The sequence below is a fragment of the Bufo bufo genome, chromosome 1 (assembly GCF_905171765.1).
Source record: "Bufo bufo chromosome 1, aBufBuf1.1, whole genome shotgun sequence".
Classification (NCBI taxonomy): Eukaryota; Metazoa; Chordata; class Amphibia; order Anura; family Bufonidae; genus Bufo; species Bufo bufo.
Genome location: NC_053389.1, coordinates 394,289,129 through 394,361,217, shown reverse-complemented (window position 1 = coordinate 394,361,217; position 72,089 = coordinate 394,289,129). Strand labels below are relative to the sequence as shown.

Genomic DNA, 72,089 nt, shown 5'->3' with positions numbered 1-72,089 from the left:
TCACAAACAACTCACCAGTTACCTCCAGCATGTGGCCATGCCTGCAATGGGAGGAGGGAGGAGTCTGTGAGTCCCACTCAAGACTTGCTGATATGTCCCAGGCCTCACAGGTGCACCTTAATGTGACCTGTAGATGGAAAACAGGCACATTTAAATAGGAGTTTATACACCTCCAGAAATCTATATATACAAACTAAGAAGACAGGTTGGCATTAGCAGGAGGTGCTTCAAACCCACATGCAGTTGTGCATATATATAGGGGAGCAGATCCTGCATTTGTGGCCCGTTGCTAATGGCAATCCCCAGCAAAATGCATACAATGGAGGATGCCCGCAGCGAACCACAAGTACCACAATAGACATCCTACACAAGGTAACAAGTGCGGATGTAATAATTAATATAACAATATAACAAAACAATAACGAACACAGGTGCACTCTGCAGTAATACTAAATCCTCAAACTGATTTTAAAATTGAGAGATTAGTCAACATGTCCCACGGTGTAGAACATGTCTTAAGCCCGGACACCGCGACAAGGTTTCTCAAGTAGCCCGGGCTACTTGAGAAACCTTGTCGCGGTGTCCGGGCTTAGACATGTTCTACACCGTGGGACATGTTGACTAATCTCTCAATTTTAAAATCAGTTTGAGGATTTAGTATTACTGCAGAGTGCACCTGTGTTCGTTATTGTTTTGTTATATTGTTATATTAATTATTACATCCGCACTTGTTACCTTGTGTAGGATGTCTATTGTGGTACTTGTGGTTCGCTGCGGGCATCCTCCATTGTATGCATTTTGCTGGGGATTGCCATTAGCAACGGGCCACAAATGCAGGATCTGCTCCCCTATATATATGCACAACTGCATGTGGGTTTGAAGCACCTCCTGCTAATGCCAACCTGTCTTCTTAGTTTGTATATATAGATTTCTGGAGGTGTATAAACTCCTATTTAAATGTGCCTGTTTTCCATCTACAGGTCACATTAAGGTGCACCTGTGAGGCCTGGGACATATCATCAAGTCTTGAGTGGGACTCACAGACTCCTCCCTCCTCCCATTGCAGGCATGGCCACATGCTGGAGGTAACTGGTGAGTTGTTTGTGAGTCGGCCCAATGCTCCTGTAATTTGCCCACTGGCTCCTGGTATTGCCCATATGGCTCAGGTTGGAGAGTGTAGGGTCCCGGGCTACTTGAGAAACCTTGTCGCGGTGTCCGGGCTTAAGACATGTTCTACACCGTGGGACATGTTGACTAATCTCTCAATTTTAAAATCAGTTTGAGGATTTAGTATTACTGCAGAGTGCACCTATGTTCGTTATTGTTTTGTTATATTGTTATATTAATTATTACATCCGCACTTGTTACCTTGTGTAGGATGTCTATTGTGGTACTTGTGGTTCGCTGCGGGCATCCTCCATTGTATGCATTTTGCTGGGGATTGCCATTAGCAACGGGCCACAAAAGCAGGATCTGCTCCCCTATATATATGCACAACTGCATGTGGGTTTGAAGCACCTCCTGCTAATGCCAACCTGTCTTCTTAGTTTGTATATATAGATTTCTGGAGGTGTATAAACTCCTATTTAAATGTGCCTGTTTTCCATCTACAGGTCACATTAAGGTGCACCTGTGAGGCCTGGGACATATCAGCAAGTCTTGAGTGGGACTCACAGACTCCTCCCTCCTCCCATTGCAGGCATGGCCACATGCTGGAGGTAACTGGTGAGTTGTTTGTGAGTCGGCCCAATGCTCCTGTAATTTGCCCACTGGCTCCTGGTATTGCCCATATGGCTCAGGTTGGAGAGTGTAGGGTCCCGGGCTACTTGAGAAACCTTGTCGCGGTGTCCGGGCTTAAGACATGTTCTACACCGTGGGACATGTTGACTAATCTCTCAATTTTAAAATCAGTTTGAGGATTTAGTATTACTGCAGAGTGCACCTGTGTTCGTTATTGTTTTGTTATATTGTTATATTAATTATTACATCCGCACTTGTTACCTTGTGTAGGATGTCTATTTTGGTACTTGTGGTTCGCTGCGGGCATCCTCCATTGTATGCATTTTGCTGGGGATTGCCATTAGCAACGGGCCACAAATGCAGGATCTGCTCCCCTATATATATGCACAACTGCATGTGGGTTTGAAGCACCTCCTGCTAATGCCAACCTGTCTTCTTAGTTTGTATAAATAAATTAGTATGTCATCAAGGTATACAACAACAAACCTCCCCACCAGATGATGAAAGATGTCATTGACAAAGTGTTGAAAAACCGCAGGAGCATTGGTTAACCCAAAGGGCATGACCAGGTTTTCAAAATGACCCTCAGAGGTATTAAATGCAGTCTTTCACTCATCCCCCTCCTTGATCCTTACCAGATTATATGACCCCACTCAGATCCAATTTAGAGAACACCTTGGCACCGACAATCTGACTAAACAAATCCGGAATCAAAGGAAGGGGATAAGGATCACGGACGGTAATACGATTGAGCTCACGGAAGTCCAGACATGGTCTCAGGGTACCATCCTTTTTCTTTACAAAGAAAAATCCAGCAGCCACTGGGGACTTGGATGGTCAAATATGTCCCTTTGCCAAACTCTCGGTTATATACTCTCGCATAGCCTTTCTTTCGGGTTCCGAAAGATTATACAACCGAGATTTGGGCAATTTAGCTCCGGGTATAAGATTGACGGGACAGTCATACTCCCGGTGCGGAGGCAACTCCTGATTACCACTTTAAGAAAACACATCAGAAAATTCTGAAATGAACGAGGGTACAGTTTTAGTGGTAACCATAGAGAACAATGCATTAACCCCTTAAGGACACAGCCTTTTTACACCTTAGGACCAGGCCATTTTTTGAAAATCTGACCAGAGTCCCTTTAAGTGCTGATAACTTTAAAACGGTTTGACTTATCCAGGCCGTTCTGAGATTGTTTTTTCGTCACATATTGTACTTTATGACACTGGTAAAATGGAGTAAAAAAAAAAAATTTTTTTGCACCAAAAAATACCTAATTTAACAAAAATTTGAAAAAAATTAGCAAATTTCAAAGTTTCAGTTTCTCTACTTCTGTAATACATAGTAATACCCCCAAAAATTGTGATGACTTTACATTCCCCATATGTCTACTTCATGTTTGAATTGTTTTGGGAATGATATTTTATTTTTTGGGGATGTTATAAGGCTTAGAAGTTTAGAAGCAAATCTTGAAATTTTTCCGAAATTTACAAAAACTCAATTTCTAGGGACCAGTTCAGGTCTCAAGTCACTTTGCGAGGCTTACATTATAGAAACCACCCAAAAATGACCCCATCTAAGAAACTACACCCCTCAAGGTATTCAAAACTGATTTTGCATACGTTGTTAACCCTTTAGGTGTTGCACAAGAGTTATTGGCAAATAGGGAGGAAATTTGAGAATTTCATTTTTTTGTCTAATTTTTCATTTTAACCCATTTTTTCCACTAACAAACCAAGGGTTAACAGCCAAACAAGACTGTATCTTTATTGCCCTGACTCTGCCATTTACAGAAACACCCAATATGTGGCCGTAAACTACTGTACGGCCACACAGCGGGGCGTAGAGTGAAAGGTGCGCCGTTTGGTTTTTGGAAGGCTGATTTTTATGGACTGGTTTATTTACACCATGTCCCATTTGAAGCCCCCTGATGCACCCCTAGAGGAGAAACTCCCTAAAAGTGACCCCATCTAAGAAACTACACCCCTCAAGGTATTCAAAACTGATTTTACATACGTCGTTAACCCTTTAGGTGTTGCACAAGAGTTATTGGCAAATGGCGATGAAATTTGAGAATTTCATTTTTTTGCCTAATTTTCCATTTTAACCCATTTTTTCCACTAACAAAGCAAGGGTTAACAGCCAAACAAGACTGTATCTTTATTGCCCTGACTCTGCTGTTTACAGAAACACCCCATATGTGGCCGTAAACTACTGTACGGGCACACAGCGGGGCGTAGAGTGAAAGGTGCGCCGTTTGGTTTTTGGAGGGCTGATTTTGCTGGACTGTTTTTTTGGCACCATGTCCCATTTGAAGCCCCCCTGATGCACCCCTAGATTATAAACTCCATAAAAGTGACCCCATCTAAGAAACTACACCCCTCAAGGTATTCAAAACTGATTTTACAAACTTTGTTAACCCTTTAGGTGTTGCACAAGATTTAATGGAAAATAGAGATACAATTTCAAAATTTCACTTTTTTGGCAGATTTTCCATTTTAATATTTTTTTTCCAGTTACAAAGCAAGGGTTAACAGCCAAACAAAACTCATTATTTATGGCCCTAATTCTGTAGTTTACAGAAACACCCCATATGTGGTCGTAAACAGCTGTACGGGCACATGGCAGGGCGCAGAAGGAAAGGAACACCATATGGTTTTTGGAAGGCATATTTTGCTGGACTGGTTTTTTTGACACCATGTCCCATTTGAAGCCCCCCTGATGCACCCCTAGAGTAGAAACTCCAAAAAAGTGACCCCATTTTAGAAACTACGGGATAGGGTGGCAGTTTTGTTGGTACTAGTTTAGGGTACATATGATTTTTGGTTGCTCTATATTACACTTTTTGTGCGGCAAGGTAACAAGAAATAGCTTTTTTGGCACCGTTTTTTTTTTGTTATTTACAACATTCATCTGACAGGTTAGATCATGTGGTAATTTTATAGAGCAGGTTGTCACGGACGCGGAGATACCTAATATGTATACAATTTTTTTTATTTATGTAAGTTTTACACAATGATTTCATTTTTAAAACCAAAAAAATGTTTTAGTGTCTCCATAGTCTAAGAGCCATAGTTTTTTCAGTTTTTGGGCGATTATCTTAAGTAGGGTCTCATTTTTTGCGGGATGAGATGACGGTTTGATTGGCATCTATTTTGGGGTGCATATGACTTTTTGATTGCTTGCTATTACACTTTTTGTGACGTAAGATGACAAAAAAAGGCTTTTTTTACACCGTTTTTATTTTTATTTTTTTACGGTGGTCATCTGAGGGGTTAGATCATGTGATATTTTTATAGAGCCGGGCGATACGGACGCGGCGATACCTAATATGTATACTTTTTTTTTATTTATGTAAGTTTTACACAATGATTTCATTTTTGAAACAAAAAAAATCATGTTTTAGTGTTTCCATAGTCTAAGAGCCATAGTTTTTTCAGTTTTTGGGCGATTATCTTGGGTAGGGTATGATTTTTGCGGGATGAGATGACGGTTTGATTGTTACAATTTTGGCGTACATGCGACTTTTTTGATCACTTTTATTACCTTTTTTGGGAAGTAAGGTGGGCAAAATTTCAATTTCATCATAGTTTTTTATTTTTTATTTTTATGGTGTTCACCGTTCGGGTAAAGTAACATGACCGTTTTATAGATCAGGTCGTTACGGACGCGGCGATACCAAACATGTGTAGGGAATTTTATTTTTTTCATTTTTTATCAGTGATTCACTTTTTATCACTTTTATTCACTTTTTTTTGACCCAGACCCACTTGGTTCTTGAAGATCCAGTGGGTCTGATGTCTGAATAATACAGTACAGTACAATATATATTGTTCTGTACTGTATTTTACTTACACTGAACAGATCTATGCCATTCAGCACAGATCTGTTCAGCACCATGGACAGCAGGACGCCTGAGAGGCGTCCTGTTGCCATGGGAACCTTCCCCGTCTGCTCAGTACTGCTCAGAACTTCGCAGACGGGGAAGGGTAAGGAGGGGATCTCTCAGGGGGCTCTCTGGGGGCTCTCTCCCTCCCCATCGGGGGGCTGCAAAGGCACAGCAGCCCCCCGATGGGAGAGGGAGGGAGCTCCCTGCGCTGTTAACCTTTTCCATACAGCGGTCCGTACGGACCGCTGTATGGAAAGGGTTAAACGGCTGACATCGCATCGCAGATGTCAGCCGTTTATACCAGGGTGCCAGCAATGTGCTGGCACCCTGGTATCCCCACTAGACACCAACGATTATACAAGGGGAGGCGGGCGGGGGATCGCGATCCCGCCTGCCGCACCGCCCGCCTCCCGCACCGCCCACACCGCCCGCAACCCTCCCCCTGCACCTCCCGCCACCATAAAAATCATTCGGGGGTGCAGGGGGGGGTAAATAAAACTTTTTTTTTGGCATATAAAGTTTCTGATCCCTGCGGTCAGGGACTGCGGGGACCAGAAACTTCAGAAATCGCAGCAAACCGCAGGTCTGAATTGACCTGCGGTTTGCCGCGATCGCCGACATGGGGGGGTCACGGGACCCCCCCGCGCATTTAGCCTAGGTGCCTGCTCAATGATTTGAGCAGGCACCGGGTTCCGATCACTGCCAGCCGCACGGCAGTGATCGAAAATACACAGGGCGTACATGTACGCCCTGTGTCCTTAAGTACCAGGGCACAAGGGCGTACCTGTACGCCCTATGTCCTTAAGAGGTTAAGACAGTTGTCCATGCAAAAATCACTCCAATCGAGAATCTGTCTCGTTTGCCAATCGATGTTAGTGTTATGTTTGCTTAACTATGGTAAGCCCAACACCAACGGAGCAGGCAGACCCTCCAACACATAACAGGAGATAGATTCCTGATGCAAATCACCCACTCTTAAATGAATGTCATTCACTACCTGCGACAAGCATTTTTGGGCGAGAGGTGCTGAGTCAATTGCAAAGACAGAAATACTATTCTCTAAAGCATTAGTAGTCAACCCGTGAATGCGTACAAACTGTCCATCAATCAAGTTAACTCCTGCCCCACTGTCGATAAATGCTTCGATTTTCACAGTTTTGGACTCTAGCGCCACCTCGGCAGACAGGAGAAAACGGGTACTACCAGTAAAAGACAAAAGTAGGTTTTCTTGCTCCCCACCCACACTACCAACAGTAATTTGGGGATTAAACTTTTTTTTCTTTTTGTTTACACCTTGATGCTGCAAGTATGGACAAATATTCACAAAATGTCCCTTCTTGCCACAACAAAAGCAGACTCCTTTCACATGACCCAAGCTTTTGCCAATAGTTCCAGGAGTAGCTCCTCCTAACTGCATAGGCTCATCACAAAGCACAACCACCCTTGTCTCTCCACCATAAGTGTCAAAGAAAGCAGCACCCTTATTGGACAGTACGTCCTGAAGGTGAGGACACCTAGATCTCTCCCTCAGGCGTCTATCAAGACGTACAGCAAGTGACATAGCTGCTTCCAATGACTCAGGATTTTCTCTCAGAGAGACCCTGGCAGAATTGGCTACGGAGAGCAGAATCGTTCCACTCTGTATCCGTAGCCCATCTCCTAAATTCAGAGCAATAGGTCTCCGGAGAACGTTCTCCCTGCCGCAAACCCCGTAACTTGGTCTCGGCCTGAGAGATCCGATCCGGGTCATCATAGATAAGACACAAGGCTCTAAAGAATTTATCTACCGACCGGAGGGACGGTGATCCGGTCGGCAGAGAAAAAGCCCAAGATTGGGAGTCCTCTTTAACCCCTTAGGGACACAGCCTTATTTCACCTTAAGGACCAGGCCATTTTTTGCAAATCTGACCAGTGTCACTTTAAGTGGTGATAACCATAAAACACTTTGACTTATCCAGGCAATTCTGAGATTGTGTTTTCGTCACATATTGTACTTCATGACACTGGTAAAATGAAGTTAAAAAAAATCATTTTTATTTATAAAAAAATACCAAATTTACCAAAAATTTGTAAAAAATTGCAAATTTCCAAGTTTCAATTTCTCTACTTCTATAATACATAGTAATACCTACAAAAATAGTTATTACTTTACATTCCCCATATGTCTACTTCATGTTTGGATCAATTTTGGAATGATATTTTTATTTTTGGGGGATGTTACAAGGCTTAGAAGTTTAGAAGCAAATCTTGAAATCTTTCTGAAATTTTCAAAAACCCACTTTTTAGGGACCAGTTCAGGTCTGAAGTCACTTTGTGAGGCTCACATAATGGAAACCACCCAAAAATGACCCCATTCTAGAAACTACACCCCTCAAGGTATTCAAAACTGATTTTACAAACGTTGTTAACGCTTTAGGTGTTCCACAAGAGTTAATGGCAAATGGTGATAAAATTTCAGAATTTAGATTTTTTGGCAAATTTTCCATTTTAATCCATTTTTTCCAGTAACAAAGCAAGGGTTAACAGCCAAACAAAATGCTATATTTATTGCCCCGATTCTGTAGTTTGCAGAATCACCCCATATGTGGCCGTAAACTACTGTACGGGCAAACAGTAGGGCGTAGAGGGAAAGGTGCTCCATATGGTTTTTGGAAGCCAGATTTTGCTGGACTGGTTTTTTGACACCATGTCCCATTTGAAGCACCCCTGATGCACCCCTAGAGTAGAAACTCCAAAAAAATTACCCCATTTTAGAAACTACGGGATAGGGTGGCAGTTTTGTTGGTACTAGTTTAGGGTACATATGATTTTTGGTTGCTCTATGTGGCGAAACCAACCTCGCCACTGGGTTTCGGAGGGGCCTGGCTACCAGCCTCTTGCCTCAGGATTATGGCCCATACTAACTTTAAAGGAACAGACAGACCGGCCGCACAGCTTAAATCTGTCTTTGCAATTGTATTTTGTTATGTGAGGGTACCCAGATAGCTAATTGTATTGTATTTGTGTATTCTGAGTGCTATTCACCTAATGATATGCACTCAGACTTGAGCTATCTGGGAATATGTTAAATGTCTGTTTGCTGTGGGGGTGTGACATTGTGTGTTTGGGTGGTGATTCCTGTCCTGTTGTATCCACATGTGTATTGGCGATTTCCCTTTGTCCTGAGAGATAATTGAATTACTCCTCGGGTGTCTCCAGGGCAGAGAGGAGGAAACCATGATGCATTGTGGGGATGTATTGTGTCTGTGTATTCTGAATTGCTGCATATCTGTCCTGTGTCACAGTCTTCATTCTGGTCCCCTAGGGGCATGTCCACCAGATGGGTACCTGCATAAATACGGGCGGGTAGCCCTCAATAAAGTGTTCCTGTTTTACCCTTTATCATGTTGAGGCTGATGTTTGGGTAACTGATCGACGCTGGGGATTGCTATACGCTGGGAGATTTGCTATACTCCCCTGGCTATAACTACTAGCTCTTTTAAGAGCTGTTCCTGCTCTCTGGTTTTAGGAGAGGTTCACCCACTGGAGCCTGGAGCCTTGTCGTAGGTCCAGGGTGGGTAGGAGACGGTGAGACCTCAACCAAGCTTCGGCGGTTCGTGGGGTCTGCAGGGCGTACGGTGTCAAGTGGAGTGCTTGGAGTCCTCGGAAAGCACTAGGAGCATCTATCAACGGAGGTACCCGGTCGGGGTGCTAGGTGTTCCGTTACATTTGGTGGCAAGCAGTGGGATGGCGTCCTAGTGTGAGGAGAAGTAGCTCGGAGACACCGTTCGTGGATTTACTAAATTGAGGGCAACGCTAGTATCCGTACAGCGCCCCTGGCTACAGCAGGATGGAATCGGCTAGTCTTCGGACAGCGTTCTATGACGAAGAGGAGGAGGCAGCCGCAGACTACAGGGATTCAGACAGAAAGGAAGTCTGGTATGATGCCCTGGAAAATGCCCAGCGGCGGCGAGGTGAGAGTCTCCCCAGTTATGAGCAGCGGCTACAGAAGTGTGTGGCGATGCGGATGGGTCTCTTGGGAGAGCAGCCCCTGGATGACTGGGTAACAGAGCTCCAGAACCTGGTATGTAAGGAGCTTTGGCTAGAGGACGCTTACCAGGCCCTAAGGTGGCATGTCATTCAACATTCCCCCTGGATGGCTGAGCACGACAGACCCAAGGGTGAGGAGTTTGATGGACGGGGTTACTATGGGATGCCTTGGAGGAGGACATTGATCTTGGCAGCACGGAGGAGTCTAGGTTTTGGGATATCTACGACTACCGGATGGGCATGCATGTTTATGCTGACGGAAGGGAGGTGAGCAAAGACATGACCCACCTGGTAACAAGGGAGTGGGAGCTGGAGCAGACCTACCAACACCTGCTCAGCTCCATTAATCCCCAACCTACTCGACAAGCAGAGCCAGATCTGCCCCACTACAACTGGGAAGACTTGCCGGCGATACCCCCTGCTTCCCTACCAACTCCCAAAGTAGGGAACTTCATAGACTGGTTCTGGGAAGACCTCCCGATGGCAGGTGGAGATGGGACCGAGGTCTCTCCACCGGCCCTACAGAGATGCTGGACGGCCGGTTCAGATCCCCCACCAACCCTGCAGGAATGCCAGGAGGAGGAGGTAAGCGATTCCTCCTCTCCACAGCTGATCTGCAACAAGGTCCTGGGGATAGGATTCCCTGACCACATCCCAGTAAAAGAGCTGGCATCTGGGCAGAGCACAGTCAGCCTCTGCCCTCCCCTATCATCTCCACCAGAGCCGGACATCCCACAGGCTACCCCAGCGGAAGAGCTGGCATCTGGGCAGAGCGCAGTTGGCCTCTGCCCTCCCCTATCCTCTTATCCAGAGCCGGACTCCCCACAGGCTACCCCAGCAGAAGAGCTGGCATCTGGGCAGAGCGCAGTCAGCCTCTGCCCTCCCCTATCCTCTTCTCCCGAGCCGGACATCCCACAGGCTACCCCAGCGGAAATGCTGGCATCTGGGCAGAGCGCAGTTGGCCTCTGCCCTCATCTATCCTCTTATCCAGAGCCTGACTCCCCACAGGCTACCCCAGCAGAAGAGCTGGCATCTGGGCAGAGCGCAGTCAGCCTCTGCCCTCCTCTATCCTCTTATCCAGAGCCTGACTCCCCACAGGCTACCCCAGCAGAAGAGCTGGCATCTGGGCAGAGCGCAGTCAGCCTCTGCCCTCCCCTATCCTCTTCTTCAGAGCCGGACATCCCACAGGCTACCCCAGCGGAAGCGCTGGCATCGGGGCAGAGCGCAGTCGGCCTCTGCTCACCAAGTACCTACAGCTCCAAGCTAGAGAGCAACAAGGAAGCAAGGAGTAGCAGATGCCCCCTCAACAGCTGGGGACATACAGAACAGAGCAAGGCCCCAAAATTCAACAGGTCCAGTATTGGGTTGTGGGTGGACTGCCAGACTAACTCAGATACCGACCGGCATGAGGTCAGGTATCTGGTTAGTCTTCCCTGGGAGGGGGAGATATGTGGCGAAACCAACCTCGCCACTGGGTTTCGGAGGGGCCTGGCTACCAGCCTCTTGCCTCAGGATTATGGCCCATACTAACTTTAAAGGAGCAGACAGACCGGCCGCACAGCTTAAATCTGTCTTTGCAATTGTATTTTGTTATGTGAGGGTACTCAGATAGCTAATTGTATTGTATTTGTGTATTCTGAGTGCTATTCACCTAATGATATGCACTCAGACTTGAGCTATCTGGGAATATGTTAAATGTCTGTTTGCTGTGGGGGTGTGACATTGTGTGTTTGGGTGGTGATTCCTGTCCTGTTGTATCCACATGTGTATTGGCGATTTCCCTTTGTCCTGAGAGATAATTGAATTACTCCTCGGGTGTCTCCAGGGCAGAGAAGAGGAAACCATGATACATTGTGGGGATGTATTGTGTCTATGTATTCTGAATTGCTGCATATCTGTCCTGTGTCACTGTCTTCATTCTGGTCCCCTAGGGGCGTGTCCACCAGATGGGGACCTGCATAAATACGGGCGGGTAGCCCTCAATAAAGTGTTCCTGTTTTACCCTTTATCATGTTGAGGCTGATGTTTGGGTAACTGATCGACGCTGGGGATTGCTATACGCTGGGAGATTTGCTATACTCCCCTGGCTATAACTACTAGCTCTTTTAAGAGCTGTTCCTGCTCTCTGGTTTTAGGAGAGGTTCACCCACTGGAGCCTGGAGCCTTGTTGTAGGTCCAGGGTGGGTAGGAGACGGTGAGACCTCAACCAAGCTTCGGCGGTTCGTGGGGTCTGCAGGGCGTACGGTGTCAAGTGGAGTGCTTGGAGTCCTCGGAAAGCACTAGGAGCATCTATCAATGGAGGTACCCGGTCGGGGTGCTAGGCGTTCCGTTACACTCTATATTACACTTTTTGTGCGGCAAGGTAACAAGAAATAGCTTTTTTGGCACTGTTTTTTTTTTTTGTTATTTACAACATTTATCTGACAGGTTAGATCATGTGGTAATTTTATAGAGCAGGTTGTCACGGATTTTGTATAAAAAAAAAATAATTATGTAAGTTTTACACAATGATTTAATTTTTGAAACAAAGAAAATGTTTTAGTGTCTCCATAGTCTAAGAGCCATAGTTTTTTAAGTTTTTGGGAGATTATCTTAAGTAGGGTTTCATTTTTTGTGGGATGAGATGAAGGGTTGATTGGCACTATTTGTGGGTGCATATGACTTTTTGATCGCTTGCCATTACACTTTTTGTGACGTAAGATGACAAAAAATGGCTTTTTTTACACCTTTTTTATTTTTATTTTTTTACGGTGGTCACCTGAAGGGTTACGTCATGTGATATTTTTATAGAGCCGGTCGATACGGACGCGGCAATACCTAATATGTATACTTTTTTTTATTTATGTAAGTTTTACACAATGATTTCATTTTTGAAACCAAAAAAATCATGTTTTAGTGTTTCCATAGTCTAAGAGCCATAGTTTTTTCAGTTTTTGGGCGATTATCTTGGGTAGGGTATGATTTTTGCGGGATGAGATGACGGTTTGATTGGTACTATTTTGGCGTACATGCGACTTTTTTGATCACTTTTATGACCTTTTTTGGGAAGTAAGGTGGGCAAAATTTCAATTTTCTCATAGTTTTAATTTTTTTATTTTTATGGCGTTTACCGTGTGGGGAAAGTAACATGACTGTTTTATAGATCAGGTCGTTACGGACGCGGCGATACCTAATATGTGTAGTGTATTTTACTTTATTTTTTTAATTCAGTGATAAATGTTTTTTTTTTTAACTTTACTTTTTTCACTTTTTTTTTTTGACCCAGACCCACTTGGTTCTTGTAGATCCAGTGGGTCTGATGTCTGTATAATACAGTACAGTACACTATATAGTGTATTGTACTGTATTTTACTTACACTTTGTCTGAACAGATCTACAGGGAGTGCAGAATTATTAGGCAAGTTGTATTTTTGAGGATTAATTTTATTATTGAACAACAACCATGTTCCCAATGAACCCAAAAAACTCATTAATATCAAAGCTGAATATTTTTGGAAGTAGTTTTTAGTTTGTTTTTAGTTTTAGCTATTTTAGGGGGATATCTGTGTGTGCAGGTGACTATTACTGTGCATAATTATTAGGCAACTTAACAAAAAACAAATATATACCCATTTCAATTATTTATTTTTACCAGTGAAACCAATATAACATCTCAACATTCACAAATATACATTTCTGACATTCAAAAACAAAACAAAAACAAATCAGTGACCAATATAGCCACCTTTCTTTGCAAGGACACTCAAAAGCCTGCCATCCATGGATTCTGTCAGTGTTTTGATCTGTTCACCATCAACATTGCGTGCAGCAGCAACCACAGCCTCCCAGACACTGTTCAGAGAGGTGTACTGTTTTCCCTCCTTGTAAATCTCACATTTGATGATGGACCACAGGTTCTCAATAGGGTTCAGATCAGGTGAACAAGGAGGCCATGTCATTAGATTTTCTTCTTTTATACCCTTTCTTGCCAGCCACGCTGTGGAGTACTTGGACGCATGTGATGGAGCATTGTCCTGCATGAAAATCATGTTTTTCTTGAAGGATGCAGACTTCTTCCTGTACCACTGCTTGAAGAAGGTGTCTTCCAGAAACTGGCAGTAGGACTGGGAGTTGAGCTTGACTCCATCCTCAACCCGAAAAGGCCCCACAAGCTCATCTTTGATGATACCAGCCCAAACCAGTACTCCACCTCCACCTTGCTGGCGTCTGAGTCGGACTGGAGCTCTCTGCCCTTTACCAATCCAGCCACGGGCCCATCCATCTGGCCCATCAAGACTCACTCTCATTTCATCAGTCCATATAACCTTAGAAAAATCAGTCTTGAGATATTTCTTGGCCCAGTCTTGACGTTTCAGCTTGTGTGTCTTGTTCAGTGGTGGTCGTCTTTCAGCCTTTCTTACCTTGGCCATGTCTCTGAGTATTGCACACCTTGTGTGTGCTGAGTATTGCACACACAGTGATGTTGCAGCTCTGAAATATGGCCAAACTGGTGGCAAGTGGCATCTTGGCAGCTGCACGCTTGACTTTTCTCAGTTCATGGGCAGTTATTTTGCGCCTTGGTTTTTCCACACGCTTCTTGCGACCCTGTTGACTATTTTGAATGAAACGCTTGATTGTTCGATGATCACGCTTCAGAAGCTTTGCAATTTTAAGAGTGCTGCATCCCTCTGCAAGATATCTCACTATTTTTGACTTTTCTGAGCCTGTCAAGTCCTTCTTTTGACCCATTTTGCCAAAGGAAAGGAAGTTGCCTAATAATTATGCACACCTAATATAGGGTGTTGATGTCATTAGACCACACCCCTTCTCATTACAGAGATGCACATCATTTAATATGCTTAATTGGTAGTAGGCTTTCGAGCCTATACAGCTTGGAGTAAGACAACATGCATAAAGAGGATGATATGGTCAAAATACTCATTTGCCTAATAATTCTGCACGCAGTGTATGCCTTTAGCATAGATCTGTTCAGCACCATGGACAGCAGGATGCCTGAGAAGGCGTCCTGTTGCCATGTGAACCTTCCCCGTCTGCTCAGTTGTGGCCACAACTGCGCAGACGGGGAAGGGTAAGGAGTGGGGCTCCCTCCCTCTGTGACCCCATCCTGTCTGGGGGCTGCAAAGGCACAGCAGCCCCCCGATGGGAGAGGGAGGGAGCTCCCGACTGTTAACCTCTGCTTTTCCATACCGCGGTCCGTACGGACCGCGGTATGGAAAGGGTTAAATGGCTGACATCACAGCACAGATGTCAGCCGTTTATACCAGAGTGTCAGCAATGTGCTGACACTCTGGTATAACCACTGGCCACCAATGATTATTCAAGCCCGCAACCCCCCTTGCACCACCCGCCGCCATAAAATCACTCAGGGGTGCAGGGGGGGTGAAAATCTATATTTTGGGCATGTTAAAGTTTCTGATCCCCGCGATCAGAAACTGCAGAAAGCGCAGCAAACCGCAGGTCTGAATTGACCTGTGGTTTGCTGCGATTGCCGACAAGGGGGGGGGGGGGGGTCACGGGATCCCCCCCCCCGCGCATTTAGCCTAGATGCCTGCTCAATGATTTGAGCAGGCACCTTGTTCCGATCACCGCCCGCCGGGCGGCAGTGATCGGAACAACACATGACGTACCGGTACGTGATGTGTCCTTAAGGACTCGATAAACATGTGTCCTTAAGGGGTTAAGCAATGAAATAATCATACCCACACGTTGACACTCATCACCAGAAGAGTATGGACGCAGCCTAAAGTATAATTTACATGACTCCCTGAACCGGATTAAATTGTCACTACCCCCGGAAAACCTGTCCGGGAGAGCTACCTTCGGTTCAGGGCAGGCCTGGAACCCACCACCGGAACCAGCAGCCTGTGGACTCTGAATCTGCAAAACCATCGCACAGAGGTCTGCTACCTCCAAAGTCAGATTCTGCAGCTGTTCTACCAGTGCAGTCAAAGAATCCATAGCTGCACAGATCAGAACAAAAAATGGCGGTATTGGCTCTGGATAATGTCACGATGTAGTAGGGGAGAACACAAAAAGACAACCAGAAGGAAGGGAAAAGACACTAGGCCTCACCGCTAGGGAAGGAAAAGGGTCACCACCTATAAAACCCTGCTCCTGGCCCTAACTCCTATCAGTATGGGCACCTCTCGATGGTAGAGATGCCCATACACAGGAACCTAGAAAACCCTGGTGGCCCTCGGATGCCCTAATGGTAATGACAGGGCAGAGAAAACCCGCTCCTTCCCTGGTGAAGGAACCAGCGTCTCGCTGAGGCCTAGTAAACGACAAAGGTGGGGGGAATACAAAATACAACAAGCGGAACACTTAACTTCTGAGGCTGATGGATGATGGATGAACAGGACTTCAACTAGAACCACACCCCAGCTCTACCAAAAACCAAATGAAGCTATCCAGAGTGTGACGGTCACGTACACTACACACAGGGGGAGGATAGTGACCACTGCGCTCCACCCTCACCACTGGCCCTGCCTACTTGCCTCGCAAGTCCTAATGACAGGGGACAACTAGACGGCAGTCCCTAACTTAGGACACGTGCTGGGAAGACAGACAAGAAAAATAACGGAATGTGAACGGACCGGGTCAGAACCAAGAGCTACACAGTACAAAGGGTTAAGCAAAGAATGGTCAGGAGAAGCCGGGGTCAAATACCAAGAGAGTAGAGAAGTACCAGAGGAGTCCGCAAAGAGTAGTCAGGTGGGAGCCGAGGTCACAATACCAGGAGGGATGCGCAGTACAGGAGGAGCAGGCAAAGGATCGTCAGGGAACAGGATCAGGTGAGTAATCAGTAGTCTAACAAATAGCCAGGAACCTAGAATTAACAGGCAACCTGTGGCCAGCAGGCTGCCTGTATTTATAGTGGGGTCTGAGGGTCATGTGACGTGGCCAGCGTCACATGACCGACAGACAGACAAGTCGAGCACCGAGTGATCAGCTCGGCGCTCAAGGCAGACCTAGGAGCAGGGAGCCTCTCAGCTAGCAAAGCCGCCCTGGGAACGAGGCCAAACACAGATCCTCGCTCCCGAAGCTAAGCAGCAGGTCTGCGGCTGATGGGAGACCGAGTGCGCCTTTGGCTCCCCGTGACACAGAGCAAGGAGTGATGGGTAAAGTCAGACTAAATAGGGGGAGGTACAGGTCACATGATCCACACCTGTACAGGAGGTGTGGACATACAAGCAACACACAGACAAAATGAAACCAAAACCAAAAGAGGCTGTCAGATCACTAATGTGCAGATAATCTTTCAGACCTTCTAAAACCTGTCACCGGTGTGACATATATATGAAAATGGAAAATCTGCCTAAAAAAGCTAAATTTTTCATTTCATTCTTGTGAAACACCCAAAGGGTTAACACAGTTTGATAAATTAGTTTTGAATAACTTGAGTAGTGTAGTTTCTAAAATGGGGTAATTTTTTGTCAATTTATATCATGTAAACCCCTAAAAGTGGCTTAATCACTGAATTGGTTCATTAACCTCTTCACGACCGCAATCTGTATATATACGTGATAGCTGCACATGCCCCGTGCAGCAACCACGTGTATAGACGTCATGGCAGCTCTTTAATCCAAGCGCTGCAAAGCTGGATTAAAGCTTCTGCCCGTGTCCTGCTGCTGTCACGGACAGCATACAGTCTAGTAATGCCAGCAAGGGGCCAATCAGAGTGGCCCCTTGCCGGCAATCGATCCGATTGGTTAGTCTGTGCAGACTAACCAATCGGATCGCGGCAGTGTTAAAATGCCGGTTTCGGGCTCTGATCTGCGCTCTGCAGATCAGAGCCTGAAAGCCGATAGTGTTCCTCATGTGCCCCTCCAAGCCCTTAGTGCCCCTCTGTGCCCCCCCATCTGTGCCCCGACGATCTGTGCCCCTCTCCTGCGCTGATGGCATGCGGTCCGCCCCCTGCATTAATTTTCTAGCCGCCCCTCCTGCCCCAGCCTTCCTCGATATTGTGGGCAGCCTCCCGAACCCCCCCTTTACAGCGCTGCAACCCCCCCCGATCCCCCTGCTGTGTGTGATGGCGGCGGCTCCATTACTGAGCCGCCGCCATCAGCAGAGAGTGTCAGCTCTATGCTGACACTCTCCTGTAACCCCTATAGATGCCGCGGTTGCGGCATCCATGGGGTTAACAGAGGGAGGGAGCTCCCTCTCTCCACCATCGGGGCTGCAGCGCTGTGATTGCAGCACCCGATGGTTGCCATGGCAACCGGACGCTTTGCAAAAGCCATGGCAAAGGCGTCCAGTGCTGCCACCTACAGGCAATCTGGAAGTACTATACTTTGGAATGCAAGAGCATTGCAAAGTATAGTACCACTATCAGCCCCACTGGATCTTCAAGATCCAAGAGGGAACTGATAAAAAAAATGTGAAAATAATAAAAGTAAAAATAAATAAATAAAAATGTAAAATTAGAAAAAAGAAAATTGCCTTTTCCTATAAAAAAATGAAAAAATAAAATACACATATTAGGTCACCACGTCCGTAACGACCATCTCTATAAATATATCACATGATAGACCCCGTCCGATAAACACCATAAAAATAAAATTAAAAAAACAGTGCCCAAAAAGCTATTTTTGTCACCTTACATCACAAAAAGTGCAACAGCAAGCGATCAGAAAGGCTTATGACCCCCAAAATAGTACCAATCAAACCGTCACCTCGTCCCGCAAAAAATGATACCCTATTTAAGACAATCGCCCAAAAAATAAAAAAGCTATGGCTTTCAGACTATAAAGACACTAAAACATCATTTTTTGGGTTTCAAAAATGCTATTATTGTGTAAAACTTAAATAAATAAGAAAAAGTATACATATTAGGTATTGCCACGTCCGTAACGATCTTCTCTATAAAACTATCACATGACCTAACTCCTCAGATGAACGCTGTAAAAATAAATAAATGAAAATTGTTCCAAAACAGCCAATTTTTGGGTCACCTTGCCCCATAAAGTGTAATAATGAATGATCAAAAAATCCTATGTACCCAAAAATGGTACCAATAAAAACCTTAACACTTTCTGCAAAAAACGAGCCCCTGCACAAAACGATCGGCACAAAAATAAAAAACATATGGCGTTCAGAAAACCAATCCAGCACAATCTACCTTCCAAAAACCGTATGGCATTCCTTTCCTTCTGCGCCCTGCCGTGTGCCCGTACAGAAGTTTACGACCACATGTGGGGTGTTTCTGTAAACCGCGGAATCAGGGTAATAAATATTGAGTTTTGTTTGGCTGTTAACTCTCAATGTGTTAAAGAAAAAAAAATTATAAAATTGAAAATCTGCCAAAAAAGTGAAATTTAGAAATTTCATCTCCATTTTCCTTTAATTCTTGTGGAACGCCTAAAGGGTTAACAAAGTTTTTAAAATAAGTTTTGAGTAACTTGAGGGGTGTAGTTTCTACAATGGGGTCATTTATGGGGGTTTCCACTATGTAAGCCCCACAAAGTGACTTCAGACCTGAACTAGTCCTTATAAAGTGGGTTTTGGAAATTTTCTTAAAAATTGTAAGAATGGCTTCTAAACTTCTAAGCCTTCTAACGTCCTAAAAAAATAAAAAGACATTTCCAAAATGATGCAAACATAAAGTAGACATATGGGGAATGTTAACTAATAAATATTTCATTAGGTATGACTTTCTGTTTTAGAAGCAGAGAAATAGAAATTTGGAAAATTGTGAATTTTTCCAAATTTTTGGTAAATTTGGGATTTTTTCATAAATAAAGGTGAAATATATTGACTCAAATATATGACTATCATGAAGTACAATGTGTCACGAGAAAACAGTCTCAGAATAGCGTGGATAAGTAAAAGTGTTCCAAAGCTATTACCACATAAAGTGACGCATGTCAGATTTGTAAATTTTGACCTGGAGACTGGGGCATCAATGACCCTTGGTCATGAAAGGGTTAACAAAAATAGATTTTGGAAAATTTCTGGAAAATCTAAAATTTGCATCTAAATTTCAAAGCCATCTTACATCCTAAAAAAATAAAATGACATTTACAAAATGATGCCAACATAAAGTAGATATATCGGGAATGATGATTGATAACTATTTTATTAGGTATTACAATCTGTCTTAAAGAGGACCTTTCACCGATCCTGACATTGTGAACTAAGTATACAGACATGGAGAGCGGCGCCCGGGGATCTCACTGCACTTACTATTATCCCTGGGCTCCGCTCCGTTCTCCCGCTATGCCCTCCGGTATCTTCGGTCACTAAGTTATGCTAGGCGGAGATTTCGGTCACTAAGTTATGGTAGGCGGAGTCTGCCCTTGTCCTGCTGTAGCGCTGGCCAATCACAGCGCAGAGCTCACAGCCTGGGAGAAAAGAACCTCCCAGGCTGTGAGCTCTGCGCTGCGATTGGCCAGCGCTACAGCAGAACAAGGGCAGACTCCGCCTACCATAACTTAGTGACCGAAATCTCCGCCCACCATAACTTAGTGACCGAAGATACCGGAGGGCATAGCGGGAGAACGGAGCGGCGCCCAGGGATAATAGTAAGTGCAGTGAGATCCCCGGGCGCCGCTCTCCATGTCTGTATACTTAGTTCACAATGTCAGGATCAGTGAAAGGTCCTCTTTAAATGTAGACAATTACAAATTTCAAAAATAGTGAATTTTTCTGAATTTTCTGTAAATTTTTATGTTTTTCCCAAATAAAAGAAAAATTTTTTACTTAAATGTATCACTTACATAAAGTACAATGTGTCACGAGAAAACAGTCTCAGAATTGGTAAGATGAGTAAAAGCATTCCAAAGTTAATACCACATAAAGTGACACAGGTCAGATTTTCAAAAATAGGCCTGGGCAGGAAGGTGAAAACAGGCCTTGGGTAGAAGGGGTTAAAATGTGACTTTTTAAAATATAAACTTGACTATTCGCCTATTTCTCTCGATTTGTGGCATTTTAACGTCAATGTGATTTATGTGCTAAATTGCGAGTTTTGTCTCAAACTCAGGACGTTTTAGTTATTTTGTTTTTGTTGGATGTCAATTTACTGACAAAACCCTGTTGTTTAGCTCATTTCTATTAGATAAAAATAAATTCCTCCTGTTTTAACCCCTTCTACCTCGGGCCAGTTTTTGCAAATCTTGACGTGTCACTTTATGTGGTAATAACTTTGGAACGCTTTTACCGTATTTATCCAAGCCATTCTGAGACAGTTTTCTCATGACACATTGTACTTCATGACAGTCATAAATTTGAGTCAATATACACTCACCTAAAGAATTATTAGGAACACCTGTTCTATTTCTCATTAATGCAATTATCTAGTCAACCAATCACATGGCAGTTGCTTCAATGCATTTAGGGGTGTGGTCCTGGTCAAGACAATCTCCTGAACTCCAAACTGAATGTCAGAATGGGAAAGAAAGGTGATTTAAGCAATTTTGAGCGTGGCATGGTTGTTGGTGCCAGACGGGCCGGTCTGAGTATTTCACAATCTGCTCAGTTACTGGGATTTTCACGCACAAGCATTTCTAGGGTTTACAAAGAATGGTGTGAAAAGGGAAAAACATCCAGTATGCGGCAGTCCTGTGGGCAAAAATGCCTTGTGGATGCTAGAGGTCAGAGGAGAATGGGCCGACTGATTCAAGCTGATAGAAGAGCAACGTTGACTGAAATAACCACTCGTTACAACCGAGGTATGCAGCAAAGCATTTGTGAAGCCACAACACGCACAACCTTGAGGCGGATGGGCTACAACAGCAGAAGACCCCACCGGGTACCACTCATCTCCACTACAAATAGGAAAAAGAGGCTACAATTTGCACGAGCTCACCAAAATTGGACTGTTGAAGACTGGAAAATGTTGCCTGGTCTGATGAGTCTCGATTTCTGTTGAGACATTCAAATGGTAGAGTCCGAATTTGGCGTAAACAGAATGAGAACATGTATCCATCCTCTGATGGCTACTTCCAGCAGGATAATGCACCATGTCACAAAGCTCAAATCATTTCAAATTGGTTTCTTGAACATGACAATGAGTTCACTGTACTAAAATGGCCCCCACAGTCACCAGATCTCAACCCAATAGAGCATCTTTGGGATGTGGTGGAACGGGAGCTTCGTGCCCTGGATGTGCATCCCTCAAATCTCCATCAACTGCATAATGCTATCCTATCAATATGGGCCAACATTTCTAAAGAATGCTATCAGCACCTTGTTGAATCAATGCCACGTAGAATTAAGGCAGATCTGAAGGCAAAAGGGGGTCCAACACCGTATTAGTATGGTGTTCCTAATAATTCTTTAGGTGAGTGTATTTCACATTTATTTATGAAAAAAATCTTAAATTTACCAAACATTTAAAAAATTAGCAATTTTCTAAATTTTCATTTCTTTGCTTTTAAAACAGAAAGTGATACCTCACAAAATATTTATTAGGGTGGGTTCACACTAGTGTTATGGAGTCCTTTATGGCTTTCTGTTATAACAGGGTTATAACGGAACCGAACGGATTCCATAAGACGGAAGGGCGGATCCGCCATTAAAAGGATTTCCGTCCTAATAGAAGTCTATGGGAATCAAAACGGATCCGTCTGGTTCCCGTTATGCAAGACGGAAAACAAAGTCCTGACTTTTTTTTCCATCTTGCATAACGGGACCCAGACGGATCTGTTATGTTTTCCCATAGAGTTCTATTAGGACGGAGCAAAACAGAATGCCTCTTAAAGGCTTCCATTTTGCATTCCATCCTATAGATTCCATTATAACCCTGTTATAACGGACTCCATAACGCTAGTGTGAACCTACCCTTACTTAACATTCCCCATATGTCTACTTTATGTTTGCATCATTTTGTAAATGTCATTTTATTTTTTTGGGGACGTTAGAAGGCTTAGAAGTTTAGTAGCAATTCTATAAAAATTATAGAAAATTTCCAAAACCCACTTTTTAAGGACCAGTTCAGGTCTGAAGTCACTTTGTGGGGCTTACATAATAGAAACCCCCCATAAATGATCCCATTGTAGATACTACACCCCTCAAGTTACTCAAAACAGATTTTACAAACTTTGTTAACCCTTTAGGTGTTCCACAAGAATTAAAGGAAAATGGAGATGAAATTTCTAAATTTCACTTTTTTGGCAGATTTTCCATTTATATCCATTTTTTTCTTTAACACATCGAGGGTTAACAGCCAAACAAAACTCAACATTTATTACCCTGATTCTGAGGTTTACAGAAACACCCCACTTGTGGACGTAAACTGATGTAAGGGCGCCCGGCAGGGTGCAGAAGGTTTTTGGAAGGCAGATTTTGCTGGACTGGTTTTAGATGCCATGTCTCATTTGAAGCCCCCCTGATGCACCCCTACAGTAGAAACTCCCAAAAGTGACCCCATTTTGGAAACTAGGGGATAAGATGACAGTTTTATTGGTACTATTTTGGGGTACATATGATTTTTAATCGCTCTAGATTACGTTTTTTGTGAGGCAAAATAACCAAAATTGGCTTGGCACTGTTTCTATTTTTTACAACGTTCATCTGACAGGTTAGATCATGCGCTATTTTTATAGAGCAGGTTGTTACGGACGCGGTGATATCCAATGTCTACATTCTTTGTTTGTTTATTTCATTTTTACATAATAAAGTATTTTGGACAAATAAATGTTTTTGTGTCTCCATTTTCTGAACGCCATTTTATTTGTATGCCAATTGTCTTGTGCTGGGGCTCATTTTTTGCAGGAAGAGTTAACGTTTTTATTGGTACATTTTTGGGTACATATTTTATAGAGCAGGTTGTTACGGACGTGGCAATACCTAAAATGTATACTTTTTCTTATTTATTTAAGTTTTACACAATAATAGCATTTTTGAAACACAAAAAATTATGTTTTAGTGTCTCCATAGTCTGAGAGTCATACCTTTTTTATTTTTTGACTGATTCTCTTAGGTATGGGCTTATTTTTTGCAGGATGAGATGACGGTTTGATTGGTTCTATTTTGGGGGGCATACGCCTTTTTGCACTTTAAATGATGTTAGGTGATAAAAAATTGCTTTTTTGGTACTGTTTTTATTTTTATTACTGTGTTTCCCTGAGAAGTTAGGTCATGTGATATTTTTATAGAGAAGGTTGTTACGGGCACGGCGATATCTAACATATCAAATTATTTTTTTTATTTCACTTTAACACAATAGTAGCATTTGTGAAGCAAAAAAAATCATATTTTTTTGGCACTGTTTTTATTTTTATTTTTTACTGTGTTCACCTGAGGGGTTAAGTCATGCAATATTTTTATAGAGCTGGTTGTTACGGACGCGGCGATACCTAATATGTATACTTTTTTAATTTATTTCACTTTAACACAATAATTGCATTTTTGAAACAAAGAAAATTATGTTTTAGTGTCTCCATGTTCTGAGAGCCATAGTTTTTTTTTTTTTTTTTGGGGCGATTGTCTTATGTAGAGGCTTTTTTTTGCTGGATGAGGTGGCGGTTTTATTGGTACCATTTTGGGGGGCATACGCCTTTTTGATAGCTTGGTGTTGCACTTTTTGTAATGTAAGGTGACAAAAATTGCTTTTTTTTAAACATTTTTTATTTTATTTTTTACTGTGTTTATCAGACAGGGGAGATCATGTGATATATTTATAGAGCCGGTCATTATGGAAGCGACGATACCTAATATGTGTGTGTGGTTTTTTTTTTATATCTAAAATCAGGGGAAAGGGTTTTTTTTTTCTTTTTTTACTTGAAACGCTATTTTTTTTAATTAAAAACTATTTGTTTGACTTTTTTTTCAACTTTATTTCTGTCCCACTTTGGGACTTTACTTTTGGGGATCTAATCCCCTCTGCAATGCATTACAATACATCAGTATTGTAATGCATTGCCTGTTCGTGTTCTACAGTGAGTAGTACACTAACAGGTTGCCTAGGAGACCCAGCCTGAGGCTGGATCTCCTTGGCACACATTGAAGGCAGGTCCCGATGCCATGCAACGCATTGGGAAGCCACTGCACGGCATCGGGCTGCCTTCTCACAGCAGAGCGGGGACTCGATGGGCTCCCTCACCCGCCACAAATCCCTTTTATGCCGCGGTCAGCGCTGATCATTGCATAAATAGGGTTAATCCGCCGGCATCGGCTTGTACAGCGATGCCAGCGGATACAGCAGGGGCCCGGCTATCAGGGACTGCCAAGCCCCTGCAGTTACTGGGCACGCACCGCTCCAGTGCCCGCCCGATCACCATGACGTAATAGTACGTCAAAATGCGGGAACGCACCTGCCGCCATGACGTACTATTGCATCATATGTCGGGAAGGGGTTAATACTTACCTATCACTTGTTCCCACCACAAGTTGGTTTTCTTTTCAGAAATAAGACTTTTTGACAAAATGTTGCATTTTTCTGCCATAAATGCGACTTTTTACACAAAACACCACCACATAAACTGGCTTAATTGTCTGCAACAATTTGAGCCATTTTTTGCCAATAAGAGGATGATGAATGAGGTGTAATTTGCGTCAATTTGATAGCTCCGACATTTATAACTCATTTCTGGCATGATCCATCTTTATGGTGAAAATACTGGAGAAAACAGTTGATATATTTGGCGTAAATCATAACGCCATTCTTTTTGGCGCATTTTACACCATAATTCTAGCGCAACATGCTTAGTAAATGTTCCCTAATGAGTTCATTGGTCAGCAGCTGGACAGCAGCACAGGAGCAAGGAGAGGAGGGTGTAACTCTTGCATTTCTGAATCGGAGTAGAGAACTAAACTCCTATTCACACATATACACAGGATAGACACGTGATGAGTGGACCGGCGGACATAGTTCCAGCATAACACAAAACATGCCTAAAAATGTGTGTGAAGAAAGCCCTAATTTCCATGTTGCCAAGGGCCCCATTGTCTATAAAACTAGCCCTGCCCAGACCCCTGGAATGGCAATCAAATCTCGCACAAAGTTGGGAACCTGTGACAGCAGCAGGTGGTCACCGATGTACTTCACCAAACTAAAAACTTCCTCAGCATTAATCTCTGCTAATAATAATCTATATATATATAAAGAAGGACGTATTTATGTACAGTATGTTTGTATGTTCCGCGATCACTCAAAAACGCAACCATCCATTTCAACGAAACTTGGTATACACATCCCTTGCTACCTGGAAAGAAATCTTGTGGGGCCACAGCTCTCTAGGACGTACCGTTCCTGAGATATTCCCAAAAAATTACCTGGATTAGCCAATACAAGCCTGTAAGTCTTTCACTCATATCTCAACTGCCATACACACGGTCACATGTTCTTTATCAGCCAATAGAAGCTTGCAGGAGTCTTCACATACACACAGTTTTAAACCAGGTTTCCATAACAACCCAGCCATTTTTCTTCACTTCAGCTTTAGGCTAGGGCTACACAACGACAATAAGTCGCACGACACATAGGGCACAACTACACTGCGACATTGATGTTGCACCATAGCCTATCATTATAAAAATTGTTAAGACACAAATGTCACACGACACATGTCGTCGTGTAGCCCTAGCATTAAGGGGAGGGCACTGTGGAGGTCACTGTTGATGAGACGTTCACTTTAGGATGTTACTGTTAAGGGAGCAGGCCACTGTGGAGGTCATCATTAATGGGGCAGGGGCCACTATTAAGGGGCAACTGCTGTGGAGGTCACTGTTAAGGCAGCAGGGTACTGTGAGGTCACTGTTAAGGCAGCGGGGTACTGTGGAGGTCACTGTTAAGGCAGCGGGGTACTGTGGAGGTAACTGCTAAGGCAGCGGGGTACTGTGAGGTCACTGTTAAAGAGACGTTCACTTTAGGATGTTACTGTTAAGGAGGCAGGCCGCTGTGGAGGTCACTGTTAAGGGGGCAGGGGCCACTATTAAAGGGGCAACTGCTGTGGAGGTCACTGTTAAGGCAGCAGAGTACTGTGAGGTCACTTTTAAGGCAGCGGGATATTGTGGAGGTCACTGTTAAGGCAGCGGGGTACTGTGAGGTCGCTGTTAAAGAGACGTTCACTTTAGGATGTTACTGTTAAGGGAGCAGGCCACTGTGGAGGTCATCATTAATGGGGCAGGGGCCACTATTAAGGGGCAACTGCTGTGGAGGTCACTGTTAAGGCAGCAGGGTACTGTGAGGTCACTGTTAAGGCAGCGGGGTACTGTGGAGGTCACTGTTAAGGCAGCGGGGTACTGTGGAGGTAACTGCTAAGGCAGCGGGGTACTGTGAGGTCACTGTTAAAGAGACGTTCACTTTAGGATGTTACTGTTAAGGAGGCAGGCCGCTGTGGAGGTCACTGTTAAGGGGGCAGGGGCCACTATTAAAGGGGCAACTGCTGTGGAGGTCACTGTTAAGGCAGCAGAGTACTGTGAGGTCACTTTTAAGGCAGCGGGATATTGTGGAGGTCACTGTTAAGGCAGCGGGGTACTGTGAGGTCGCTGTTAAAGAGACGTTCACTTTAGGATGTTACTGTTAAGGAGGCAGGCCGCTGTGGAGGTCACTGTTAAAGGGGTGGACACTGTGGAGGTCACTGTTAAGGGGGCAGGAGCCACTATTAAAGGGGCAACTGCTGTGGAGGTCACTGTTAAGGCAGCAGGGTACTGTGAGGTCACTGTTAAGACAGCGGGGTACTGTGGAGGTCCCTGTTAAGGGGGCGGGCCCCTAAGGAGGTCACTGTGAAGGGAGTGGGGTGCTGTGAAACTCACTGTTAAAGGAGCAGGCTGCTGTGAAGGTCAAAGTTAAGGCGATGGGCTGCTGTGGAGGTCTCATTTTAAAGTGGCGGGACGCTGTAGAGATCACTGTTATGGGGGATACTGTCGATATCTTTTAATGACACACACAAAGATTAAATGAAAAAGATGAAATATACCTGTGCGAAGCCGGGTCCTTCTGATAGTTTTACTGGTATCCCACAGGATATGGGAGAAGTGTCTGATTGTTTGGGTTCTGACCGCTTAGACCTCCAATAATCACAAGAATGGGGGTCCCCAAGTCTCTAATGTGAATGGAGCAGTGGTGTACAGTCGTGGCCAAAAGTTTTGAGAATGACACAAATATTAGTTTTCACAAAGTTTGCTGCTAAACTGCTTTTAGATCTTTGTTTCAGTTGTTTCTGTGATGTAGTGAAATATAATTACATGCACTTCATATATTTCAAAGCTTTTATCGACAATTACATGACATTTATGCAAAGAGTCAGTATTTGCAGTGTTGGCCCTTCTTTTTCAGGACCTCTGCAATTCGATTGGGCCTGCTCTCAATCAACTTCTGGGCCAATTCCTGACTGATAGCAACCCATTCTTTCATAATCACTTCTTGGAGTTTGTCAGAATTAGTGGGTTTTTGTTTGTCCATCCGCCTCTTGAGGATTGATCACAAGTTCTCAATGGGATTAAGATCTGGGGAGTTTCCAGGCCATGGACCCAAAATGTCAATGTTTTGGTTCCCGAGCCACTTAGTTATCACTTTTGCCTTATGGCACGGTGCTCCATCGTGCTGGAAAATGCATTGTTCTTCACCAAACTGTTGTTGGATTGTTGGAAGAAGTTGCTGTTGGAGGGTGTTTTGGTTCCATTCTTTATTCATGGCTGTGTTTTTGGGCAAAATTGTGAGTGAGCCCACTCCCTTGGATGAGAAGCAACCCCACACATGAATGGTCTCAGGATGCTTTACTGTTGGCATGACACAGGACTGATGGTAGCGCTCACCTTTTCTTCTCCGGACAAGCCTTTTTCCAGATGCCCCAAACAATCGGAAAGAGGCTTCATCGGAGAATATTACATCAAAAGACCACGGCACTCTGTAGTTATTTTTAGTTGCTTGTTTTATTTCATTTTTTTTTTTTTCTTTTGTATATCCATCCACAAAAGTAGCCACTGGCCAACGTTTCGGTCTAGTCTTAGACCTTGTTCACGGCCTATTGTATAAACAGGTACATATTTACATTAATATATACAATAATAGAAAGAGTTATTTCATAAGTAGCATGCTATCTAGTAGACAATGCAATTCATAATTGTGACATAACTTGGGGAGAGACACATCTGTCATATATGAGAATACATAATGGACCAGAAACATCCATGTTTTCCACATCCAGATATACAGCTTCTGCGCAGCACAGCCACACCGTGCACCATTCTCCCTACTACAAAGACTAAGGTATGTATAGTCACTGAGACTAATTGCGATTAATGGAGCTGTGATTATAATTATGTTATGGTAGTTAAGGATAGGTAACGTCCGCACATAGTAATTGATTTAACATAGTGAGTTGTTTAGCCTCCTTACAACTATACTGATATTAACGCTAAGTGTACCATCTAAATATTTCCTATGAACTACAGCCCTTACTGCTCTGGTGTCACTATTGTCCCGTACTATGCTCACTCCAAGATGGCTATATATGATCAAGAATACTTATATAACAACTACCCTCTATCTAATAATATACTGTTTGGATTCCACAGATATTGCACCTATACCGTGGCATCTCTACCTTGAGATCACTATTCCATTGTCTGAACGGTCTATCTGATGCTGCTGTCTCTATTTTAGATTAGGCTGATTATCCATTTATATGTCAGAAGCTGTATATCTGGATGTGGAAAACATGGATGTTTCTGGTCCATTATGTATTCTCATATATGACAGACGTGTCTCTCCCCAAGTTATGTCACAACTATGAATTGCATTGTCTACTAGATAACATGCTACTTATGAAATAACTCTTTCTATTATTGTATATATTAATGTAAATATGTACCTGTTTATACAATAGGCCGTGAACAAGGTCTAAGACTAGACCGAAACGTTGGCCAGTGGCTACTTTTGTGGATGGATATACAAAAGAAAAAAATATATACAAAAAAGATATGAAATAAAACAAGCAACTAAAAATAACTACAGAGTGCCGTGGTCTTTTGATGTAATTTGAATGTACCCTTACCACAGAGCACCTGCTAATCTTCAACAAGGAGTGCCGCTGAACCCCTTTTCCTTATCATTGGAGAATATGACTTTGCCCCAGTCCTCAGCAGTCCATTCACCATACTTTCTGCAGAAGATCAATCTGTCCCTGATGTTTTTTTTGGAGAGAAGTGGCTTCTTTGCTGCCCTTCTTGACACCAGGCCATCTTCCAAAAGTCTTTACCTCACTGTGCGTGCAGATGCGCTCACACCTGCCTGCTGCCCTTCCTGAGCAAGCTCTGCACTGGTGGCACTCCGATCCCGCAGCTGAATCCTCTTTAGGAGACGATCCTGGCGCTTGCTGGACTTTCTTGGACGCCCTGAAGCCTTCTTAACAAGAATTGAACCTCTTTCCTTGAAGTTCTTGATGATCCTATAAATTGTTGATTGAGGTGCAATCTTAGTAGCCACAATATCCTTGCCTGTGAAGCCATTTTTTTGCAACGCAATGATGGCTGCAGGCGTTTATTTGCAGGTCACCATGGTTAACAATGGAAGAACAATGATTTCAAGCATCACCCTCCTTTTAACATGTCAAGTCTGCCATTTTAACCCAATCAGCCTGACATAATGATCTCCAGCCTTGTGCTCGTCAACATTCTCACCTGAGTTAACAAGACGATTACTGAAATGATCTCAGCAGGTCCTTTAATGACAGCAATGAAATGCAGTGGAAAGGTTTTTTTGGGATTAAGTTAATTTTCATGGCAAAGAAGGACTATGCAATTCATCTGATCACTCTTCATAACATTCTGGAGTATATGCAAATTGCTATTATAAAAACTTAAGCAGCAACTTTTTTCATTTCCAATATTTATGTAATTCTCAAACCTTTTGGCCACGACTGTACATGTATAACCACTGCTCAATTCATTTCCATGGGACTATGTACAGAGTTATCAACGCCGTTACGTTTAGTGCTTGTTATTGAATAAACCACTTTTTGCCTGAAACTGAGGAGTGCTACGGTTTTCTTCACTACATATTCTGGCCTGTGTCCACCAAGTTTCTTGTGTCTGGCTAAACCCAAATCTCGGGGTTCGTTGTGCTGCTTATCCGTGATTTTCCTGATTATGCTGGAAGATGTGCTGCTGATAATAGGGTATCTTACATCCTGATAAAAGATGCCCATCAGCAGACAAGCGAGCTGATTGCATTGGCTGACTAAATACTCAATTATATGAGCATTCCTATGAACGCTTGTCCCTGATAACTGGCCTGATAATTGTCTAATAAGGGTTTTAGGATAAGTAGCCGGGATCGGAGTTATCTCCAATCCTGGTGACTGCAGCAGAGTATCAGCTGTAACACGATGATGTGAGCACAGCTCCTCTGTAAATGTACAGCATGGGGACTATATCTAACTGGCACTAGGGCTTTAAATGTGTGGCATATGGCTCCATGGGCTTGAACTTGAAAAATTACAAATGCTATAGGACAGATTTACTATGGGTACGTTCATACCTCCCTTCAGAAAACCGGCAGAGGAACAGCCTGCTGGAGTTCGCTTTATCTGTTATAGCCAGATAATGCTGTTAATCGCTGGATTCCCATTGACTATAGGGGTCCATTCACACGTCCGCAAAATGGGTCCGCATCTGTTCTGCAAGTTTGCGGAACAGGTGCGGACCCATTAATTTTCAATGGGGCTGGAATGTGCTGTCCGCATCTGCGGATCCGCACTTCTGTTCCGCAAAAAAATAGAACATGTCTTATTCTGGTCACTGTTAAAGGATCAAGCTGCTGTGAAGGTCAAAGTTAAGGGGATGGGCTGCTGTGGAGGTCCCATTTTAAAGTGGCGGGTCACTGTAGAGGTCACTGTTATGGGTGGTACTGTCGATATCTTTGTGGACAAGAAAAGGCATTTTCTATGAGAGTGCCGGCGATGTGCTGTCCGCAAAATGCGTTACGCACATTGCTGGCGACCGTGTTTTGCGTATCCGCAAAACACATACGGACATGTGAATGGATCCTAATTGGATCTGATCTCTTTCTGACAACATGAAATTAAAGGGGTTTTCCGAGATTTTGATACTGATGGCCTATCCTCAGTATAGATCATCAGTATGTTATTTGGTTGGGGCCGACACCCGGGACCCCTGCTGATCAGCTTTGAAAAGACACTAGCGCTTCGGTGAGCTAAAAAACACCTGATTGGCGGGGGTCCAGGGTGTCAGACCCTCATCGATCAGATACTGATGACCTATCAAGAGGATAGGTCATCAGAATCTAAAATCTTAGAAACCTCTTTTAAGTGATTTTGTTCAGTTTTATAAAAAAATCTGTCTCTGAAGTTTTCCCTCAGCAGGTCTCTAAATGAGTGTTTGCTAAAGAAAACCTGTCTTCAGTGTTTATAGTGTACTGTATGGCTGTCACATGCAGAGGCAAGCTCCTGAACTGATTATATATTGTAGAACTGTTTTCCCTATTTACTACGTTCTGCCATTTCATTTAGCTGAGAACATTATCAGCCAGGTGCCGGGAGCAGAGTCGGGGACACTGAGACATAGCAGACTTATACCCCACTACAAAACCTCGACCACTTGAATTTTGTAGCTAAAATGCTTCAGAGAATTGGCAGCTATGAATCAAGTGCCCTCGTCAAACATGGCTGCCGACGCCATGACGCCACTAGCTACTGCGTTTCAGCAATATTTCCTGCGGACTGCTATTGCCCGGCATGCAGCGGGGCGGCGCCTGGCTCTTACCAATATGGCTACCCCCATGCACCGGCTGATCGCTCGTAGGCAGGCGTAAGTAGAACCTCAGACTGGGAAAGCGAGACGGGGGGAGGGGAGTGAGTGAGGAACGGAATGCTTGTTGGTTGCGTCATTTTGGGCGGGAAGTGTGCTGGGCCAGCGGTAGGTAGCGAGGGCGAGTTATGGAGGGGGAGGGAGGGGGCTGAGCCCAGGCTCTACCTCTGGCTCTCTGATTTATGTGCACGTTCTGGCGTCCTGGTAGTTATTAGAGGAGGAGTAGGGGACCGTTCACATAGTGCGTGTGATAATGTAAGTTTGGACCCCCCAGTCCTGTCAGATAGTAAGTCTGCATATAGATGTACACTACACATGGGACCAGTAAAAGCCACTACATAGATGCACACGTGTCACCGGAGGAAGCCTCTATACGGGTGCACACGTGTCACCGGGAGAAGCCTCTATACGGGTGCACACGTGTCACCGGAGGAAGCCTCTATACGGATGTACACGTGTCACCGGAGGAAGCCTCTATACGGGTGCACACGTGTCACCCGAGGAAGCCTCTATACGGGTGCACACGTGTCACCGGAGGAAGCCTCTATACGGGTGCACACGTGTCACCGGAGGAAGCCTCTATACGGGTGCACACGTGTCACCCGAGGAAGCCTCTATACGGGTGCACACGTGTCACCGGAGGAAGCCTCTATACGTGTGCACACGTGTCACCGGAGGAAGCCTCTATACGGGTGCACACGTGTCACCGGAGGAAGCCTGTATACGGGTGCACACGTGTCACCGGAGGAAGCCTGTATACGGGTGCACACGTGTCACCGGAGGAAGCCTCTATACGGGTGCACACGTGTCACCGGAGGAAGCCTCTATACGGGTGCACACGTGTCACCGGAGGAAGCCTCTATACGGGTGCACACGTGTCACCGGAGGAAGCCTCTATACGGGTGCACACGTGTCACCCGAGGAAGCCTCTATACGGGTGCACACGTGTCACCCGAGGAAGCCTCTATACGGGTGCACACGTGTCACCGGAGGAAGCCTCTATACGGGTGCACACGTGTCACCCGAGGAAGCCTCTATACGGGTGCACACGTGTCACCGGAGGAAGCCTCTATACGGGTGCACACGTGTCACCGGAGGAAGCCTCTATACGGGTGCACACGTGTCACCGGAGGAAGCCTCTATACGGGTGCACACGTGTCACCGGAGGAAGCCTCTATACGGGTGCACACGTGTCACCGGAGGAAGCCTCTATACGGGTGCACACGTGTCACCCGAGGAAGCCTCTATACGGGTGCACACGTGTCACCCGAGGAAGCCTCTATACGGGTGCACACGTGTCACCCGAGGAAGCCTCTATACGGGTGCACACGTGTCACCCGAGGAAGCCTCTATACGGGTGCACACGTGTCACCCGAGGAAGCCTCTATACGGGTGTATGCATCACCTATAAATCCTGCTTGTATCTCAGTTACGGAGTATGGCACCAGAAGCATTTTTTCTTTACATTTTTCTGTGGAAGAAGCGGGTATCATGTCTATGTAATCCAGCCATGTCCTTTTTTGGCAGATATGTTGTCTTCGTGACATGTTCTGATTAGTAGCATGTCCTCCAGCAACCTGAGCTAAAAAGTGGTTGTGTGCGACCCTTCCCCCCTCCTACACATACATGCACATGTATGAATGCTGCAGGACTATTTTTTTGTTCTCTACTCACAGTGCCCCATTTATGCCAGCCACATTCCCTCCACAAGTGTCAGAATAGACTTCTGGATCAACATCCTGTCTTCAGAAATTCCCATTACTTGTGTTATAGTAAAAGAAATACATCCAGGCCCCTCTTGAATTCCTTTATTGCACTCACCATCACCACCTCTTCAGGCAGAGAGTTCCATAGTCTCACTGCTCTTACCGTAAAGAATCCTTTTCTATGTTTGTGTACAATCCTTCTTTCCTCCAGACGCAGAGGATGTCCCCTCGTCACAGTCCTGGGGATAGATCGGTAAAAACATCAGATCTCCACTAGGCTGTCTTTTTTTCCTGAGTTAGGGCTCATGCACACGACCGTATGCCCTCAGAGACATACGGTCAGTGAGCAGGCCATATGCCCCGGAGTGGCATACATCGTGCGCACAGGAGTACACAGTTTCATAGGTTACTATGATGCTGTGCGCATCGGGCCGCCCACAGAGCTATTGTCCTGCGCTCATGATATTATGAGTGCAGGACAATAGCCCCACGGGCGGCCCGATGCACATAGCATCATAGTAACCTATGGTGCTATGCTCACCGTATATGGCCCGCTCACGGACCGTATGTCTTGGAGGGCATACGGTCGTGTGCTTGAGCCCTTACAGACAGTTATTCTGTTTTATACTACTATTGTGGAGTAAAAAAGTCAGAGATTATGGTGCATGACATCTTTTTGCCATAGTTTGAGACTTTTCACTTCTTGTCACTGAAAGTGGTGGTGGGGCTTAGCAGAGGGTACATGGCCTCCTTGAAACCAACAGATTTACCATCATTTACGCCACAAACTGGGGTAAATGATGGTTCCGATCTGTGCCAACTCATAGCTGGTGTACATTTACATTTCTGGCACACAGACTGTCTGGAAATTCACCAAATTTTTTAAGAGATCTGTGCCTCTTAAGAAATGTGAACCCTGCCCCCCTTTTTTGTGATCAGCGAGGGCCCCATTTGTCTGACCCCCCCCCTTCAATCAGACATTATACCCTATCCTGTGGGGTAGGGTATAAATGTTTGTATTGAGACAAGCTGTCCTTCTCCCCCCCCCCCCTCGCCCCCAGTGCCATCAGCTGTGCCTCCGCCCCCAGTGCCATCAGCTGTGCCTCCGCCCCCAGTGCCACCAGCTCAAAATAACTCCAGCCAGCGGCATAAGTAAATATTCTAGATTTAGTGATTTTATTATGCTGCTTAGACGTGACGTTTCGGCCACCAAGGCCTTTTTCAAACTGAAGTACAAACAAAAAGAAATATATACAGTAAATAACAATTTGATTCTGTGACAAGAGATATATCATTCATATCTATGGCATTTTTTGCGGAAGTCTATGTATTTCTATTCCATGCAAAGAGAGATATGAACATAATACAATTAACCCCTTCCCGACCTTTGACGTACTGTTACGTCATGGGAACCACTGAGTTCCCGCAATTTAACGTAATAGTACGTCATAGTGATCGCGTGGGCACCGGAGCGGTGCGCGTGCGATCACTGCAGGGGCCCGGCAGTCCGTGGTAGCCGGGCCCCTGCTGTATCCGCCGGCATCGCTGTAAAAGCTGATGCCGGCGGATTAACCCCTTCTATGCCGCGGTCCGCGCTGACCGCGACATAGAAGAGGTTTGTGTCAGGTGAACGATCGCATCGAGTTCCCGCACTGCTGTGGCAGGGACCCGATGCAACACAAGGCAGCTCGATGCCTTGCACGGCATCGGGAACTGCCTTCTACAGGAGCCGAGGAGATTCAGCTTCAGGCTGGGTCTCCTAAGCAACCTGTTAGTGTATGACTCAGTGTCATACACTAACAGGCAATGCATTACAATACAGATATATTGTAATGCATTGCAGAGGGGATCAGACCCCCAAAAGTGAATGTCATAAATAAAGTAAAGTAAAAAAAGTGTTTTTAATAAAATAATAAAGTAATAAAATTGAATAAAGTAAAAAAGAAAAAAAACGCCCCTTTCCCCTTATTTTATAATAAAAAACTGAAAAAAACGAACAAAACCCACACATATTAGATATCGCTGCGTCCGTAATGACTGGCTCTATAAATATATCACATGATCCACCCTGTCCGATAAACACCATAAAAAAATAAAATAAAAACAGTGTAAAAAAAAGCAATTTTTGTCACCTTACATCACAAAAAGTGCAACACCAAGCGATCAAAAAGGCAAATGCCCCCCAAAATAGTATCAATAAAACTGTCGCCTCATCCCGCAAAAAAATAGACTTTACCTAAGACAATCGCCCCAAAAAAAAAAAAAAAACAATAGCTCTCAGAACATGGAGACACTAAAACATCATTTTTTTGTGTCAAAACTGCTATTATTGTGCTAAAGTGAAATACATAAAAAAATATATACATATTAGGTATCGCCACGTCCGTAACAAACAGCTCTATAAAAATATCACATGACTTAACCACTCAGATGAACACCAAAAAAAAAAAAAAAGTAAAAAAAAAGCCATTTTTGTCACCTTACATTGCAAAAAGTGCAACACCAAGCGATCAAAAAGCGTATGCCCCCCAAAATGATATCAATAAAACCTTCACCTCATCCCGCAAAAAATGAGACCCTACCTGAGAGAATCGGTCAAAAAATAAAAAAGCTATGGCTCTCAGACTATGAGACACTAAAATATCATTATTTCGGTTTCAAAAATGCTATTATTGTGTAAAACTTAAATAAGAAAAAGTAGACATATTGGGTATTGCCACGTGCGTAACGATCTGCTCTATAAAAATATCACTTGACCTAATCCCTCAGGTAAACGCTGTAAAAATAAAAACGGTGCCAAAACATCCTTTTTTGTTTTGTTACCTTGCCTCACAAAAAACGTAATATAGAGCAGTAAAAAATCATATGTACCCCAAAATAGTACCAATAAAACTGGCACCTTATCCCGTAGATTCCAAAATGTGGTCACTTTTTTGAGTTTCTACTGTAGGGGTGCATCAGGGGGGCCTCAAATGGGACATGGCATCTAAAAACCAGTTCAGCTAAATTTGCCTTCCAAAAACCATATGCTGTTCCTTTCCTTCTGCGCCCTGCCGTGTGCCCATACAGCAGTTTACGATCACATGTGGTGTGTTTCTGTAAGGCCTCATGCACACGGCCATTGCGGCTCGGTTGTGGACCCATTCACTTCAATGGAGCCGCAAAAGATGCGGACTGCACTCCGTGTGCTGTCCGCATCCGTTGCACCATTCCTTGGCCCCGCAAAAAAAATATAGCATGTCCTATTCTTGTCCGTTTTGCGGACAAGAATAGGCATGTCTACAATGGGCCGCCCGTTCCGTTCCGCAAATTGCGGAAGGCACACGGGCGGCTTCTGTTTTTTGCGGATCCGCGGTTTGCGAACCGCAAAAAAACGGCACGGTAGTGTGCATGTAGCCTAAACCACAGAATCAGGGTAATAAATATTGAGTTTTATTTGGCTGTTAACCCTTGCTTTGCTACTGGAAAAAATTGATTAAAATGGAAAATTTGCCCAAAATTTTATCACCATTTGCCATTAACTCTTGTGGAACACCTAAAGGGTAGACAAAGTTTGTAAAATCAGTTTTGTATACCTTGAGGGGTGTAGTTTCTAGAATGGGGTCATTTTTGGGTGGTTTCTATTATGTAAGCCTCACAAAGTGACTCAGACCTGAACTGGTCCTTAAAAAGTGGGTTATGGAAATTTTCCGAATAATTTCAAGATTTGCTTCCATACTTCTAAGCCTTCTAACGTCCCCAAAAAATAAAATGTCATTTTCAAAATGATCCAAACATGAAGTAGACATATGGGATATGTAAAGTAATTACTATTTTTGAAGGTATAACTGTCTATTATAAAAGTAGATAAATTGAAATTTGTAAATTTTTTATTTTTTTTTGTAAATTTGGTATTTTTTTATGAATAAAAATGTTTGTTTTTTTACTTATTTTTACCACTGTCATGAAGTACAATATGTGACGAGAAAACAATCTCATAATGGCCTGTATAAGTAAAAGCGTTTTAAAGTTATCACCACATAAAGTGACACATGTCAGATTTGCAAAAAATGGCCTGGGCAGGAAGGTGAAAACAGGCCCGGGGTTGAAGGGGTTAATGTAGCATCTAACACATAATATAACGGAAGCATTGTGGCATGACAACATGTCACATGGCAGAAATCCATGACACATAAAGCATACAATCGTATAAAGGTAGAGGTCCACCATAATATCACTGGTGTACAGGACGTGCATCCAAAGCTGTCCCCTAGTGCCATCAGCTGTCGAGGAACAGCTGTTGCATCAAGGATTTTTTTTTGTCAAAATACTCTATTCAATCGAGTAATCATTCCAGCCCTATTCCAGACACCATACATGAAGATGGTGCCCACCCGCGAGCCCAGCAGTTGCCATAGCAGCCCAGGTGCCTGCTGTTTTAAACAGCAGACACCTGAGACTAATGAATCCTGTCAACGATATCGTTGATCGTGTACATTTAACCCCTTAGATGCTGCGGTCAAACGTGACCACGGCAACTGGGAGCGCAAAAACCTTAAAGTTCAAGCTTCTGGGTGTGTACCAGCTCCCCCTAGCAAGAATTGGGGAAGCCAGATTGTGTGTGCAGTAGCCTCTGTAATCCTTAGTGATACAAGGCTACTGCACATTAGTTCCTATGGAACACATCGGGGGAGATTTTTCAAACTAGTGTAAAATAGAACTGGCTTAGTTGCCTGTAGCAACCAATCAAATTCCACCTTTCATTTTCCAAAGAAGCTGTAAAAAATGAAAGGTGGAATCTGATTGTTTGCTTTGGGCAACTAAGGCTACTTTCACACTTGCGTTCGTGTGGACCCTTCTGGTATCTGCACAGACGGATCCGCACCTATAGTGCAAACGCTTGCATCCGTTCAGAACGGATCCGTCTGCATAAACAGCTTTTTCAGATCTGAGTTTTCACATCGTAAAAACTCAGATCCGACAGTATATTCTAACACAGAGGCGTTCCCATGGTGATGGGGACGCTTCAAGTTAGAATATACTAAGAACTGTGTACATAACTGCCCCCTGCTGCCTGGCAGCACCCAATCTCTTACAGGGGGCTGTGATCCGCACAATTAACCCCTCAGGTGCCGCACTCCCTCCCTCCCCAGTATTAAATTCATTGGTGGCCAGTGCGGCCCCCTCCTCCCTCCCTCCCCAGTATTAAATTCATTGGTGGCCAGTGCGGCCTCCCCTCTCCCCCCCATCATTGGTGGCAGCGGAGAGTTCCGATCGGAATCCCAGTTTAATCGCTGGGGCTCCGATCGGTTACCATGGCAGCCAAGACGCTACTGCAGTCCTGGCTGCCATGGTTACTTAGCAATTTTAGAAGCATTATACTTACCTGCGCTGTCTGTGGCCGGCCGGTCGCTCCTCTTACTGGGCCGGCCGGCCACAGACAGCGCAGGTAAGTATAATGCTTCTAAAATTGCTAAGTAACCATGGCAGCCAGGACTGCAGTAGCGTCTTGGCTGCCATGGTAACAGATCGGAGCCCCAGCGATTAAACTGGGATTCCGATCGGAACTCTCCGCTGTCACCAATGATGGGGGGGGGGTGATTTTAATTAGGGGGGGAGAGGGGGGGGCCGCTCTGGCCACCAATGAATTTAATACTGGGGAGGGAGGGGGGGGGGCCGCACTGGCCACCAATGAATTTAATATTGGGGAGGGAGGGAGGCCGCTCTCGCCACCAATGAATTTAATACTGGGGAGGGAGGGCGGGCCGCACTGGCCACCAATGAATTTAAAACTGGGGAGGGAGGGGGATCTGGCCCCCTGCTGCCAGGCAGCACCTGATCTCTTACAGGGGGCTATGATACGCACAATTAACCCCTCAGGTGCCGCCTCTGTGTTAGAATATACTGTCGGATCTGAGTTTTCACGATCTAACTCAAATCCGATGGTATATTCTAACAGAGGCGTTCCCATGGTGATGGGGACGCTTCCAGTTAAAATATACCATCGGATTGGAGAAAACTCAGATCCGATCGTATATTAATAGGGACTCCTGACTTTACATTGAAATTCAATGGGGGACGGATCCGTTTGCAATTGCACCATATTGTGTCAACGTCAAACGGATCCGTCCCCATTGACTTGCATTGTAAGTCAGGACGGATCCGTTTGGCTCCGCACGGCCAGGCGGACACCAAAATGCTGCAAGCTGCGTTTTGGTGCCCGCCTCCAGAGCGGAATGGAGGCGGAACGGAGCCAAACTGATGCATTCTGAACGGATCCTTATCTATTCAGAATGCATTGGAGATGAACGTATCAGTTTGGGGCCGCTTGTGAGAGCCCTCAAACGGATCTCAGAAGCGGAACCCCAAACGCAAGTGTGAAAGTAGCCTAAGCCAGTTCTGCTTTACACCAGTTTGATAAAGCTACCCCATAGTGTAATGCTAATGCATTGGGGTCTATGAGAGAAGCAATCTGATGATTGCTTGTTATAATTCCCTAGGGGAACTATAAAAAAGTGTACCAAAAAAAAATGAATATATATATATATATACATACACACACACACACACACACACACACACACACACACACACACACACACACACACACACACACACACACAATATTAAAAGTCTACACACCCCTGTTAAAATGTCAGGTTTCTGTGCTGTAAAAAAATGAGACAAAGAGAAATTATTTCAGAACTTTTTCCACCTTTAATGTGACCTATAAACTGTACAACTCAATTGAAAAACAAACTGAAATCTTTTAGGCCTCTTTCAGACGGGCGTTGCGGGAAAATGCGCGATTTTTCCGCGCGAGTGCAAAACATTGTAATGCGTTTTGCACTCGCGTGAGAAAAATCGCGCATGTTTGGTACCAAACCCGAACTTCTCCAATAAGGCTGGAGGGGTTAAAAAAAATGTAAAAAAAATAATAATTTTTTTTTAACTCACCTTAATCCACTTGATCGCGAAGCCCGGCATCTCCTTCTGTCTTCATCTTAGCTGTGTGCAGCAACAGGACCTGTGGTGACGTCACTCCGGTCATCACATGATCCATCACATGGATTTTTACCATGGTGATGGATCATGTGATGACCGGAGTGACGTCACCACAGGTCCTGTTGCTGCACACAGCTAAGATGAAGACAGAAGGAGATGTCGGGCAGCACGATCAAGTGGATTAAGGTGAGTTAAATTATTTTTATTTATTTTTTAACCCCTCCAGCGCTATTTTACGATGCATTCTGTATTCAGAATGCTATTATTTTCCCTTATAACCATGTTATAAGGGAAAATAATAATGATCGGGTCTCCATCCCGATCGTCTCCTATCAACCGTGCGTGAAAATCGCACCGCATACGCACTTGCTTGCAGATGCTTGCGATTTTCACGCAACCCTATTCACTTCTATGGGGCCTGCGTTGCGTGAAAAAGGCAGAATATAGAGCATGCTGCGATTTTCACGCAACGCACAAGTGATGCGTGAAAATCACCGCTCATGTGAACAGCCCCATAGAAATGAATGGGTCGGGATTCAGTGCGGGTGCAATGCGTTCCACTCGCACATCGCATCCGCGCGGAATACTCGTCCGTGTGAAAGGGGCCTGGCTATGTGGTACATGTGACAACAATCTCCCGTATTCTTCATGTCTGGGCTATGGGGTAGAGTGGCAAGAAGAAAGCCTTTTCTTACGAAGAAAAACATCCAAGCCAGGCTACATACTGCAAAATCACATCTGAAGTCTCCCAAAAGCATGCGGGAAAAGGTGTTATGGTCTGATGAAACCAAGGTTGAACTTTTTGGCCATAATTCCAAAAGATATGTTTTTTGCAAAAACAACACTGCACATCACCAAAAGAACACCATACCTACAGTGAAGCATGGTGGTGGCAGTATCATGCTTTGGGGCTGTTTTTCTTCAGCTGGAACTGGGTCCTTAGTTAAGCTAAAGGGAATTATGAATAGTTACAAATTCCAGTCAATATTGGCACAAAACCTTTAGGCTTCTGCTAGAAAGCTGAACATGAAGAGGAACTTCATCTTTCAGCATGACAACGATCCAAAGCATAAATCCAAATCAACAAAGTAATGGCTTTACCAGAAGAAGATTCAAGTTTTGGAATGGCCCAGCCAGAGCCGAGACCTTAATGTGATTGAAAATCTGTGGGGTGGTCTGAAGAGGGCTGTGCACAGGAGATGCCCTCGCAATCTGACAGATTTGGAGTGTTTTTGCAAAGAAGAGTGGGCAAATCTTGCCAAGTCAAAATGTGCCATGCTGATAGACTCATACCCAAAAAGACTGAGTGCTGTAATAAAATCAAAAGGTGCTTCAACAAAGTATTAGTTTAAGGGTGTGCACACTTATGCAACCATATTATTTTATTTTTATATTTTTTTCCTCTCTACCTAAGAAAAAAAGTCTAAATGGTATCAGTCAAAAGTACAGATTGCCTCGCCAAAGATGAGCCCTCACTCAGCTCCGTACACATAACTACAAAAAAGTTATAGGGGTCAGGAAAACTGTAAAAAAAAATAAATAAAAAAAAAATTCGGAGCTTTTTTTTATTTCATAATTAAAATGTAAGAAAAACTACATATGTGGTATCGCTGCAATCGTACTGACCTAGAAAATAAACGTAACAGGTCAATTTACGACATAGGTAACGTCGTAAAAACAAAACCCATAAAACTGTTGCAGAATTGCATTTTTTTTTCCAATTTTATCCCTTTTAGATGTTTTTTTTTACAGTTCCCCACTACATCATATTCAATATTAAATGGTGACATTAGAAAATGAAACTTGTCCCACAAAAATCAAGCCCTCATACGGTGTGTGTGTGTGTATATATATGTATGTGTGTGTGTGTGTGTGTATATATATATATATATATATATATATATATATATATATATATATAATTATATTGCAGAGAAGACCATCACTCGCTGTAGATAAATCTTGTATTTATTGGTCACATATACAGGAAATAAGTGACGCGTTTTGGTGCTACCGCACCTTCATCAGACTTATCATACAAGAAAAATATCATGTTTAAATAGACCGCCAAATTACAGGGAAATGACATCACACAGTAAACCCCTCCCACCAATCAGTGTTAAAGGGAATCTGTCACTAGCAATTTACCCAAATTTTTTTTTCATGAATCCATGTTTAACAGAGTACCTTTTTTCTTCAAAAAATCGATTCTTATGATGTGTAAATGACGCTGTAAGGAGCCCAGAGGGGCGTTCTTCTTTCTCCACGGTGCCCAGGAACGCCCCTCTGAAGTGCCGTGCCCGCCTAAATTTGAAATCTAATAACGCCTCCAAGTTCATCTAAATCCCCTCCCAGAGGCGCGGCTAAGTGCTCAACAACGCCCCCTCCTCAGCGCCGCGCTCTGCGGCAAACACCCCGATCCTCCTCTCGCCGGCATCCCAAATCCCGCGCAGGCGCAGTGCCGACAATCATCTTATCATAGCCCAGGAAATCGCCGGCACTGCGCCTGCGCGGGGATTGGGATGCCGGCGAGAGGAGGATCGGGGTGTTTGCCGCAGAGCAGGGGGCGTTGTTGAGCACTTAGCCGCGCCTCTGGGAGGGGATTTAGATGAACTTGGAGGCGTTATTCGATTTCAAATTTAGGCGGGCACGGCACTTCAGAGGGGCGTTCCTGGGCACCGTGGAGAAAGAAGAACGCCCCTCTGGGCTCCTTACAGCGTCATTTACACATCATAAGAATCGATTTTTTGAAGAAATGACAAGACGGACAATCAAAAGAACAAGACCGATGGAAAAAAAGTACTCTGTTAAACATGGATTCATGAATTTTTTTTTTGGGTAAATTGCTAGTGACAGATTCCCTTTAAATCGAAACATAAACAAAATGGAATCAAGCTTTGTTGCAGCATTTTTTAAGATTCAATAAATAAATCAATATAAATTTTTCCTTCCTTATTGTGTTCTCCTTTTCTTTAGGTCCGCTATAGAAAAATAAGAAAAAAAAGAATTTTCAAAATTTTTTTTTAACACAAAAAAAAAAATTTGTTCATTTTCTAGTAAAGTAATCTATCAAAGGAAGCTTTGTACGTTGTATTCACGATTGAGTCCACGGGGCTCAATCGTTTGTAATCGGTGTATTCAATAAGCTTCCCTTTTAAGCAGTAATTTATTTCTATCTCCACCTCGCCGTGGGAGGGGTACACTTTCAATGATCTGATAACGTAGTTGTGCTAATGTGTGTCTGTGCTCGTGGAAGTGAAATGGTACGGGAAATAGTAGATTCTGCTTTCTAATGGTAGATTTGTGATTGCTCAATCTATCTTTCATTTGTGATTGCTCAATCTATCTTTCATCCTTGTAGAAGTTTCTCCCACGTACAGTAGACCGTACGTACAGTTCAAAATATACACAACATAACTGCTATCACATGTAAAAAATCCTTTGATAGGTATACGTTCACCCGATTGTGGGTGTGTAAAATGTGTACCCCTGATTACGCTGGAACAATGTACACAATTTAAACGGGAAAGTTCCCATTTTGGGGGTAGCCAATACTCTATGTATAGGTCCAGTTCTATTGCTGCCAATATCTGCCCTCACTATCCTGTCACGTATGTTGTTAGCTCTTTTAAAACACATCATGGGTGGTTGTCTAAATTCCACCACTTGAGGATAAGATTTTGATACCACATGCCAGTGTTTGTTTATTATCCCTCTCAATCTCTGGGTCCATGGGTGGTACTTAACTACAAGTGGAATCCGGGATTGTTTCGGGGGTTTATCCTGTTGTGTATCTTCAACTCTGTTCCTTTGTTCCTGTAATAAATGATCAGGGTAACCTCTCTCCCTAAATTTCTGAGTCATCGCATCTAGTCTAACCTTGCATGTCTCAGTATCGCCCACTATACGTTTAACCCTTTGGAACTGTGAATAGGGATGAGTTTTTTTGTGGCTGCTGGATGGTTACTAGTGTAAGCAAGCAAACTATTCCTATCAGTACTTTTTGTGAATAGGTCCGTGTATATCACACCCATGTCACCCTTAATTACCCACGTGTCCAGGAATGAAATTCTATGTATGTCAAAATGCAGAGTGAATTTTAATTCGGGCCAGACCGAATTGAGGTACAGTGAAAATTGTTGAAGGGATCGAACGTCGCCACGCCATACGCAAAAAATTTCGTCGATAAAACGACGCCAAAATTTGCAGTGTTCCTTGTAAAAATCATTAGTATAGACAAATTCTGTCTCAAATTGCGCCATATAACAATTTGCGTATGGCGGTGCGACGTTCAATCCCATCGCGGTCCCACGCCGCTGCTGAAAAAAAAGAGTCCTGAAATAAAAAGTAATTCTGTTCAAGAACAATCCTCAATAACGTCAGAAAAAATTCCCGTTCTACATTTTTATAGTGACTCGATGCTAGGAGTGTATGAATCGCTTTCAAACCTTTGTCGTGTGATATGGATGTATATAAATTACATACATCGAAGGTAACAAGTATGTCATCTTTATCTGAATTAAAGGATTTAATTTCCTGCAAAAAATGCTCAGTATCACGTAAATACGAGGGAGACAATTTAGTGAATGGTGTGAATATCTTCTCCAGAAAAACTGCCAAAGGTGAGAGGATCGAGTCAGTCGATGCCACAATGGGGACGGCCTGGCGGGTTAGTGATGGATTTTTGGTAACGTATAAAAAAACGGAGTGATAGGTGTTGGTTGACCAAAAAGCCGCACAGTTTGAATCATTTTTTTAATCCGATATACAGGATCATTCTGCAAGATCTGATATGTATCTATATCGCTTAATTGAGACAAGATTTCTGAAACATAGTAAATTTTGTCTAGAACCACCAAGGCTCCCCCCTTATCCGCAGGCTTAAATACAAGGGACTTATCTTCTAATAACTGATCAAGAGCACGTTTCTCCACCAGAGGTAAGTTGGATTGTATGCGCATATTGCCAGTCTTACATTGTTGCAACAATGTCTCGACATCACGTTGCACCAAATTTATAAAAGTTTCAACAGGATGGTATGAGCGTGGTGGTAAGAAAGTGCTCCTGATCTTCAAATCGAACATTTTAGCTGTTAAAGAACCAGTTCGAATACCGGAATGAACAGGCTGGGAGACAATAGATTCTGAAGAGAAATGAGCCTTTAAATGTATGTTCCGATAGAAACGTTGTAGATCAGTGTCTAAACTGAAAGTATCAAGACTTCCAGTGGGGCTAAATGATAAACCCTTTTGTAGCAAGTTCATATCAGCCGGACTCAGGTTTTTGGAGGACAAATTGAACACTAAGATTCCTTCAAGTGAACTTAAAAGTAGGGACCTTGAAAAGGAAGCGAAACCTCTTATCTCCCTGGAATTACATGCCGCAACTTTGGCGGAATATCATCGTACTGAAAAGATACCTCGGGGGCTTCGTGTCAAACTGCGACCTACTCTATTCTGTGATAATTTGGACTATTGTACTCGTTTTGCACAAATATTAAACAAGTGTTCCCTGGAACTTATCGTGCTTACCTTGGAGCATCTTGCTGTCGCCATCGATGAACGCCAAAAGAGTATTGATAACATTAAGCAGCAGCTGAATAACTGCCTGAAGCCAGAAGAACTCTCTGCACTCCAGGATAGACTCGACAAACAATGCAGCGACTTGCGTACCAGGATCGAGGCTACAAAGCGATCCAAGTATCTTCGAGACACAGAAGATTATCTGCATCATCGAGTATACAGGTGGCAGGATGCCAAAGGAATAGCAGTTCCATTCTCTCGTATGAGAGACCGGCGAGTGGGCTCAGCATCTTCAGGCTCTGGGAGCGATGTCTCTGTTGGATATCGGGCGCCATTTTTTAGGCCGAAGACCACGCAAACCAAGACAAGGCGAGCCGGGCGCCATCATAGGCGAGGCAGATGCTCCGCGGATCACGAGGTCCCAGGTAAGGACAAAAACTTAGTGTTCAATTTGTCCTCCAAAAACCTGAGTCCGGCTGATATGAACTTGCTACAAAAGGGTTTATCATTTAGCCCCACTGGAAGTCTTGATACTTTCAGTATAGACACTTATCTACAATGTTTCTATCGGAACATACGTTTAAAGGCTCATTTCTCTTCAGAATCTATTGTCTCCCAGCCTGTTCATTCCGGTATTCGAACTGGTTCTTTAACAGCTAAAATGTTCGATTTGAAGATCAGGAGCACTTTCTCACCACCACGCTCATACCATCCTGTTGAAACTTTTATAAATTTGGTGCAACGTGATGTCGAGACATTGTTGCAACAATGTAAGACTGGCAATATGCGCATACAATCCAACTTACCTCTGAAGGAGAAACGTGCTCTTGATCAGTTATTAGAAGATAAGTCCCTTGTATTTAAGCCTGCGGATAAGGGGGGAGCCTTGGTGGTTCTAGACAAAACTTACTATGTTTCAGAAATCTTGTCTCAATTAAGCGATATAGATACATATCAGATCTTGCAGAATGATCCTGTATATCGGATTAAAGAAATGATTCAAACTGTTGTTAATACTGCCATAGAGGAGGGGGTCATTGATGCCACACTGGGCGGCTTTTTGGTCAACCAACATCCTATAACTCCGGTTTTTTATACGTTACCAAAAATCCATAAGTCCATCACTAACCCGCCGGGCCGTCCCATTGTGGCATCGACTGACTCGATCCTCTCACCTTTGGCAGTTTTTCTTGAGAAGATATTCACACCATTCACTAAATTGTCTCCCTCGTATTTACGTGATACTGAGCATTTTTTGCAGGAAATTAAATCCTTTAATTCAGATAAAGATGACATACTTGTTACCTTCGATGTATGTAATTTATATATATCCATATCACACGACAAAGGTTTGAAAGCGAATCATACACTCCTAGCATCGAGTCACTATAAAAATGTAGAACGGGAATTTTTTCTGACGTTATTGAGGATTGTTCTTGAACAGAATTACTTTTTATTTCAGGACTCATTTTTTTCAGCAGCGGCGTGGGACCGCGATGGGATTGAACGTCGCACCGCCATATGCAAATTGTTATATGGCGCAATTTGAGACAGAATTTGTCTATACTAATGATTTTTACAAGGAACACTGCAAATTTTGGCGTCGTTTTATCGACGACATTTTTTGCGTATGGCGTGGCGACGTTCGATCCCTTCAACAATTTTCACTGTACCTCAATTCGGTCTGGCCTGAATTAAAATTCATTCTGCATTTTGACATACATAGAATTTCATTCCTGGACACGTGGGTAATTAAGGGTGACATGGGTGTGATATACACGGACCTATTCACAAAAAGTACTGATAGGAATAGTTTGCTTGCTTACACTAGTAACCATCCAGCAGCCACAAAAAAACTCATCCCTATTCACAGTTCCAAAGGGTTAAACGTATAGTGGGCGATACTGAGGCATGCAAGGTTAGACTAGATGAGATGACTCAGAAATTTAGGGAGAGAGGTTACCCTGATCATTTATTACAGGAACAAAGGAACAGAGTTGAGGATACACAACAGGACAAACCCCCGAAACAATCCCGGATTCCACTTGTAGTTAAGTACCATCCATGGACCCAGAGATTGAGAGGGATAATAAACAAACACTGGCATGTGGTATCAAAATCTTATCCTCAAGTGGTGGAATTTAGACAACCACCCATGATGTGTTTTAAAAGAGCTAACAAAATGGGAACTTTCCCGTTTAAATTGTGTACATTGTTCCAGCATAATCAGGGGTACACATTTTACACACCCACAATCGGGTGAACGTATACCTATCAAAGGATTTTTTACATGTGATAGCAGTTATGTTGTGTATATTTTGAACTGTACGTACGGTCTACTGTACGTGGGAGAAATTTCTACAAGGATGAAAGATAGATTGAGCAATCACAAATCTACCATTAGAAAGCAGAATCTACTATTTCCCGTACCATTTCACTTCCACGAGCACAGACACACAGTAGCACAACTACGTTATCAGATCATTGAAAGTGTACCCCTCCCACGGCGAGGTGGAGATAGAAATAAATTACTGCTTAAAAGGAAGGCTTATTGGATACACCGATTACGAATGATTGAGCCCCGTTGACTCAATCGTGAATACAACATACAAAGCTTCCTTTGATAGATTACCTTACTAGAAAATGAACAAATAAATATTTTTGTGCAAAAAAAATAAATAAAAAATTGGTAAAAAAAATAATAATTTTTTTCTTATTTTTTTCTTATTTTTTTTTATAGCGGACCTAAAGAAAAGGAGAACACAATAAGGAAGGAAAAATTTATATTGATTTATTTATTGAATCCTAAAAAATGCTGCATGGTTATATGTTTCGATTTAACACTGATTGGTGGGAGGGGTTTACTGTGTGATGTCATTTCCCTGTAATTTGGCTGTCTATTTAAACATGATATTTTTCTTGTATGATAAGTCTGATGAAGGTGCGGTAGCACCAAAACGCGTCACTTATTTCCTGTATATGTGACCAATAAATACAAGATTTATCTACAGCGAGTGCCGGTCTTCGCTGCAATATTTCATTGGGAACGCCATCCCACAGACATGTGCACCGCGACTTCAAAGCAAGCAGTGCCGACCTGTGATTAGTGTGTGTGTGTGTGTGTGTATATATGTGTATATATATATATATATATATATATATTACACACACAGAAAAGTTAAAAAGTTATAGCTTCAGAAAAGCAGGGAGTGAAAAACAAAAAAGCAAAAACCTCTGTGGCTGAAAGGGTTAACCGACCCAGTCGTTTTGCTGGAATCTTATATTGAGCAGCCTTAGCGTATACCGATGAGTTCTGACTTTCTCCATTCTCTGTGTGCTGTCCGCATCCGTAAGTCTGTTCCACGGCCCTGCAAACAATACTGTGGAACATATCCTATTCTTGTCCTTACGCCCGTGTGCATGAGGCCCTAGGCTGGGGCTACACAGCGATCTTGGCCTCAACACGCTTCACATGATCGTTGGGCAGCAGTACAGCCACTGAACTGAATGGGCTCTGCATGACTTTCAAGTTGCCGTCACCTCAAATTTGCAGAAATCCAGAAGCACTTTCAGAATTTTTTTTTTTTTTTTGGGAGAAGGGGGGGGGGGGGTGTAGAGTTGTTTTAAATGCACAGAAGTATTATGAAAGTAATCAAGTTGAGTCTTCAAGTGGGACTGAACAAATAATTGTGAATTAATTTAATATAAAAAAAAACAAGCCCACAAATGGCTACATTGATGATGAAAAAAAATTATAGCTCGTTACTACAACATAATACATTTTTGGACTAAGATGTTATTGTGCAAAGGTAGTAAAACCTAAGAAAACCTAAACATATTTGGTCAAAATAGAAGCCCACATATGGCTTTGCTGGCAGAAAAATGAAATGAATGGGACTATGGAAAACATTGCTTCTTCCTAAACGTCCGAAATAGGCTGGTCCTGAAGGAGTTAAAGGGGTTGTCCGGGTCCAGAGCTGAACCTGGACATACCCATATTTTCATCCAGACAGCACCCCTTATGTTAGCATCGGAGCATTTCATGCACCGATGCGCTACCTTGCCCTGCGCTAGATCGCGCAGGGCACGGGCTCTTTTGTTTACAATAACACACTGCGGGGTGACGTCACCGATTCTGATGGGTGTGCTTTAGCGCTGCCCTAGCTGTTTTACTGGCTAGGGCAGCGCTAAAGCCCGCCCATCAGTGCCAGCGACGTCACTGGGCTTCCTGGCAGCCGTCACCGGAACTTCTGAAAATGCCTTTGCTCTGCGCGATTTAGCGCAGGGCAAAGGAGAGCATCGGAGCATGAAATGCTCCGATGCTCAAGTCAGGGGGGCTGCCTGGGTGAAAATAGAGGTATGTCCGGGTTCAGCTCTGAACCCGGACAACCCCTTTAAATGGGTTTTCCACTTTTTGTGTTTATGTAATCTCCAGGTGTCTATCTCTCTCTTTCGAAGAACCTATTTTCCAGATAGGTCATAAATATCAGATCAGCTGGATGAAGAAAACGCAAGGCTCGTGCAAGCCCTGTGTTCTCATCACTGTTTACCTTCTCGCCATAGACATTGCAGCTCCTCTGTAATTACACCTGCTCTCCACTGCAATGTCAACGGCGAGCAGGTAAACTTAGGAGAACACATGTATGAAACATACAGCTGATGGACAGTGGGGGCCGGGAGTCGGGCCCCGCCAATCGCATATTGATGACCTATCCTAAGGATAGATCATCAATATAGGAAAAGATGACAACCCTTTTAAAATTGCTAAGTATGCTAAGATAAAAATATTAGATGTTTTTCTACAAAATAAATTGTGATCTAAAATTGCTTTATATTTAACACTCTTATCTGTTACAGTGAAGCAAACAAGCAGAATGTGCGTTGTCAGAAGTGCCTCGAAATGGGTCACTGGAGCTATGAATGTACTGGGAAAAGAAAATATCTGTACAGACCGTCCAGAACCGCTGAATTAAAGCGAACATTAAAGGAAAAAGAGGCGGCGAGACTGCTTTTAGGACAAAGGTAAATGTTTCCTTGAATAATGGATGACCTCTTGCTTGAAGGATGTTCTACAGGTACCAAACCTGTAAATGTCATATATATGAGGTGTGTGTATACAATATGCATACATGAGATATGTGTGTGTGTATACAGGTGAAACTCGAAAAATTAGAATATCGTGCAAAGTTCATTTATTTCAGTAATGCAACTTAAAAGGTTGATGTCGCCGTGTGCTCCTTTGTCTCGTTCTCACAACCGAAAACGACCGCCAGAAGTACAATCGGGAAATCCTTGGTTTAGTGTGCGTCGATGTGCGCGCAATTCCTCCAAAATAACATCACAGAGACGTTCTCAAGTAGGTTCCAATAATGTGCCTACCTCCCAGTGGCTAGACGTGGTTTATTTATACCAGAAGATGGGAGGCGGTCTTACAACCATGACCAATGAGGAGACAGGTTATGGTAAGACAAGTGATTGGCTGGCGAAGATGTGAATGATCGCGCGAACTTATGTTCGCGCGTTCACACACATATTCGCGCCCTTTCCGTTGCCGCACTTATCCTCGTGGATGAAGAAACCCCTGTTCGACGGTCCCCATCCCTCCCTCCTCAGCCGGCACCATGACACTGGTATCCTGCAGTAATACCAGGCCGGGCACAAATCAGCTACAGGTCGGGACGACCAGACCATCGTGCGAAAGTCTCTGTGCAGATGCGAATGCGAACGAATCTGCGCATCTCCATAGGATAGATGGCGACCATACGGCGAAGAATAATTTTTCCACAACAAAGTGAAACTAACATATGAGATAGACTTATTACATGCAAAGTGAGATATTTCAAGCCTTTATTTGGTATAATTTGGATGATTATGGCTTACAGCTTATAAAACCCCAAAGTCACAATCTCAGGTACCCTTTGCTTAGGGGGGATGGATTAATTAGCTGACTAGAGTGTGACACTTTGAGCCTAGAATATTGAACCTTTTCACAAAATTAAAATTTTAAAGGATAACTGTCATATTTTCATCAAAAAATCTATTTTAGCATATGTTACTGCAGCAGCAGCATTATGCATAAAGCAATCTTTAGTTTCTTAACTTACCACTGTTATCCTTGAGTTTTCCCCTTAGTTACGGCTGTTTTGAATCCTACATTATGAGGCTCTTCACAAGATGGCTCCTTTGCCAGTTCTCTGAGGCCAAAACTGCATTCCTTGCGGTCACATACAAACTTGCTGTAGCCAGCAGCTTCCTGCTAGCCAATCAGATTGGATTGCTGAGAGACACTCCTCCTCACTCTGAAGCCTAATGCAGGCATGCAGTGTGGAGGACTGCCCCTCTGTCTTCTTAGCCGGAGACAGATGAGCCATAGCAATGGTCTTTTAAGGGAGCAGTGGAAAGGGACAGGAGACATTAATGAAAGCTGTTATTATAAGGTAATTACAGATTTTCTGACCATCATTGACAGACTAACCCAGGTGCACATGCCTAGCTCTAATAAACTAGCAAATAAAAAAAAATATGACAGTTATCCTTTAAGCCGCATTAATGCAATTCCTTTTAATTTGCATTACTGAAATAAATGGACTTTTGCACGATATTCAAATTTTTCGAGTTTCACCTGTACAATATGTATACATGAGATGTATGTGTGTATATGTATCTATGAGATGTGTGTGTGTGTGTGTATATGTATCTATGAGATGTGTGTGTGTATATGTATCTGATATGTATGTGTGTGTATATGTATCTATGAGATATGTACAGTTGCAAGAAAAAGTATGTGAACCCTTTGGAATTATATGGATTTCTGCACAAATTGGTCATAAAATGTGATCTGATCTTCATCTAAGTCACAACAATAGACAATCACAGTCTGCTTAAACTAATAACACACAAAGAATTAAATGTTACCATGTTTTTATTGAACACACCATGTAAACATTCACTGTGCAGGTGGAAAAAGTATGTGAACCCCTAGACTAATGACATCTCCAAGAGCTAATTGGAGTGAGGTGTCAGCCAACTGGAGTCCAATCAATGAGATGAGATTGGAGGTGTTGGTTACAGCTGCCCTGCCCTATAAAAAACACACACCAGTTCTGGGTTTGCTTTTCACAAGAAGAATTGCCTGATGTGAATGATGCCTAGCACAAAAGAGCTCTCAGAAGACCTACGATTAAAAATAGTTGACTTGCATAAAGCTGTAAAGGGTGATAAAAGTATCTCCAAAAGCCTTGCTGTTCATCAGTCCACGGTAAGACAAATTGTCTATAAATGGAGAAAGTTCAGCACTGCTGCTACTCTCCCTAGGAGTCGCCGTCCTGTAATGATGACTGCAAGAGCGCAGCGCAGACTGCTCAATGAGGTGAAGAATCCTAGAGTGTCAGCTAAAGACTTACAAAAGTCTCTGGCATATGCTAACATCCCTGTTAGCGAATACATGATATGTAAAACACTAAACAAGAATGCATTTCATGGGAGGATACCACAGAGGAAGCCACTGCTGTCCAAAACAAACATTGCTGCACGTTTACAGTTTGCACAAGAGCACCCGGATGTCCCTCAGCAGTACTGGCAAAATATTCTGTGGACAGATGAAACCAAAGTTGAGTTGTTTGGAAGAAACACACAACACTATGTGTGGAGAAAAAGAGGCACAGAACACCAACATCAAAACATCATCCCAACTGTGAAGTATGTTGGTGGTGGCATCATGGTTTGGGGCTGCTTTGCTGCGTCAGGGCCTGGACAGATTGCTATCATCAAAGGAAAAATGAATTCCCAAGTTTATCAAGACATTTTGCAGGAGAACTTAAGGCCATCTGTCCACTAGCTGAAGCTCAACATAAGATGGGTGTTGCAACAGGACAATGACCCAAAGCATAGAAGTAAATCAACCACAGAATGGGGCTTAAACAGAAGAAAATACGCCTTCTGGAGTGGCCCAGTCAGAGTCCTGACCTCAACCCGATTGAGATGCTGTGGCATGACCTCAAGAAAGCGATTCACACCAGACATCCCAAGAATATTGCTGAACTGAAACAGTTCTGTAAAGAGGAATGGTCAAGAATTACTCCTGACCGTTGTGCATGTCTGATCTGCAACTACAGGAAACGTTTGGTTGAAGTTATTGCTGCCAAAGCAGGTTCAACCAGTTATTAAATCCAAGGGTTCACATACTTTTTCCACCTGCACTGTGAATGTTTACATGGTGTGTTCAATAAATACATGGTAACATTTAATTCTTTGTGTGTCATTAGTTTAAGCAGACTGTGATTGTCTATTGTTGTGACTTACATGAAGATCAGATCACATTTTATGACCAATTTGTGCAGAAATCCATATAATTCCAAAGGGTTCACATACTTTTTCTTGCAACTGTATGTGTGTGTGTATATGTATCTATGAGATATGTATTTGTGTGTATATGTAGCTATCTAAAAGAATGTTAAGAATAAGACATTTTATGTAGAATTGACTCAAAAGTTATAGGGGTAGGAATATTGCAATACAAAGAAAAAGTCTTTTTTTTTTTCCTCTCTCGAAGTTTGACGTAGGCAGTGCCTTAAAATCGAACCCCATCTTCTCACTACATTGTATGCAATATTATATTAGAATACGTTAGAAAGTACAACTGCAGTAAAAAATCCCTTATATGTGAATGTTAAAATATAAAAAAGTTATGGCTCTGGGAAGGCACAGAGTAAAAAAACAAACAAAAAACTGGAAACTGGCTGCAGCAGTTTGAAGTTAAAGGAAAAAACTGTATGCCATGCTTTATACTTGGATAGGTTTGCCATTGAGGTCAGGAGCTTTTCCCAGTGTTTAAGGCTACATTCACATCTGCGTTTTGCTGAACTGTTTTGAGATCTGTCACACGATCTCTAAACCGCAGATAACAAGTTATTTTTTTCCCCATTCATTTTCAATGGGGACAAAAATATCAGAATGCAATCCGTTCAGTTTCAATGCGTTTCCATGGCGTACACAAAAATGGTGCAAGCAGCATCTTTGTGTGCGTCACGGAATACTGAGCAAGACGAATCAGTCATGAAAGACGATGTAAGTCAATGGAGACGGATCAGTTTTTTCGGGCACAAAAAAAACAACTGATCCATCCCACATTGACTTACAATGATTTTAGTGACGGATCTGTCTTGTTCATTTTGGAAATAATACAACCGTTCTGAACGGATGCAGATGGTTGTATTATTGAGCGGATGCATTTTGCGGATCCCCTGACCGATACAGCAGAAACACAGATGTGAAAGTCGCCTAAACTGACTGAACATTTTAACCAAGTGTACTTAATTCTTTCTGCCCCTGAAAAGATATGTTGTCCTATTACAAAAGTGGTTTTAAAGCCTGTAAAAGTGTGTGTATATGCGAGTAAATGCATAAAGGTGTTCACTTCAGATCCAGTGGCGTATCTCACTATAAGGCCTCTTTCACACTACCGTATGGCTATTTCAGTGTTTTGCGGTCCGTTTTTCACGAATCCGTTGTGACGTTTTTTTTGTTTCTATGTAATATACAGTATACAGTAATTACACAGAAAAAATTGGGCTGGGCATAACATTTTCAATAGATGGCTCCGCAAAAACGGAATAGATACGGAAGACATCCGGATGCATTTCCGTATGTGTTCAGTTTTTTTTGCGGACCCATTGACTTGAATGGAGCCACAGAACGTGATTTGCGGGCAATAATAGGACATGTTCTATCTTTCAACGGAATGGAAAAATGGAAATACGGAAACGGAATGCATACGGTAGTGTGAAAGAGGCCTAAGGTTGGGGTCACACACAACTTTTTGTTTTTTGCCATGTTTTTGAGCCAAAACCAGAAGTGGATTCAGCAGGAAGGAGAAGTGCTTCCTTTATAGATCTCATTCTCTTCCAATCCACTTCTGACTTTGGCTCAAAAACTGCCACAATAACCTGTGTGTGACTCCACTCTAAAGCCTATGTGCTCATACTAAGCTATTACAAATCAAATATCTTATTAACCGTTATTTTCTGATTCTTTACATTTCTGTTCTTTTCCCAGTAGTGGCAGCAATATAACAGAAACAAAGATGAGGAAGAAGAGGTAGGTTTAAATCATGAGCCATAGGTAATGTGTGTGGATGGATGAGTAGATATAGAGATATGGAAAAATACCATCATAAGGAATTCTTTAAAAATGTGTTTAACATAACAGCCCTCACACAGCTCCACAGAAATATTGAAAAAATATGGGTCAGAAGATGGTGATTCAAAGAAAAGAAAATATTTTTCAAAGTTGAACATATTTTTTTTAAGTATTTTTAAAGCATGCAACTTATATAAATTTGCTATTGCTGTAATCATACTGACCCAAAGAATAAAGGTGTTTTACTGCACAGAGAAAGCCAGAAAAATAAAATCCAAAAAACGATGGCGCAATCAAATGTTTCCCTATTCCACATTAATATTTTCCAGCTTCTCAGTACATTGTATATTAAATTTAGCAATTAGAAAGTACAGCTTGTCCCACAAAATATAAGCCTTCATATGTAAACGGAGGAATTCGTTTTAGAGTGAAGGGAGTAAGAACATCAAAACCCAGAAATGTAAAATGGCAATGACTGAAAATATAAATTCCAAATGAAAATATGTTCCTTGAACTATTTCTTGTTTATATTCTAGATCTAAAAGTGTCACCAGCTCCAGTAGCTCTAGCTCAAGCAGCAATAGCTCAGACAATGACCCTTCTTCAGACAGTGAGGATACCTCCAGTTCATCCTCTTCCTCTGAGGACACATCTTCCAGTTCTTCATCCTCATCGGAGAACTCCTCGTCTGACTCCTCATCTGACACTGAGTCAGAATCTGAAACGAGCAGCAGCAGCAGTGGTACTACGAGTAGTAGCAGCAGTGAAGATGATAGTAGCTCAGAAGATGAGCCACTTAGGAAGAAGCGAAAGAATTAGTTGTGTCTAGAAGATTTTGAAAGAAGTCTCTTTGTGGAGAAAAGCCTGATTGTTCACCAACTTTGGTGCCCTTCTTCAATTTCAAGTTTGTCTTTGTTGATTTCAGTACTGTTAAGTTTTCATTAGAACTACAGATTGCAAATGAAATGACGGACTCCTTTTATTCTTTTTTTTGTTCTTTGACCAAGTATCACTTGTTGGTACTAAATCAACGTGGACACAATACGGTCTACAGTCCATCTGCCTCGGAGGAGAATTTAAAATGTACATAGGTTGTCTGTGCAAATATATAAAAAGAATCGTTTAACACAAGTTAACAGGGTGTAAAGGTTGTGTCCTCACAGCTGAAGAGTTCTGTAACACGGCAGCTTTTGGGGAATATTTTTATAGTGGTATATAATAAGGTTGGATTTATCTAATCACATGCTAAAATTGGATACTGAAAGGTCATGTCCACAGTGACTCAGTGGTCTACAATGTTATATTTTTATGGAAAGAGCAACATGGAAAAGGTCCATACTTTTAGCTGTTCTGATAGGTTGTTTTATATGTGCCATTGATTATAAAGCTGAGTTTAAGTGTCATTTTCAAAGTGCCATGTCTGTAAATAAATAAGCCTGTGACTAAATCCTGTATTGCAGGCTACTACAGCACAATAAGGAATGTCACCTTGTACTAAAGGTTTGGTTAATAAACATTTGTCTTTTTTGCTATTATCGTTATTGTAAATTAAGCAAGATGATATATACAGTATTATGACTGTTTTTCCCTTTCTCATTTATTGGTTATGTAGCCCATTTTGTCACAATGAAAGATACTTAATATTATTTTAAAATACATTTTTCTTTTTACATATGCCCTATACAATATAAACATGGAGCTTCTAAACTGACTGATAATCCTAATAGTACAGGATAAGTGTGAAAACAAGCATTGTGCTGTTTATTTAGTGCACCATTATTATACAATTGCTATTAGAATGGCACGCTTTATGGAATAAGTGGCCAGCAAGTGAGTGAAGTTACCAAATAGAGCACTCAAATTTTTATTCTAGATAAATACTAGTAACTTTTAACACTAAAGGCCCCTTTACACTGACTGAAATAGGTACTTATCAGAGGCGAACTGTTTGTTTGCAATAATTGCTTGCTCTTTACAGGAGATTAAATCACATTTACATGCAGCAATCACCTGCACTATATGGAGACAAGGGATTATTGCTGTGATTGAGCATCCCCTTTAAAGAATCATTGTTTCTGGGCAGCAGATTGCGGTTTACACAGCACAATTTGCTGCCAAAAAATAATGATTTAGCTGACTTCACCAATGAACAAGCTCGTTCATCAGTTGATCTGCGGCACCTTTTAGACAGGGCAATTATTTGGAATAAAGACCCCTTCTGAATAATAGGCTTAATCATTGGCTGGTGTAAAGGGACCTGAAGGTGCATAAAAAACATGATGCAGTGATTTTTCATTTCCCCAGTCGTCCCCATGACAGCACATGCTGAGACTGACTTTCCTCTGATAGGACAGGAAAAACAGAGAGGTTACTACCAGTGTTTTTTTTCTGGCCTGCTAGGGTAAGGAAGTTTCAGAGAGGTGAATGGGTTTTCTGGCAGAACATTTCTATTTTATTTTATTTTTTTATCGGTGAATCAGTTCTACTTTAGCAGGCTGGGGGTCAGATCCAGGGTTGTGCTCTCCCTCCCTCCAAGGCCCGGGACCCAACTGTTGGGGTCCCCAGTAAAGCTCCCTGATGCGGCGGCTCAGGCAGGTTACATGCACAGCGGCATGGGCGGCCGGAGCGACGATATGATACGATTCCCTCCGGCCGCAAGGTGGTGACGCCAGACACAGGGGGCAAGGCTGAGCATACTGACGTGGCGTACAAGGCCCTGGCGCAGGCCACATGGGGATAAAGCGCAAGGCCTGGGGAAACAGGGCGTCTCGCAAAGAACACCCTCCTCTGAGAGTGAAGCAGCACCTAAAGCAGCGTGGGTGGGACTACTACAATGAGCACCCGTACCATGCCAGGCTCAAGACAAGAGCCTGCCACTGTACGGGGAACAGTGAGTAGCCTGACTTTAGGCCCTTTCTTGTGCTGTGATACCCTGCTGTGGCTGACCCTTCTCCCTTGTAATTTCGGGGAAAAAAGGAGTCATCCTCTTCTGCTAAATTAAAATCCAGAAAATGTGGGTTATGCTCCAAACGTTTAACTTTATCTAGGTCCAAGCCCCTCAGTAAGGCGTGTACAGCTAAAGTAGTTAAAGGAGGATTTTCTAGATTCTTGGAGGACATTAGACTTCTGGTAAAAGAAGAAGTGCAGTCAGCTCTATCTTCAGCCTACGCCAGTTTACAGGGAAACTTTCAACATGGATAGTGACTGATTCTGTGTTTCCGGATCTGTCTGATCCTGAGGTTAGTTCAAAACCGCTTGATTCGGATGAAGATTTGAGTATAAAAGATTCTTAATATAGATGATATTGAAGAGCTAATTAGAGCAACTATCCAAATGGAAATTCCTAGGAAACCTAAATCCGTACAGGAAGACATTTTTGGGGGGCTGCAGGAGAGACCCAGATCAGTATTTCCAGTGCCTGATGATGTGCAAAACTTAATTAAAGCAGAATGGCAGAAACCAGAAAAGGGCTCTTTTATTCCCCGTGGGATTAAAAGATGCTGCCCATTTGAGGAGGAGGATTGCACTGACTGAGAAACCATCCCTAGAGTGGATGCACCTGTGGCAAAAGTAGCTAAGCGCACAGTGCTTCCCTTTTAAAGATGCGGCCCAGCTAAAAGACCCCATGGACAGAAAAGCGGAGAGCCTACTAAAGAAAACTTGGGAGGCCACGGCAGCGTTGTTGAAGCCAGGGATAGCTGCGACTTCTGTAGCCCGCACTTTAAATGTCTGGCTAGAACAGTTGGAGCTTTATCTAGTAATTAAGACCCCGAGGGTCAGATATGAGGTAGCCTCCCACTCCTGAAAATGGCAACCAGCTTTTTAGCAGATGCCTCTGTGGAGTCTGTTCGCTTTTCTGCCCGCACTGCAGTACTATCCAGTACCATTCGGAGGGTACTTTGGCTAAAGGCCTGGTCGGGGAACATGGCATCTAAAAATAAGCAAATTTCCCTGCCCTTCCACAGTCAATCTGTGTTCAGTTCAGATCTTGACAAAATCTTGGAGAATGCCACTGACAGGAAAAAGGGGTTGCTGGAGGACAGATCTCACTCCAAGCAGACAATATCATAGTGATGAAAAACAGGGGAAAGGGAAGTCAGGGAGGTGGAGTTATGCAAAGGAGGGGGACACTAAGTTTCCTCTAATCCCAACAAGGGGGAATCTTCCTCTACCCCAAAACAATGATGTGATCCAGGTAGGTGGCAACTCAGCTCCTTTCTAGAGATCTGAGAGCCAATCATATCAAATCCTTGGATAGTCAACATAATAAGAGAAGGGAACCAAATAGAACTTCAGTCTCCTCCCCCTCAAAAGTTTGTAGAAACTCTTCTCCCTCCGGGTCAACATTCTTGCCTAAGGGTTTTCTTTTCCGGCATAGAGTTCCATCCTAGGGGCTCTATACCGGAAAAGAACTGATCAGCTTTATCCCCATGTATTCTGAATGGAGAGCAATCCATTCAGGATGTCTTCAGTTCAGTCTTTTTGACTGATCAGGACGAAGATAATACAGCAGCGTGCTACAGTTTTATCTCCGGCCAAAAAAACGGAACACTTGCCTGAACGCCGGTGCCATCTTTTTTTTCCATAGGAATGTATTAGTGCCGGATCAGGCATTCAAAATACTGGAATGCCGGATCCGTCCTTCCGGTCTGCGCATGTGCAGACCGGTAAAAGTGTGAAAAAAATAGAAACGGATCCGTTTGTCTGTATGACAAACGGACAGACGAATCTGTTCTTGCAATGCATTTGTGATACTGATCCGTCTACAAATGCTGTCTGGTTGCATGCAGATTGCCTGATCTGGCAGGCAGTTCCAGCGACGTAACTGCTTGCCGGATGACTCTGCCGTAAGTGTGAAAGTACCTTAACTTCAAGCATAACAGAGCTTGTGCAATTAGGAGCGATAGAACCCCTCCCTCTAGCAGAACAGGGTAGGGGTCATTATTCCAAACTCCTTCATTATAAGAAAACCAAATTGAAAATTCAGAACTATAAAAAATCTAAAACCCCTAAACAAATGTATTGTATACAAAAGTTCAAGATGGAAACTGTAAAGTCAGTGGTAAAATTGATCCGGGAAGGGGCGGTAATGGCTACTCTAGACCTAAAGGATGCCTATTACCACATTCCAATTCATCCCAAATCCAGGTTCTTTCTTCGGTTTACAGTCCCACTAAACGGTCTCGCACATAATTTCCAGTTTACTTGTCTCCCCTTTGAAATTTCGTCAGCCCCCTGAATATTCACCAATCATAGCGGAAGTAACATAGTAACATAGTACATAAGGCCGAAAAAAGACATTTGTCCATCCAGTTCGGCCTGTCATCCTGCAAGTTGATCCAGAGGAAGGCTAAAAAAACCTGTGAGGTAGCAGCCAATTTTCCTCTCTTTAGGGGGGGAATAAAAAATTCCTTCCCGACTCCAATCAGGCAATCAGAATATTTCCCTGGATCAACGACCCCTCTCTAGTAGCTATATCCTGTAATATTATTACACTCCACAAATACATCCAGGCCCCTCTTGAATTCCTTTATTGTACTCACCATCACCACCTCCTCAGGCAGAGAGTTCCATAGTCTCACTGCTCTTACCGTAAAGAATCCTTTTCTATGTTTGTGTACAAACCTTCTTTCCTCCAAACGCAGAGGATGTCCCCTCGTCACAGTCCTGGGGATAAATAGATGATGGGATAGATCTCTGTACTGACCCCTGATATATTTATACATAGTAATTAGATCTCCCCTAAGTCGTCTTTTTTCTAACGTGAATAACCCTAATTTTGATAATCTTTCAGGGTACTGTAGTTGCCCCATTCCAGTTATTACTTTAGTTGCCCTCCTCTGGACCCTCTCCAGCTCTGCTATGTCTGCCTTGTTCACTGGAGCCCAGAACTGTACACAGTACTCCACTCCATGTGTGGTCTGACTAATGATTTGTAAAGTAGTAGGAATATGTTCTCATCAAGGGCATCTATGCCCCTTTTGATGCAACCCATTATCGTATTGGCCTTGGCAGCAGCTGCCTGACACTGTTTTTTGCAGTTTAGTTTGCTGTTTATTAAAATTCGTAGATCCTTTTCCATGTCAGTGTTACCGAGTGTTTTACCATTTAGTATGTACGGGTGACTTGCATTATTCCTTCCCATGTGCATAACTTTACATTTGTCAGTGTTAAACCTCATCTGCCACTTATCTGCCCAAGCCTGCAATCTATCCAGATCCCTCTGTAGTAGTATACTGTCCTCTTCAGTGTTAATTACTTTACACAGGTTAGTGTCATCTGCGAAAATTGATATTTTACTATGCAAGCCTTCTACAAGATCATTAATAAATATATTGAAGAGAATAGGACCCAATACTATACCCCACTAGTGACAGTGACCCAATCTGAGTGTGTACTGTTAATAACCACCCTCTGTTTTCTATCATTGAGCCAGTTACTTACCCACTTACAGACGTTTTCTCCCAGTCCGAGCATTCTCATTTTATATACTAACCTTTTATCTGGTACAGTGTCAAATGCTTTGGAGAAGTCCAGATACACGACATCCATTGATTCGCCGCTGTCAAGTCTAGAACTTACCTCCTCATAGAAACTGATTAAATTAGTTTGACATGACCGATCCCTCACGAAGCCATGCTGATATGGCGTTATTTGCTTATTTCCGTTAAGATGCTCTAACGTAGCATCTCTCAGAAAGCCTTCAAACAGTTTACCCACAACAGATGTTAAACTTACCGGCCTATAGTTTCCAGGCTCTGTTTTTGGACCCTTTTTGAATATTGGCACCACAGTTGCCATGCGCCAATCCTGTGGGACATTCCCTGTCAGTATAGAATCTGCAAATATCAGAAATAATGGTATGGCTATGACATTTCTTAATTCCCTTAGGATACGGGGGTGTATGCCATCCGGTCCTGGCGATTTGTCTATTTTAATCTTTTTAAGTCGCTTTTGTACTTCTTCCTGGGTCAGACAGGACACTTTTAATTTATTTCAACATTCAGTATTTCATCTGACAGTTTATTTTCCTCAGTGAATACATTGGAGAAAAAAATATTTAACAGCTTTGCTTTCTCCTCGTCGCTCTCTGCGACTCCCCCCTCATTACTCTTTAAAGGGCCGACACCTTCAGATTTATACTTTTTAACATTTATATAATTGAAGAACATTTTAGGGTTAGTTTTACTCTCTTTGGCAATTAATCTCTCGGTCTCTAGTTTGGCCGCTTTTATTTGTTTTTTACATGTTCTATTTTTTTCCTTATAGTTTTTCAGTGCTTCCGTGCTACCCTCCTGTTTTAGTGTTTTATATGCTTTCTTTTTGTCATTTATTGCTTTCTTTACAGTTCTGTTTATCCACATTGGTTTCTTTTTGTTTCTTAACCTTTTATTCCCATACGGTATGTACCTCTCAAAATGAGCTTTTAGGATGCTTTTAAAGATATCCCATTTTGTGGCTGTATTTTTATTTGTGAGGACTTTATCCCATTTAGTTAGGCCTATGGTCTCTCTTAGTTGGCTAAATTTAGCTTTTTTGAAGTTTGGTATTTTTGTTCCTCCCTGTAGAAACGCTCTTTTGAATGATAATTGGAAGGTTATTACTTTATAGTCACTATTTCCCAGGTGTCCCCCAACCTGCACGTATGTTGTTCTGTCAGGTCTATTGGTTAATACTAAGTCCAGTATGGCCGTCCCTCTAGTCGGGTCCTGAACCAGTTGGGAGAGGTAATTGTCTTTGGTTATTGCCAAGAACCTGTTTCCTTTATGAGATATACAAGTTTCAGTTTCCCAGTCTATAACTGGGTAGTTGAAGTCCCCCATAATAACCACCTCATTATGTTTAAACTGTTTTTATTCAGTTCATTTTTCAAAAACATTTAACATGTTCACATTTCAATCCATGAAGTACATAATATATAATAACCACCTCATTATGATTTGCCGCCTTGTCTATCTCATTTAGTAGTAGATTTTCTGTGGACTCTGGTATATTAGGTGGTTTATAGTAAACTCCTATTAGTAATTTATTGTTCCTTTTAGCTCCATATATCTCTACCCACAGTGACTCCACATGTTCATGTCCCTCACTTAATATCTTCACTGAGTGTGGGCTTTAGACAGGACTTTACATAAAGGCAGACCCCTCCCCCTCTCCGGTTTTGACGATCCTTTCTAAACAGACTGTAACCTTGTAACCAGTCATAGCTATCATCCAGCCATGTCTCAGTTATTCCCACTATGTCATAGTCCTCCTCACACATCACTAATTCCAGTTCACCAGTTTTATTAGTCAGGCTTCTGGCATAAGTATACATACATTTGAGAGGTTTATGTATATTTTTTTACCCTACAGTCGTGGCCAAAAGTTTTGAGAATTACATAAATATTGGAAATTGGAAAAGTAGCTTCTTAAGTTTTTATAATAGCAATTTGCATATACTCCAGAATGTTATGAAGAGTGATCAGATGAATTGCATAGTCCTTCTTTGCCATGAAAATTAACTTAATCCCCAAAAAACCTTTCTACTGCATTTCATTGCTGTCATGAAAGGACCTGCTGAGATCATTTCAGTAATCGTCTTGTTAACTCAGGTGAGAATGTTTACGAGCACAAGGCTGGACATCATTATGTCAGGCTGATTGGGTTAAAATGGCAGACTTGAAATGTTAAAAGGAGGGTGATGCTTGAAATCATTGTTCTTCTCTTGTTAACCATGGTGACCTGCAAAGAAACGCGTGCAGCCATCATTGCATTGCATAAAAATGGCTTCACAGGCAAGGATATTGTGGCTACTAAGATTGCACCTCAATCAACAATTTATAGGATCATCAAGAACTTCAAGGAAAGCGGTTCTATTCTTGTTAAGAAGGCTTCAGGGTGTCCAAGAAAGTCCAGCAAGCGCCAGGATAGTCTCCTAAAGAGGATTCAGCTGCGGGATCGGAATGCCACCAGTGCAGAGCTTGCTCAGGAATGGCAGCAGGCAGGTGTGAGCGCATCTGCACGCACAGTGAGGCGAAGACTTTTGGAAGATGGCCTGGTGTCAAGAAGGGCAGCAAAGAAGCCACTTCTCTCCAAAAAAAACATCAAGGACAGATTGATCTTCTGCAGAAAGTATGGTGAATGGACTGCTGAGGACTGGGGCAAAGTCATATTCTCCGATGAAGCCTCTTTCTGATTGTTTGGGGCATCTGGAAAAAGGCTTGTCCGGAGAAGAAAAGGTGAGCGCTACCATCAGTCCTGTGTCATGCCAACAGTAAAGCATCCTGAGACCATTCATGTGTGGGGTTGCTTCTCATCCAAGGGAGTGGGCTCACTCACAATTTTGCCCAAAAACACAGCCATGAATAAAGAATGGTACCAAAACACCCTCCAACAGCAACCTCTTCCAACAATCCAACAACAGTTTGGTGAAGAACAATGCATTTTCCAGCACGATGGAGCACCGTGCCATAAGGCAAAAGTGATAACTAAGTGGCTCGGGGACCAAAACGTTTACATTTTGGGTCCATGGCCTGGAAACTCCCCAGATCTTAATCCCATTGAGAACTTGTGGTCAATCCTCAAGAGGCGGGTGGACAAACAAAAACCCACTAATTCTGACAAACTCCAAGAAGTGATTATGAAAGAATGGGTTGCTATCAGTCAGGAATTGGCCCAGAAGTTGATTGAGAGCATGCCCAGTCGAATTGCAGAGGTCCTGAAAAAGAAGGGCCAACACTGCAAATACTGACTCTTTGCATAAATGTCATGTAATTGTCGATAGAAGCCTTTGAAACGTATGAAGTGCGTGTAATTATATTTCACTACATCACAGAAACAACTGAAACAAAGATCTAAAAGCAGTTTAGCAGCAAACTTTGTGAAAACTAATATTTGTGTCATTCTCAAAACTTTTGGCCTCGACTGTACACCTTTCCTTCCGAACTGTTCTAGTCCCTCCTTCCATTCCTCCCCCAGTCCCACTGATAAGCCTCAGACAGCAGGACATTCTAATAATCCAATATCTAGAGGACCTGTTGATAGTGGCAGAAAACAAGGAGCTTCTCCAGGTTTATCTACAGACCGTTATGTCACATTTGCAGACCTTGGGATGGATGATGAATCGGGAGGAGTCCAGTCTGGTACCAGAAAGTCGCTAAATATTTCTGGGGATTTTGCTGGATTCCCATCTTCAGAGATCATTTCTTCCTGCTCAAATAATTCAGGATCTAAAAGACAAGATAAACTAATTCCAGAAAAGTCCAGTATGCACAATCCGGGAAGGCATTACATTTTAGGAACCCTGTCCTCATGTATACCCGCAGTAGCCTGGGCCCAGTTCCAAGGGAGACCCCTTCAGCAATTTATCCTCAATAGTTGGAAAAGGTCTCAGACGACTCTGGAACAAAAGATTATCCTGACCAAGGAAGTAAGAATCTCTCTGAACTGGTGGCATCAGGACAAAAACTTGGAAAACAGAGTATTTTGGGAACAGAAGTCAGCCGTTTCCCTATCAACAGACCACAAACTATTTCAGGGAATCTAGACCAACACCATAAGACCTCTTTCATCCAATTGCAAAGAACTAAGAGCAATATGGGAAGCCTTAAAAGTGGCGCAAAGTCACTTAAAATACCCACATGTCCTAATCCATTCGGACAATTCAACAGCAGTAGCAGTCATTTAGAATCAGGGGGGAACAAGACACAGCCATCTGCAAAGCTTATCTCACCAGATCTTCAGTTGGGCAGACAGGAATGTAACATCCCTTTCAGCAGTACATCGAAAGGGATCACTAAATATGAAGGCAGATTAATCACGGATCAGTGGGGAACCCCGACTCTGGACTTATTTGCCTTGAAGAAAAATCACAAAGGGATTTTCCCACGACAGTGGATGCCTCCAGTCAAAATTGGCCTACAAATCTACTGTACGCATCCCCTCCATTTCCACTAATCCCTAGAGTCCTGCAGAAATTTCAAACAGAAAGATGTACCCTAATCCTAGTAGTGCCATATTGGCCCAGGACAGGCTGGTTTGGGCTTCAGATATCGCTAAGCCAGGAGGATCCCATTCTTCTGCCCCGGAGCCAGAACCTGCTAACTCGGGTCCAATTTGCCATCCACATCTCAGGATCCGAAGGTTGTCAACGTGGATTCTGAGGAATCCATCCTACTCAGATTAGATGTATCTGTAGTAAAGACCCTACTACTTAGCAGAAAGACTAATACATCAAAAGCTTACTTAAAAGTATGGAAAAAGTTTGCTTACTGGAGCGGAGAGCGATTCTGTCAATCATCGCCTAATATCCCTCTCATCCTGGAATTCCTGCAGGAGGTCTCAGCTCTAGGTTCCCTGTACAACACCTGTCTCAGTGAAGTGCCTTGGGTAGCAAGGTTTATTAAATGCAGCCGATAGCATTAGGCCTGCAATAAAAATTAAAGCTATATATATATATATATATAAACACAGTTAATTTTATTTCATAGAAAATAGCCCAGAAAATATACATGCAATGACACTGCTATAGTAGGAATAAATATATATACAGTGCTGCCCATAATTATTCATACCCCTGGCAAATTTTGACTTAAAGTTACTTTTATTCAACCAGCAAGTAATGTTTTGACGGGAAATGACATAGGTATCTCCCAAAAGACAATAAGACGATGTACAAGAGGCATTATTGTTATTTACATTTGAACAAAAAGTGTCCAGTCCAAAATTATTCATACCCTTCTCAATAATCAATAGAAAAGCCTTTATTGGCTATTACAGCAATCAAACGCTTCCTATAATTGCAGACCAGCTTTTTGCATGTCTCCACAGGTATTTTTGCCAATTCATCTTTAGCAATGAGCTCCAAATCTTTCAGGTTGGAGGGTCTTCTTGTCATCACCCTGATCTTTAACTCCCTCCACAGATTCTCAATTGGATTCAAGTCTGGACTCTGGCTGGGCCACTCCAAAACGTTAATGTTGTTGTCTGCTAACCATTTCTTCACCACTTTTTCTGTGTTTTGGGTCATTGTCATGCTGAAATGTCCACTGGTACCCAAGGCCAAGTTTCTCTGCAGACTGCCTGATGTTGTTGTTGAGAATCCTCATGTATTGCTCTTTTTTCATGGTGCCGTGATTAAGTTCCCTGGTACATTGGCTGAAACCCCCCCCCCCCCCCCCCCAAAGCATTAGGTTTCCACCACCATGTTTGACAGTGGGGATGGTGTTCTTTAGGTTGAAGGCTTCTCCTTTTTTACGCCAAAAGAAGTAAACATCATTGTGACCAAACAATTAAATTTTTGTTTCATCTGACCATAACACAGAAGACCAGAAGTCTTCTTCTTTGTCCAGATGAGCTTTTGCAAAGGCCAAGCGAGCTTTTGTGTGCCTGGTCTGCATCCATGGAACCCAGCAGTGTGCAGTGTCCGTTGGATTGTCTGCCTTGAGACATTGCCACCAGCAGAGCCCAGATTCACCTGGATGGCCTTGGTGGTGATCCTTGGATTCTTTTTCACCTCTCTAACTATCCTGGCCAGCACAGATGTCACTTTTGGCTTCCGACCACGTCCTCTGAGAAGACTTTTCCACAGTGCGGAACATCTTGTATTTTTTGCTTAAATGTATAAATAAAAGCTAAGAAATGTTTTGTTTTTTTCACAATAATGCCTGTTGTACATCGTCTTATTATCTTTTGGGAGACACCTATGTCATTTCCCGTAAAAAAAATTACTTGCTGGTTGAATAAAAGTCACTTTAAGTCAAAATTTGCCTAGGGTATGAATAATTATGGGTAGCACTGTACAAGTACTCTATAATGATAAAAAGATATATAGTATATACGTTACTGTCTTATTACATTGTGAATAACATTATAAAGAATAAATAATAAAAAAAATATATAAAAAGGGGAGGAAATACTAAACAGTCTCTGCTAGAGGTGAATAAATGACAGTTAAAAATAGATGCTGTACCCCTAGGTTATCAAAGTGGTACCACCATATGAAAAATTTTCACAACTTTGTTGCCACAATATAGTGATAGTAATATTGTTGCTATGTGGTAATCTCAATGGCTTGTATGTGGCAATTTGAATCACAGTTAGTTTACTTGGATGAAAGTTAATGTGTTCATAGGTGACTTGATATAATCAGATGGAGTTCTCCATCCATAATCCAGTGGTTGATTTCACCAAATCTATTGTGCCAATACTAGTGCTGTGAGTGCATCAATAGTTTGTAAATCCAAGACAGTTCTAATGAAAACCGTCGGGTATTGTGCCGGTTGTGGCGTCCCACGTAGCAATGATACCGTGACTGCTGGTACCTTTTCTAGCGATCTTGCGGGCCTTGACTGCTGGTACCCTGTCTGGATCTCCTTTTCGGCATCCCACGTGGGTGTGATGTCACCGTGTTCAGCGTCCCACGTGTTGTGTGCCGGTCCGTGCATGGGTTTCCCAGCGCGGCTCTCGCAGTTCAAATGGAAGAAATATTTAGTGATGGAAGCTCTTTTAAAGATTGATTATTTGCTCATGAGATTATAAGAGTACGGGTGAACTTTTACCAGATGCGTTTCGGAGTCTCAGTCTGCCTCCTTCCTCAGTGGTCACCCGCAATTTCCCCATAAGGCACTTTTATGCCCCATCTATGGTTATCCCAAAAATCTGGAATCGATAATGATCTTCAAATACATTTGGCAGTAAATTATATTTTCTTAGTTTTTTTGTGATTATTTCCTGTTTTAGTACTTTCAACATGAATCCTTGTGACAAATAAAATGAATGCTGTAATGTTCTGTTATGGGAACAATGTTGCGTTATAGTTGCTGTAACGCTGCGTTTTCTTTATGCCATTGCGTTTCTTATATATGACATTTGAAATATTACACTATGAACATTCCGTAGAGACTTTTTATAAAACCTGATTCAGACACATGCATAGGGTCGCCATATACCGGTATGTGATTTATATTTATTTAAAGTATCGAATATATAAAATAATTTTTATTTTTTTATTTTTCCCTTCCTTTTTCTTTTTCTTTTCTTCCTCTTTACCGCCCTCGTCCTTTCTCTTTTTACACAGTGTTCTATGCAAAATTTTAAAAAGAATCTTCATTAATACGCTGTAGTTGATAACTTTGGATAACCATAGATGGGGTATAAAAGTGCCTTATGGGGAATTTGCGGGTGACCACTGAGAAAGGAGGCAGACTGAGACTCCGAAACGTGTCTGGTAGAAGTTCACCTGTACTCTTATAATCTAATGGACAAATAATCAATTCCCCATCTTTGGAAGCGCTTCCATCACTAAATATTTCTGCAATTGAACTGCAAGAGCGGCACTGGGAAACCCGTCCACGAACTGGCACACAACACGTGGGACGCCGAACGCGGTGACGACACCCCCTCGTGAGACGCCGAAAAGGAGATCCAGACTGGGTACCAGCCATAACCCAGCAGTCAAAGCCCGCAAGATTGCTAGAAAAGGTACCAGAAGTCAAGGTATCATTGCCACGTGGGACGCCACAACAGGCACAATATCCGACGGCTTTCATTAGAACTGTCTTGGATTTACAAACTATTGATGCGCTCGCAGCACTAGTATTGGCACAATAGATTTGGTGAAATCAACCACTGGATTATGGATGGAGAACTCCATCTGATTATATCAAGTCACCTATGAACAAATTAACTTTTTTCAAATTGCCACATACAAGCAATTGAAATTGCCACATAGCAACAATATTACTATCACTATATTGTGGCAACAAAGTTGTGACATTTTTTCATATGGTGGTAACAGTTTGATAACCTAGGGATACAGCATCTATTTTTAACAGTCATTTATAAGCCTCTAGCAGAGACTTTTTAGTATTTCCTCCCCTTTTTATATATTTTTTATATTTTTTTTTTTATTATTTATATACGGTTTGATTGGCACTATTTTGGGGTGCATATGACTTTTTGATCGCTTGCTATAACACTTTTTGTAATGTAAGGTGACAAAAAATGGCTTATTTGACACCGTTTTATTTGATCTTTTTACGGTGTTCACCTAAGGGGTTAGGTCATGTGGTTTATAGAGCAGGTTGTTACGGATGCTGCAATACCTAATACATAATTTAACACAAAAGCATTTTTGAACAAACAGAGTAGAGAAGACAAGAAATAAGGCGTCACTGACATTTACACCAGGTCCTCAACTACCTGTCTCTTTAAGAACACATACGGTGGTGCACAGCCTCAAAAAATAGGTATATGAACCATGAGGAGAACAATAGAAAAGGCAGCACTCAGCAGTGTAGATAAAACAATGCTTTATTCGTTCAACGGCCATGCACTGCCACCCACAGAATCGAAAAAGAGATATCAATCTGTCAATCCTT

The 72,089-nt window shown here is 42.8% G+C and overlaps 1 protein-coding gene across 2 annotated transcripts; it reads left to right on the top strand.

The window, feature by feature from the left end:
- Positions 1-32,306: 32,306 nt before the first annotated feature.
- ZCCHC10 (zinc finger CCHC-type containing 10) lies at positions 32,307-57,842 on the top strand. 2 transcript variants are annotated; one of them, XM_040415683.1, is made up of 4 exons: positions 32,307-32,378; positions 51,448-51,612; positions 56,647-56,685; positions 57,264-57,842. In XM_040415683.1, exons 1-4 carry the CDS (start codon positions 32,338-32,340, stop codon positions 57,544-57,546), a joined length of 528 nt encoding a protein of 175 aa, XP_040271617.1. In that variant the 5' UTR covers positions 32,307-32,337; the 3' UTR covers positions 57,547-57,842. The 2 variants fall into 2 exon arrangements, with proteins under 2 accessions (XP_040271617.1, XP_040271616.1); XM_040415682.1 differs by having other exon boundaries at positions 56,644-56,685.
- Positions 57,843-72,089: the final 14,247 nt, after the last annotated feature.

Coding starts and splice junctions, on each gene's coding strand:
- ZCCHC10 (XM_040415682.1), top strand. CDS start 32,338: ATGGCTACCCCCATGCACCGGCTGATCGCTCGTAGGCAGGC. Junction 51,613..56,643: donor AGACTGCTTTTAGGACAAAG/GTAAATGTTTCC, acceptor TTCTTTTCCCAG/TAGTGGCAGCAATATAACAG. Junction 56,686..57,263: donor ACAAAGATGAGGAAGAAGAG/GTAGGTTTAAAT, acceptor TTTATATTCTAG/ATCTAAAAGTGTCACCAGCT.